Here is a 70,031-nt window from a genome sequence, read left to right as displayed (position 1 = left end):
CACTTTGTGAAGATTTTACTTAACGAGCACCAGCCTGGGACAGCTACCCAGTGACCGACCCCTTGGTCACAGAAGCCCCCAGAGGTCCTTTCCCTAGTCTCCAGCTTGGGATGGCCATAGGAACCATAGCACATTTGACTGTGTGAGGAGAAACCACAGGGAGAGAGACAGATTTTGTCCTGGAGTCTTCCTCCTTGGATACAATACAGCTTAGGAAAGGTTTCTCCATCCCGTGTGTACGTGGAGTTACGTGCTCACTCCCGAGAGCCCCAGACTTCCTTGCATTCAAGAGAGGCAGACGGCCCTAGCATCAGTCTTCAGGGAAGCCCAAGCCTTCCCAAGCAGATTTGGAATTTTCTGATCCCAGCTCTCTCCCCTTCTCACCTGAAGAAAATTATTGACTATGATCATGTGGACACAGATTCTGTTCCTTAAGAGAGCTTCATTCTCCCCATGTGAACCTGTGTGTTGGTGTATGAGTGTGTCTGTGTGTGTGTGTGTGTGTGTGTGTGTGTGCGCGCGCACGCGCGCTATAGCCGCTCCCAGAAATAGGGGGGAAAGGAAGGCCATGCTATACCACTAATGCCTTGAGCTGGGAAAACATTCACAGGGTGGGGGGTGGCTAAAACAAGCAGGAAGGTGGCCATCATTGTCGACAAGGCAAACCCAGAACCTAAACCTCAAGGACGCCTATATTCTCCCCCAACGTCCTGCCCCAGGAAGTTGTACTAGCTTGTATGTCACATGGCTTAGGTCCTGTACAATCATCCCTCGACCCCAAGACCGGGCTGGGTGTCCACAGAACTAGCTGACCCCCAACCGTAGCCACCCACTTAGAGCTGTTTGGAATGGAGTCTCCTCCAGAGAGGCTCTGGGCCTGCATGTGGGAGGGTCAAGTTCCCAGTGGCTTTCCCGGGCCCAGGCCTTTTGGAGCAGGGCTTGAGTTCCAGAAAGGAGACCCGCCTGAGTAGGGAGAGGAGTGAGAGTAGGTTAATTATCTGGCCCAGCTGTTCCCCCTAAGCTTAGCAAACGGGAGTCACCCAGGGCCTCTAGCTGAGTGACTGAATCCAGAGGAGCTGGCCATCTAGTCCCTGCCCAGCCTATTTGAAGGCATCGGAATTAGTGTTTGGCCAGCCGTTCGGGGCTCCATGTGGGAGGACTGCCCTCTATTGGTCCCTGAGCTGGGACGTGGCCACAGTCACCAGGGCCGCCTCACAGCTGAGCATCCCGCCCCCCAAAACTCAGCTTCAAGTTGGCTGTGATAAGTGGGTTGCCGGGTAGAGCAGAGGCAACCGTCACCTCCGAGAAGGCAACCCTGCTTCACGTGCACACAGGCTTGCCCACAATCCTTCCTTCACCTACCTCCCCTCCGGTTCTCCACCGTTCTCAGAAGTTCGCCATCAGGCTATCTCCTGTCTCTCTCCCACTCGCACCCTTGCCCGGCCCTCCTCCCCTTGGCCGACTGGAACCCCAAGCACGCCCTCGCCAACTTGCTACCTCACACACATGCTCACACGCTCGTGGCCACACCCATAACCGCGGGCCAGTGCCGGCCCTGTTGTCTTGGGCACTGGGCTCTCTGGAGCTAACCTGGCACTTGTAAACATTTGGTTGAACGCACACAACCATGCTTTGCGGCGTTGGACCAGGGCCCTTTCTCTCAGAACGTGCAAGCACTTACCCCACAAGCCGCTTTCCAATCCCTGCCCGTCATTGTTCCCGGCTCCTCCCAGATCTCTCCTGCTCCCTTCAGATAATTAAAGTTAGGCTGTGTGTTTGTATGTATGTGTGATCTTATTTTTTAAACACACACCCCCACACGTACATATGCGTGTATATATACAAACACACACAGCAATTAGATCTATCCATTCCTGCCGCCGTCCCTCTTGTGCAGTAAAAACCTCAGCTCTGCACATGCCCCCACATCGCCATGCGATGAACCATCACCTAGTCATGGGCTCCTGATGTCACACACACATACACACAGACACACGCGCACTGGAGCTTTCACACAGTTACATCCACCCCAGCTCCCTGGTGTTTCTCCAGGGGCACAACCCACCTCCCACCCACCTCCAGGGCATCTGAATGGGCTCCCTTCAACTGAGCTGAGCACCAGGAGGGCTCTGCTTCAACGCCCCCCACGCACACACCCAGTGGACATGTCGTTAGCTGAGCCTGACCAGGGTGGGTCCGGGTATTATTAGGCTGCAGAGACAGCACGGAGGCATATGGTCTCGTACACAAGAAATAATGTTCATGTTAAATCAGACCTCATGCATAATGCATGGTGCCTGATCTCACATTATTTTGGGTGTTCGTCAAAATCAGTGTTCTTTCTTGCGAGGGCTCCTGAAAAGAAGGGGGAAAGACATTTGCTAATGGCACCCGCCGCCTGGACCCAGGGAGCCAACAGTGCCCCGGGAGCGTTCCTCTGGCCCCACTTCACCCACCAGCGGGTCTCATCCCTCTGGCCCGTCCGTCTTTCCCCACAGAAGGAGGGGCTAACTCCGGTTCGTAGCAGGCTCGAGGCCCCGTGTTATTTTTATTTCTTTTCTCTCAGCTCTCTGTCCCCGGAGGGTTCTGGGGAATAGCAGTGGCTCCGTCGTTCTCACACCCGATTCATTTGCCGTTTTATGAACTCCCCGTTGATTCATCGCCTCCCTAAGTCAATGATTCACTCCTGATGGCTTTTCAGAAATCCTTCTTCAAAGGCTCCAGATTATTCAGCTCTGAACAGGGGCAGACCTGGACCCTGCGTGGCTACTGCTCTCCTTGCTTAGGGTAGAAAATTGTCACCTTGCTTGGCCTTTCCCTGGGACTGGCCACCCTGAGAGGAGGGAGTGCTCCCTCCAAACAGAAGCTGCTAGAGTTGACCCCAGCAACTTGTGGGCAGACCCGGCTCTCCACTAAGGCCCCCTCCAGACATTGTCATCAAAGTTCCTAGGGAAGCTGTGTCTTGCAGGAGGCAGGGAGCAGAATGGTGAAGCACAGTGTCTATAGGACCAGACAGATCTGGGTACAAATCCTGGCTCTACCTCTTACCAGCTGTGTGACTTTAGGGCAGCTACTTACCCTTTCTGTGCCTTGGTTTCCTGATATGTTGATGAGGGCAATGCCTACAGCATAGAGCTATTTTGAGAATTAAGTGGGATGATGTACATAGAGTGCCTGGCATAAGTAGGTGATGAATGAATGAAAGCTGTTTTATTGTGGGGCCTATGCAGGGCATTGTACAAAAACAAGTGAACGGGAAAGAAAGCCAAAATGTAATGAACTTTGGCCGTGGCCCCCACTCTGTCCAAGGCGTTCTGACATAATACTTACCCAGCACTTACTTCGTACTTACTTTCATTATCTCACATTAATTACTCCTATTCTGCAGATGAACAAACTGGTACCCAGAGAGCTTTAGGGACCTGTCCACGGCAACAAGACTAGTTCATGATAAAAGCTGGAATAAAACCTATTGCATCTGACACCTGGATCCACGTTCTATTTACAGCAGTGAATAGCAGTGTCCAGTGCTTGGGGCATGGGCCCAAGGCAGAGGAGGTTCCAGAACTCAAGACTAGGCCAGAAAGAGAAGCTTGGGGACCAAGGGTGTTGGAGCTCATTGGCTAGGATCTGCCTCCTCTCTCCACCACTTTGCCATGAGGTTCAAGGAAGCTGGATGCCTTGCCCGAGCTCACCGAAGAGGTCAGGGAGCCCTCCTCGTGCATCCATTCAGAGAGCTGCATACTGAGCGACCGCATACATGAGGCAAAGAAGGTGGGACCTGGTGTCTTCACAGGCTTTCCTTCCGGCTGCACCACCTGCTACCCCTGGGACCTCAGGCAAGCTGCTTATGCTCTCCATGCCTCAGTTTCCTTGTCTGTCAAAAGAAAATCATGATAGCACCTGCCTGGTAGGATTGCTGAGAGATTATATAAACACTTAAAAGAATGCCTGGCATGTTGTAAGTACACATTAAATGTCAGCCATAAAATTAATTTCATATGTACAATATATGTTATTGTATTATTCCTGGGCTGAATCAGTGTGGAAAAATCATGCCCAGCTTGATTCCAGCAATGCTTCCCCCTGCCCCCCCCCCACCCTGAATTACTGCTCTTCACTCTCAAAACCACTCACTCTGGAAAGAAAAGTTCAAGCTCTCCATCCCACTCCACAGATGAGGAAATGGAGGCCCAAGGGTGTGGAGGGACTTGCCCAAAAGAACCCAGAAAGTTAGTGGCAGATGCAGTCTCCCAACCTATCCCCTACTTCTACCTCTTCGTGACAATCCCATGTCCCCAAGAATGTGCACTGAGTCCCTTCTAAGGCTCTGTGTAGGCTCTGGGGAGATAGCACCGAGACGGTCAGAGAAAACCTCATAGACGGCAGTAGCAGTATTTAAGCTGGGTCTTGAAGAATGAATAGGGGTTTCCCTTGGGGCTCACTGCTCAGGGCCTGACCCTGAGGAGGCAAAATCACTCAGCCCCAGCGCCCTCAAGACCCCATTCATTCCCCCTCCCTAAACCTTCATGCTTCTTGCTGCCTTGGCCAGTACCCATCCACTAATGGGCTCCCACCCCTTCCTTTGATCCCAGCACAGAAGACTCAACTCAGGACTAAGGCTCCTGGATCCTGGGGAGCCACTTACTATGAGACTAAGTCTGAGTGTAGATTCCTTCCAGGCCCCAACTCCTGGTTCTACTGCCACCCTACCCAGAGGTTAACCAACAAACTATGCTACAGGGCATCCTAACATCGAAGGTGGGTCCCAGGTGCCTCGGTCCAGGCCTCACTCCACTATCCATCCTTGGTATGACCCAAGTTATGTCATCCCTGGAGTTTAACATATGAAGTAGGCATTCCCTCATTTATTTATCCATCCATCGGTCCATCTATCCACCAGCTCATCCATTCATCCATGCAACCCTTAACCACCTCTTCAACCGCCCACCCATTCATCTATCCAACCACCCACCATCCATCCACACATCCCATGATCCAATTTAACAATCAGGCCCTATGTTGAGCACTGGGAACACAGAGATAAATCAGACCAGCCCCCCGTCCTTAAAATTCTCTTGCATTAGCTTCTTCCCCTCACTACCTCTCAGTCATGTAGGGTAGGCATGTGAGGACCCACGTGAGATCATTGTTCGGGAGGAAACAATGAAGTCTATTGTTGCATCTATGCATCTTGTGTGTCAGAGCACTGGGAACCTCCACGCGCCATTCATTTCTTCAGGGCCCCACAGAGGATGCAGTCAGTATGGCTTCTGTGTGGCCCTAGGACTCCCCTTAGCTCTGTTTTCTCACTCCAAGAATGCCAAGTGCTGACCTAAACTAGAGAGATTTCAAAGGAAGCAGAGGAGAGGAAGGTGCTTATAAACATAACTTCTGCCAAGGCTAAAGATCGCCACTGGAACTCAGTCTTTTCTACCACAAATGGCAGTAGCATCTCAGCACCAGGGAGATATGGAGAAACGTTCTGGTCCTAGGCCTGTCACCACCTGGCTGTGTGACCTTAAACAAGTCCCTGTCATTGTTCAGACCTCAATTTTCCCACCAATGTGGTGTGAGGGGTGGTCTCTGGATCCTCTCAGCTCTGAAGTGGCCCCTCTCAATTCTCGCTTCCCTTCTAGCCTGGGTGGGCCTGCCCCTCTGACAATGGGGCCTCTCTGACCGGCCCACACATGAGGAGGGGTAGGAGATGACGTGGTTGGTGTCCATGGCCTGGAGTCCTCTGACTATTCAACACACACACACCCCCCGCGACACAAACAACCCTCAGTGGCCTCCCCCTCCCACCCCCCAGAATCTGGGCACAGCTGGGGCTTGCTATGCCCTGGCCACCCCATGAATCACCCCTCTATGGTCCCGCGGGGGAGTGGTCCAGGGAGCATCCTACGCCCCCCATGGGGTGAGGGCCAGAATCACAACCCTCAAGTAGGCAGTGTCCACAGGAACAATGGGGGCCTGTGGCTCACAGCAGGAATGCAGCCATTGTCCTGCCCTGGCCCCCAACCCCAAGGCCTCAGGTCCCCAGGCCAGGCAGGCTGGCGTGGGTCGGTGCGTCAGGCACTCGTGTGCCTGGGCCAGGACACATGGCCTGCCGGTTCCCCTCTCTGGGCAGGCGGGTGGGTGGGCTAATGGGCCAGACCCCATCTCCATACCCAGCCTCACAAAGGATCCCGTACCCAGGGTGAAGAGAAGCAAGACAGGGCCCAAAGAAGCCAAGCTGGCCTCCGACCCACCCATCCCTGGGGTACTTGTAGCAGACTCAGAGAAGGGGCCTCCCAGCTCTGAGACCCAAGCTATACATCACAGTGGGGAGGGGGACCACATTAGAATAATGCAGGATTCGAGTGGGGTTGCTATAGCGACGTATTAGGGCAATACATCTAGGGAGCCCCGGCCCCTTGGTGATGTATGACTCTGCTTAGCTGAGGGGAGCAGGGGGAGGGGATCTATCCCGCCCCTCCAAGGGGACAGCAGACACCAAACATTCCCTTCACTGGGGGAGAACATCTGCCTTGGACTCCAAAAATAGGCTTCTCAGAATCCTGTCAAGACTGAAAGAGATGCTCTGCCAACCCAACCTCCAACAACCCCACCTTAGTCCATGCTCTACTTGGCTTCAGCTTCAAATCCCAGCTCGAAACTCAGCCTCGACCCCACTGTGCCCCGCACCAACCTCAGGCCCAGCCCCCCAACCCAGCCCTTCCCAGCTCTGTCCTTTCTGCTTCAGTGCTAAAGACCATCCCTGCACTATCTGCCCAGCATCCAATGGGATTAACAGAACTATATTGGGGAGGGGAGGGTGTAGGGGAGCAAAAAAGGGAACAAAGGGGAAGGAGGTAGAAACATCCAGAAATGTTCCTCAGCCAAACCACTCAAAGCTGTTAATGTGAGAGATACCTGGAGAATAAGTCTGAGGGCACACATGCGCTCCCTTTCTCACCCACAGGCCTCCCCATGCCAGTATCCGGGCACCCACCCCCATCTAATGCCAAGTCTGGAAATTTAACTTCCCTCCACATAGTACCGGGGCCAATGAGGGGGTGAAGTGGTAGACTAGCCTTAGAGAAAAAGTTGTATTGGGGCTCCCCATGAAGGAGAGCTCGTTTAAAAATCTTCACGTAATGTTTGCTGTATCAAATCATTTGTACTGGCTTGCCTTCGACCCTTTAGGGACTTCAGGGAAAGATTCTCCTGAGACAGCCCCCTTTGCTACATCCACCTGAGCATCTTGGTGAGGAAAAGAAGGACAGATAACCCCATTTAAGAATCACAGGTGTAGGGGTACCTGGGTGGCTCAGTTGGTTGAGCACCCAACTCTTTAATTTTTTTTTAATGTTTTATTTTTGAGAGAGAGGGAGAGACAGAGTGCGAGCGGGGGAGGGGCAGAGAGAGGGAGACAGAATCTGAAGGAGGCTCCAGGCTCTAAGCTGTCAGCAGAGCCTGACGCGGGACTCAAACCCATGACCCATGAGATCATGACCTGAGCCAAAGTCAGACGCTTAACTGACTGAGCCACCCAAGCGCCCTGAACATCCGACTCTTGATTTCGGCTCAGGCCATGACCTTGTGGTTCATGAGTTCGAGCCCCATATCGGGCTCTACACTGACAGTGCAGAGCCTGCTTGGGATTCTGTATCTCCCTCTCTCTCTGTCCCTCCGCTGCTCTCTCTCAAAAATAAATAAACACTTAAAGAAAAAAATAAAATTAAAATAAAGAATCACAGGTGTTCCTGTAAGTATATCCCTGTCTCTCTGTATCTTGATTTTCCCTCTACATATCCTTGTCTGTGTATAGCTCTCATTGTACGTGTACATGTTGTTGCACACGTGTGTGTGCATGCATGCCTTGCCTCCTCACTGAATGCTAATTTTTAGTTCACTCAAGTGATTATAATAATTGCACAACCCCAAAGAAGTCTTCCTTTTTCCCTTTTGAAAGTGACACCCTGGCCCTGTGCCAGATAGGGGATGCGGCTTCCAGCAGGAGGTGGAAGATGCAGACCACAGAAGTCACCCCCCTCCCACCAGAGGACATAGGTCATAGGATAAGCCAGGGTAGGAAGCAGTGCCCTCTACATGAGCACACGTGTCCACCCTGCCCGTGAACACACGTGCATAGACATGCATGCACGCACACTTTGGTCCTAGTCTGGCGTTGTCTCCACAACAGAAGAAATTAGGTTCATTCTTGATTAGAAAGGATACACAAAAGGGGCTTCTTTTCTCACTGTCCTTCATCCTCCAGGTGCCTTTCTCACACTTGCACAAACACACATCCTCGCACACAACGTACATACATTCACACACAAGCAAAGAAAAAGGGAAGAGAGAGATTAAGAGAAGGTAGGTGAAGACAGAGTGCGTGTGCCCAGAGGGCAGTGCCTGGGGTGGGGGTGGCAGGGGGCCCAGGGCACTGAGTGGGCAGGAGACCTTCATGGCTTCCTCTCTTCCCTAGCCAGCGACCAAAGGTCAGCCCAGGCGGATCAGCCACGTGCAGTCCATCCGCCCCCAGCAGGTCATGTGAGACCAAAACCAAATCCTCATCAACATACCATTGTCCTACAGAGCCCAGCCTTGGGCTGAACTGGACCAGCCCCCTCCAGCCCAAGACTAGTCAGTGCCCCTCTAGAACCTATGGTCTCCATCTGAACGGAACCTCTGGGGCTGGGCGGGGGGGGGAGGGGGGGGAGGGTGTCTCTCAGCCCCACCTTGAGGACAAGCTTGGTGATGCTCCCCTGGATCCTATCCCTCTTTGGCACTTCCCATCCCCTTCTGAGAAATGGGAAGAAGCCAGCTTTCCATTTGCACTGAATGCCTGAGTGGGACCATGAGCAGGGGAAGAAGGACCACCTCTCTCATGTTCCCTCCAAGGGGCACATACACCACGCCATGCCACCCCTGCCCCCTGCCCATTGCCCCAAATGCTCTAAAGGGGAAACAGAGTGAAGCAGAGAGGGTTGAAGAGTTGCCCTGAAGGTCATCTTGCACGTCAGCACTAGGAGGGGCCCCAGATCCCCTTGCGCCCTGGCTCCCAGCCTGGACCACAACACAGGCTCCATTGACTCCTGGGCACCCTTTTTCCCAAGATGCACGCAAAGCTGTGGGCTTGCGGTTCCTGCCCACAGGCCCCTGGGCCCACAAGGCTCCATGTAGCCTGGCCCCACAGAACCCACCCAGGGAAAGAGGCCAGAGCTGGCTGCCTGGATGGCCGTGGGTGGACACAGCTCCCAAGGGGCTGGCAGAAGGGAGGAAGAAGGACGGGATAGATACTGCACCTACACAAGAATCTCTTAGATCTGGGCTGCAGGCCTTCATGGCCAACCTCCAGACCCTGTCCTACCCAGCCTGGAATGAAGCCAAAGATAATGGGGACCTGGCTAGGACAGATTCTCCATCAGTACCACCTTTACCCCCGCCCCCCCTTTATTCCTTCCAGAAACAGGGACCCCTTGGCCCCACCACTGAGACTAAACCTGGGGCAAAGCTGCCCTGGCCCACCCTCTGCCTCCTAGAAGGGAAGTCCAGGAGAGGAAAGATGGTGTGTCTGGGGGAGGGGGATTGGAGGAAAGCCGGGGCCAGGAAGGGGAGGGCTGTCCCAGCAGGATGACAGAGAGATGATTAAACCCACAGAGAAGATTGATAAGGGAGCTGAGCAGCTGCAGCTCTGCAAGGTGGGCTGGGGACAAATCTCATCTTGTCCTGGCAGCTTTCAGAGCACTGGGGGGCTGGGCCAGCCAGGATGAGCTCATGACCTCCACAAGCTCCCAGGGCAGGGAGGGGGGTGCGGGAGGAGGGCTGCTCCCATCTTCTTCCCCCTAAGGCCTCTGACGGTGGCTTCCAGAACCCAGCCCCCATTCCCACCACCCGAGAGCTCCTTCACCGCTCGACACCCCAGTGCACCTGGGCAGCATGCCCCTTCTCACCAGTGCCCCCTTCACCCACGGCATCTTTGCCCCGATTCTCACTCTCGTTATTATTAGATGTGATTTACAGTGGAAACGCTGAGTCAGACAAACCAAGAGTCCCCAGACAGAAGCAGTGGCAGAGAAGAGTCCAGGGGAGATGGCCGTCTCTGGACACCATCCTCAGAAGACAGTGAGTTGGGGTACTGAGAGGAGCTGGAAGTCCATTTCTGCTATTTCTCCGGTCTGCTCCAGACCCCAAAATCCTCACCTGGGTCTCCCGGGCATCCAGACCCCCTTTCCGATGCCCACCCAGCCTCTCAGCCTAATCCTGTCACAGCCTGCCTGGATCTGCCTTGGCAAGTCGGAGAGAACAGCCCAGGGATCCCGAAGTCCTAAAATCCAGGTGGTTCTACTGAGCCGTTTCCTCCAACCAGGGCTCATGGTACAGAAGGCAGCCCGATTCCCAGAGATGGAGAGAGGCAGGGAAAGTGCACTGCTGGGGTCCCAGCCCCCCACTCCGTAAGCGGCAAACACGGGCACTGTGCGTTCACGTGGGCGTCCAAAGGCACAAGAACGCGTGGGGAGCACATGCTCCCGCTCCTACCTTGCTCAGAGGAGCTCAGTGGGCAGGATGGTCTTCACTCCCTGGGTCTCTGACTCCCTGGCAGGGAGGAACTGGGCATTGTTGCCAAAAATAAACGTTCCCTCTCCCGCTCCCTGGCTCTCAGCTCCCGCTCATTAGGATGCGTGGCGTTTGGCTGCGGTCCCACACCTTGCAGCTCATTATAAATATGCAGTCGCTGCTGGCGCTACCCCAATCATCTCTGCAATCAGAGCTTTTAATTAGGTTAATTAAATTGTATCAAATCTCGCAGGGACGCAGTTCACTGATGCTGATGAGGCAGCCAAAACAGACCCCAGCTCCTCCGCTAATGAAGGCCGCTGCCTGCCTGCGCAGTGAGGGAGCCCGAGCGCATAATAAACGGGCACGTCCTCTGGGAGGAGCTGCTGCCCAGGCCCAGCTCTGGGGACCTAGCAGGGGGTCTGCATCAAGCCCACCAGGCTCCAGCTGCAACAGAGACTCCCACCCCGGGGACCATCCCCTTCACTCGAGAACTGGGGGTTCTGGGAGCCTGGGTAGGTGGGCAGCGTCAGGGCCCTGAGCACCTGCCACCTCTACACAGAAAACCTGGGCATGCCCCCAAGATCCAGACTTCATGTAGGGTTCCCTCTTTACCTCTCCTCCACAATGGCCCAAGAAGGCCAGGACTCTGTCTCCTACTAAACACACGCACACACCACACCCTGTCACTGCCCCTCTCAATTGTCTTATTAGCCAGGGAGGCCAGGCTGGGACCGGAAAGCTCACCCAGCCATTGCTGGCCTGGTCTCCATCTGCCATGGAGGCCATCTGCCCCCACTGGGGGGCAGGCGGGGAGCAGTTTATGCTACCAGCCAGTAACAGGAAGGGGTGGTCTCCCAGTCTCCATGTGCCAGATGGATCCTGCAGCTTCCCACCTACTGCTCCACCTAAAGAGCCCTCTCTGAGGGACCTGCCCCCGATCTCCAGGGATCAAATTAGCGAGAGATGTGAGGTGGTTCCCTTCCCCAGCCCCTGTCTATCCTGAGCTGACCGCCCCTGTCCCTTGGCAATCGACCGCTGGCTACTAGAGACCACAGGGCCCTGCAAAGGCTCTCCCCTGCCTTTAAGCAGGAAAGCAGATGCTGCCACCTCCAAAGGGGCTGTCCCCAACGCTCCACTTGCCTCAGCTCCAACGCCCTCCTCTTAACCCCTCCGTCCGTCCGTCACTGGTCTCTGTGGCTGAGCAGCAGAGAGAGGACAGGGGAAATTTCCAGCGCTCTCGGGACATGTTGTTTCTGCTGTAAAAGCTGGTTTTTTTGGTTTGGAAAGGTTTTTTTTCCACCTCGTAATGTAAAAACATGAAACCTGAAACCAACCCCACATTTGTCACCTCAAAAGAGAAGCCTTTGGGGTAACTCGGAGAAAGCTGTAAATGAGTCAGGCTGATTCAGGGCGGGGGGGGGTGGGGGGGGCTGCCCAGCTGCCTCCGGGGCATCACAATTTCAATTAACACTTATGATGTGAGCAAGGCCATCAGGTGACAGACAACAAGAGGAATGGAAAGGGCTTCCTTCCCACCCTTAACCCCAAACATAGCAGTCCCCACATAAGCTCCTCTTGCCTAGAAATTGCTAGGTCCTGGGGTCTGTTCTGGACCAACGTCTACAACCACCAAAGCCGGGGACACAGGACTGCACCACAGCCCCAGCACCGAGCAGTTTGCTCCCCAGATGTGAGAGGAAACGGTTACTCTCATGATGAGGGCTATCAAGTGAAGCACGCAAGACCGGACAGAGAGAACTAGGTACAAACTTGGGTTGGATAGATACAGAGGAGACAGAACACTCCAAATGCAACATTGATGGGTCTAGGAATGAGGAACACGCAGATTCCGTACAGGGAGTCTGAAGAAACAAGAGAGATTTTTTTGCTCTCCGACCAGAGCAGTGTAGGAAAGAACAAGCAGAAGCATGACCCAGCCAGCCTCTTAAGCTTCCAAACTCTCAGGGGTGGACTTGGGAAAGCCAGCTCTGCCTCTCGGGGTTTCGTAGCTTCATCTCCACTCCTCCCCTGCACTTTTTGCTGAGACAAACCCACGGAGCTGGGTGGGAGCCCCGCCAGGAGGGAGGCCCGGTGACCTGCTGGGCAAGAGAGCATGTACCCTCTGACCCCAGGAGGCAGCCGCCCGAGCCCAAGAAACCGCCAGCTCAGCCCCAATAGTATTTCAGGTCCACCCCCAATTCCTCCACTCGCCGGGGGCTTTGGGTCAAGACTCCCACCCAAGCTTCGGCCCGCCCTCTCCCAACACCCTGCGCACAAGGCTGTGAACGGATGCACAGGGAGAGCTTGAGGAGGGAGGCCGGCACCGCATACCCACTTGCCTCACTGGTTCAGGTCCCAACAGGCCCTGGCCTCACCGGCCTCCACAGGCAGGCAGAGCAAGTCTGCATCTGCTGGCTGCCTTCCCTGCTGGAGGATGTGCAGCTCTAATTGTTCACTGCCCCACAACCAGCAGCGGGGGAGAGACAGCGAACTAGACATAAACCCTCGCAACTGCTCACGGGGAGACCCCCTACCATTTCCTGGTGGAACCACCCTCTCGATGTGGTACTCAACAGGCTTCCTTGCATGGGCCTTACTAGAAACGTGAGGGGAAAAGCCCGCTCCTGCCCCTTCCTTGTTTTGGGACCACACTTACCTCAAACTGCAGGAGTAGGGGTGGAAAAAACCTTTTTTCCTAAGAGTTCTCCTCTAAGGCACTGAATTCAATAAATAGGAACTAAGCACCTACGTAGTACAGGATGCTTCCAACAGAAGCCAAGAGTGCTAAGAGAGTAGACACCAGCACCCAGAGAAGGGGCAGCAGCTCCATCTACTGGGCCCTTTCCTACCCTGTTGCCAGGAATCAGTTCCCTCTAGAGTTAGAAAAAGATTTAATCCGAGAATAAAGCTAAGGCCTGACACTCTACTGCTGGAGTCAGAAGGGCTCTAAGAGGCAGTGGAGTAGGACTCAGGCAGGATAGTTGGTTCCCTGCCCAAGAAACCTCGATGTTCCACGTCAGCTATTGTAGCGGACACTCTGGGGACCTCATTTGTACGAGACCTGAACCACACAGGTTCTGACTCAGAGCAATGCCTTCCACCTCCCTATGCTGCCCGCATTCCCCTTGGCACAGCCAGAGCAGGACGCCACCAAGAGCCCAAACCACCTCTGGGGCCTGGACGTGTGGATCCTAAGAAAACAACAGTCTCTCCCCTTCCCAAGCAATGAGCCAGGAGTCCAAGGTCCCACTGAGTGCCAAAGCATAAGGTCCTGGCCTATTTTCGGCACCCAGGAGGCTGGGGCATCTGTCTTGGGTTCATCACAAGGGGCAGGCAAGCTCTCCTTGGGCCTCAAAGACAGCCCTCAGTGTTAACAGCAATTCGGGACACCTGGTTTTATCTCCTTATAGTTCTCTATCTCTAATCTGGAACTTACGGTAGTCCAAAAGGATAGACGTTCCTGCCTACACACATGCCTCTTCAATGAAGCATTGCTGTATACCTACAGAACACGTGAGGACTTACTTAGCACCTAACCAGCGGATGTGAAACCCTGGTGGCACGTTCGTGTACCAGAGGGTATATAGGTGTGCGCATACGTGTGTGCATGAGGCCTGAGGTGTAGTACCCTGAAAGTCTATTTAAGTGAGAGCCAGGGCGCCTGGGTGGCTCAGTCAGTTAAGCATCCGACTTCGGCTCGGGTCATGATCTCACGGTCCGTGGGTTCAAACCCCACTTCAGGCTCTGTGCTGACAGCTCAGAGCCTGGAGCCTGCTTCAGATTCTGTCTCTCTGCCCCTCCCCAATTCATGCTATCTCCCAAAAATAAACAAACGTTAAAAATAAATAAGTAAATATAAAGTGAGAACTAATGAAGTGTGCGTACCTTTGTGTGAGCGTAAGCTTCAAGAGAAGGCATTAGGTATATCCCTTCCCTGCCTCCCACCTTCCTACCCAGCAGGGACAAGGGATACAAGTCCGAGTAGCAGCACCAAGCTGGTTTATCCCAGGAACAGACTCTGCCCACTCCTGTCCAACATCCACAGGATAAATCCCTTCCCTGGCTCAGGACTCAGACCTCTATGTCATAAGACCATTAACATTTACTTAGCTCACCACCTCCCCAAAAGGAAGTTCACACAGAGACTGTGAAGCATTTCCTTCCTTAAGGCAAAAGCTACTAACTTCTATTCCCTGGCCCTTCTTCCTACTTTCCAGGGCTCCCAAATCTAAATCCCACTGGGTACACCCTGAGGAAACATGCTTTCATTTTAGGCTTTATATAGGAGCCTAGCAGTCATAGAAACTTATTAAGTTTTAACAATGATTTTCGTTTTTTCTTTAAAATCCAGGCACAGCTGTTCCTCCTCCAGGGGTGACGTGTAAGCACACCTCCCAGAACTCTGCTCCTCCCACATTTGCTCCAAGCATGCTCAGTCCTGTCTTGACCAGCCTCAGCTTACCACCCCGACATAGACAGGAAGAGTGAGACTCTGGGAAGACAAAGGAGCTGCTACACATGCTCTGCAGTCCGCACCTCCAGGGCACAGGCCTGTACCAAGCCATCTACAGCCTTGGAATCAGGAGCTGGCCAGAAGTGCAGAGGGCAGGAACAGAGCCAGATCTGTCCGATATGAGCTTCATCAATAAGGAGGTGCCACCATGGGTTCCTAGTTCCAAGGGTTTCTATCTGTAGCTATAAAGCGTAAGAGAAAGAAAATTCCTCCTTGGCTACTTTATGAAGCCACTGAATATCCATAAACACAGAAGGAAGGAAGGTAAAATCAGTCTGCCCCCTAAATCAAACATGCAAGCATTAAAAATATTTATTTTAATTTCTACTATGAGCATATACTACTTTTAAAAAATTAATGATGTGTGGCACCTGATGGCTCAGTTGGTTGAGCATCCGACTTTTAATTTTTTTTTTTTTTAAAGTTTATTCATTTTTGAGAGACAGAAAGAGACAGAGTAGGAGCAGGGGAGGGGCAGAAAGAGGGAGACACAGAATCAGAAGCAGGCTCCAGGCTCCGAGCTGTTAGCACAGAGCTCGATGCAGGGCTCGAACCCATGGATCATGACCTGAGCCGAAGTCAGATGCTTAACCAACTCAGCCACCCAGGTGCCCTGAGGATCCAGCTCTTGATTTCAGCTCAGCTCATGATCCCCCGGCTCATGAGTTCGAGCCCCAAACTTGGGATTCTCTCTCTCTTCCTCTCTCTCTCCACCCCTCCCCCCCGTTTGCATGTATGCACACGCTCTCTCTCAAAATAAACTTTAAAAAATAAAAAATTAAGTGATGTAACAAAATGGAAGAATTGAAGTGAAAAAAGATGTAAAATTGTTTACTATAATTACAACTACAAAACACAAAAACGTAATTAAAAACCAGTACACACCTTTATAGAATGGAGGAAATAGGGGCACCTAGGTGGCTCTGCCAGTTGAGCATCCAACTCTTGATCTCAGCTCATGATCTCACAGTTTGCTGTCAGCACAGAGCCTGCTTGGGATTCTCTCTCTCCCTCTCTCCTGCCCCTGCTCATGCTCTCTCAAAATAAATAAGTAAACTTAAAAAAAAAAAAAAAAAAAAAAGAATGGAGGAAATAAACCAGAACGCTCACAGTTTTGTTCACTTTCATTGCCCTAGCTGCTAGCACTAATAACTATTTATTCTTCCTCAATTAGTACTGGGATTAGGGAAGAATTCATTTATTTTCCAAATTTGCAGTAATAAGATTATATAACTTTCATAAGGAAAAAAATATATAGGAATATAAAACTAAGGCTGATTTCACAACCCTCAAAACAATAAGACATGGGAAGGGGCTTTAATGGTGTCCACAGAAAAATATCACATGTCAGATCTATAATAAAATTACAAACAGGAAAAATCATGTCATTCAGGCTAATGGAATGTGAAGTTACTCAGGGGAAAAAAAAGGAATTCTCTTCTGTATGGAATGACAAAGCTCATCTGTACCACTTCAACGTTTTCGACGACTCTGAAATTTGTAAATAGCTGGGGAGTTCACTGTTTCTTTCTTCACCTTCACCTTCTGAGTTTTGTCCTACAAAAGATTAAAAAGGTTACCAGTAAATGGTAGGACAGCATTTTGTAAAACAGGAAGGTTAATAAACTATCTATTGGAAAGCCCCTAATTCAGTCCTTCTCAAAGTACAGGAAGGACAAAGCCCTACTACCCTCAAGTATCCCCAGATGCAGTGAATCATGTTCTCCCCTGGGAATCTATAATGCTACTACTATGTTGAAGTTTCCAGAAAAACTGAGAAGACAGGGAGTCAAATCATTTTTCTGTAGGGCTTATTCTCACACGGAACCCTAGTTGAGAAAGGCAGATCTGAATGATCTACAAAGCTGAAGAATTTGACATTTAGAGGAATGGTACTAATATGAAAGGGGCATCACATAATCCTTAGCTGTGCTATTTAACAACACAATGTTGTCTATTTTTAAACACCAATGAGTGGCACACACTGCTTTGTTAACCTGCTTAAATGTTACACATAGCTGCTCATAAGCTATAAAGTTCATATGCTACCTGATCCTACCCTTTGCTGTTCCAAAGCACTGACTAATAAGCCCCTTATTACCTTCTTAATCAAGGAACATTTCAACACTGTCAGAGTAACAGACACTGGCTCAAACCACTGCCCCTGAGGAGCAGACATTTTCACTGGGGTTGATTTACACCCAGCTGAAATCCAGTCTAAGTTAAAACCTTTACAAGAGAGAAAGGAAAAAAAATAAAATAAAAGGAAGGGCCTAAGGCTCTCTCTCCTTACCAGAAGATCTTTGCGTGTTTGAATTTTCTGTGCAATAACAAACAATTTCTTCTCGCGTTCAATCCGCTGCGTCAGGCAGTTATACTGCTTTTGCCTTTCTTTAGCTATCCGCTGTGGAAGAAATACACACCCGTTTTCAATAAAATTAACAAGATAAAAATGAATTAAAAACTGCTTTTAATCCACTCAAGTCCAAATGCATAAATGGTTTCATCAACTCCCTCCTCCTTACTCAGAATCAACACAAGGGACCATAAAATTGCCCATTTTAGGAACACCAGATTCTAGAGCTAACAGAAAGTTGGAGACTTGCCCAGGGACACAAGGATCACCTGGAACAGAGTCAGGACTGTCCCACGAGTCTCACGGGTCCCAGGAATCTTTCCACTACTACACTAAGCTGTTTGACCTTTGTGTGAGCGTCCCGGTTACCTAAGGCAATGCAGGAATGAGCCAATCCTGGAAACCCTACACAAAGTGAACAGAGAATAGAAAGGCTAATGGACAGTGTGCAGGTGTCTGAGAACCACAGAACTCAGAGAGCAGGACTTTTTCAGCAGAAGCTGACCTGAGAATTCTCACTGCTGAAATATCCCCTCAAAGGCCAGTGGCCCTTCAATTTGGGGGAATCATGAACCCCTGAGAAACTGAAGAAAGCTGTGGATTCTTTCCTGAAATAAATGTGTATGCGTGTTGGTGCAAATTTGTGCAAATGCATATGCCTATCTGCACAAAATGTCTGTGTGGAATGCGAGTGTTCACAGACTTCCTACAGCTCATCCATGGGCTGCCCACCCCTCCAAGTTACAGAGAGATTAAAAATTCCCTTACAATCCACCATCAGTCTCTTAATGAAAATATTTTTGCTTTAAACAAAACAACCAGAAGAAACAACACCACTGGACAAGAACAGCAAGATCCAAATCTTTCCAACTTTACAAGGCATGTCTGTGAACTATTCTGTTGGGAGCACTAATCTCTTTAGAGACCACCATAACACTTCAGAAGTGTTAGTGACACAGCTAATTGAAAATACAACTAATTGACAAACAGGGTTATCACGAGAATACTAGTCAGCCGGCTCCTCAGCTGGAAGTGTTATCTACAAGGGGGGACCATCACCGGGCTTCAGATTTAAACAATTCACCAATTCTAGCATAGTCTCGCAGCAGTGGTTTCAGACAGCTTTTGTTTTCACTTTATTACACAGACTGTCAAATTTATGGGATTACCCAATATAGTCAAACTAATTAGGGGTATTTATATTACCAACGCAAGTTTAGCTGCCTCTGAGCTAGAGAAACTGCTGTGAAATTAAACATTGGAAGCAAAGCTGATGCGGTGTAAATGATTCAAATCAAAACAGAACAGCTGTCTGCTTGAAACACATTGACAGCATTTTTTTTTTTTAATGAATCAGTCAGAAGTGAGAGTTCAACTCCAGAAGGCTCTGAGAAAAAGCATGTCTTCTGCACAAACCCAGTTACAGTGATGGAAAGCACCATAAGGAAAAGTCAATACAAAATTCTGGTTACAAATGTATAATATGTAAAGACTTTTTGAGATGTGTATTTGCTGAAGGTTCAACATCAGAATATACCAAATCCCTAAATCTTCAGTGTCCCCTCCTCTCTCTGCATTTTACAAGGTAGGCATCAGTCACAAGTCTTAAAGGCACAAAGCCCAGAGCGAGAGGTGGGATTCAAATGCAAACCTAAAAGCCAGACCAGGGGCACCTAGGTGGCTCAGTTGATTGATATCAGTTTGGGTCATAATCTCAGTTTGTGAGTTTGAGCCCTTCACTGGGCTTGCTGCTATCAGAGCCCGTTTAGGATTTTCTGTTCCCCTCTCTCTCTGTCTCTCCCCTACTCACACTCTCACACTCAAAAATAAATAAAACATTTAAAACAATTTTTTTAATTAAAAAAAATAAAGCCAAACCCTTAAGCTTCCAACCACTAAGCCACACTATGCCACACACCCCTCAATCTTAAAAACCAAGAAACCTTCATCCATTCCCATCCCATCATCAAATCTTCCTTCCACTTTTCTAAGGGAACTTAATGAGCTTTCCTTAATTATAGTAAATGCGGGGGGGGGGGGGGGATGTGGATCCTAGATTCGCCTAAGCTCAGACCTGAAAGCAATGGAGAAAATTACCTTAAGTCGAGTCTGCTGGGTAACCCCCTTCACTTTCTCCTTCTGCAAGGTCTCTATTGTGGGTCTATTAAAGACTCTGTCAACAAGTTCCGGGGCTGTTCGCAGGTGAGTGGCAATATCAAACTGTTCAACTGAAAGTCAAGACAATTCTTAAGGCACTAACACCAAACATACACCAACATGCTAGACTATCCCAGAAACCCTCAAACATTTCATACCTTCCTTTTTGGTGTCAAAAAAAAACACATGCTTATTCTGTTGCTTCCCCTGGAAATCCAGCAGATGGAGCTCTGATTTCAGTCTTTCAATTTTCTAGAATACAGAACAGGATCTCATTTTACACTGGGTTCTTCCAGGGTATCAGAGATGAATGTCAAAAGTGTAAACCATTTCACATCATTATCACGAGCCAGCAAAAAATGTGCTTCATTCTTTTAAAGAACGGCTAAACATCCATCAAGCACCAACCACAGTTAAGTGACTGGGCTACACATTCCACAAAACTCATTTAATCCTTACAACAATCCCATGAAATAGAAATGAGGAACCAATCTCTCAAGGATGTTAATTTGTCCATAATCATGGGGCTAATAAATGGCAGAGCCAGAATTCAAACCTAAGTCTGTCTCATTTCCAAATCTGAACTCTTTCCACTCTACCATACTGACTACACTTCTAAATCATTATACCATACACAAGTACTTCAAGAAGAAATCAACTTATAATTTGAAGTCACTGAATCTGCATTTCTTTCCTTAACAAAAATACAACAGAACAAAGGGCTTCAGTTGTTACCTTAGCTTCTGCAACCCTTTTCATTTCTATGTATTTGACATCCTGGGTTTTCATCAGTTTCAGCTGTTCTGGAGTTACTTCTTCCTTAGTCTCCTTAATAACGTGAACTCCATCCTAAAATCCAGATTTAAAAGATACAGTCCCTCTTAGATTAAAATCACTGATAAGCTGTCAGCATAGCTTATGACTGGAACAAAGACAACTGAATGCCATCTGCAACAGCAGTCCAATGTACTTAGCCCCTAGATGCATGTTCAATTTAGCACCTCATCATCCACTCTTAGAACAGCTCCAGGCAGAGGTGGCTGGGTGGCTCAGTCAGTTAAGTCTGACTTCGGCTCAGGTCATGATCTCACGGTTTGTGAGTTCAAGCCCTGCGTCGGGCTCTGTGCTGACAGCTCAGAGACTAGAGCCTGCTTCGGATTCTGTCTCTCTCTCTCTCCCTCTCTGCCCCCCACCCCCACTTGCACTCTCTCTCTCAAAAATTAACATTAAAAAAAAAAAATTAAAGAAAAAAAAGAAAGAAGAGCTCCAGTCATAAGACAACTCAGATTCAGGAGTAGAAATGCATGCTGTTCATGAAGGGACAGTTTGCCTTGGATACTGACCAAGAGCATTTGGACCAAGTGGAGAAGGGCTAAATAAAGGCCAAGGCTCCTTCCTCTCCATCTCTTCCCCCATCTTATTTTCTTTATTGAGTTGGAGCTCAGAATACCAACTGATCCATTAGGTACCCACCTGGAGTTTAACCCGAGTCATTTTATAGTAGAATTCATCTGGATTTTTTTCAAGAGCCTTCTTCCGGAGAGCTCTGAGGTACTCTTGCTTTTTCCGGTAGTCACTAAAAGGCAGTTTAAGTGAAGTTCATAACAAAAAAAATCCAAAAACAAAAAAGCACAAACAAAAAAACCCACAAGAGCACACTTTACAAGCATCTAAAGTTCATACAAAATGAAACTCAAAAAAGCCAGAGCAATGACTAGATTTGATCCAGACTCCACCGTCACTAATGTTGAGATCCCGTCACTGTAGGCTACTCTCTTATCCCAAAATTCACCTGAAACTGTCCCCATCTCACATGTTTTAGCGCTTTTTACATCTTTAGAGGGAAACACCAAAGAAAGCACATATTAAAGCTCATTAGAAAGGGTTCTGATCAGGGCGCCCGGGTGGCTCAGTCGGTAAAGCGTCTGACTTCGGCCTAGGTCATGATCTCACAGCTCGTGGGTTTGAGCCCCGCATAGGGCTCTGTGCTGATGGCTCAGAGCCTGCAGCCTGCTTCAGATACTGTGTCTCCCTGTCTTTCTGCCCCTCCCCCACTCACGCTCTGTCTCTCTCCCCTTCAAAAATAAACGTTTAAAAAAAAGAAAGGGTTCTGATGCAAGCTTGGGCACCAACTGACCAAATAAGGTTCCAAAACTACACAGCACAGAATAGCATACTGACTAGAATCGTGGACTCTGAAGCCAGACTATCTGGATTAAAACCTTAACTCCACCACTTCTAGCTAAGTAATCCTGGATAATTTAGCTAACCAATCTGCATCTTAATTTAATCTGTAGAATGGGTATGATGAGAACAGTATCCCAGAAGGTTGTTGGGAGGAATAAATAAGTGTAAATATTGCAAGTCTCCCAAAACACTACCTAATCCAATAATAGCACTCAGTTATCATTATTAGCCTTAACTCTGGGACCCAGAGCAATCCACTTAATCCATCACCATCTGTACCAGGAGCACAAAAGGACCTCAGCTGACATGCATAGTTAACAAATAATTATAATTTATTCTCCAAATAAAGTGCCAAAGAAGAAAAATAGAGGTAATTGTTTTATGAAATGTTTTCAGAGTTCATTATCACCCACGCTCAGTCTTATGAATCCATCTTTCATATCTCTTCATTCCACACCACACACGGGGTGATGTAAGAGACTCAACAACTGGAATTTTAGATTCTATCTTGCATTTCAAGAGAAGGGAGAGAAAAAAAGAGATTCTGCTTTTGGCTCAAACACCAAGGCAGGGGCAAATCAAAGCCACTATGAGCAAACTATCTGGAACAACAGAATTAGAAAAAATTCGCAGTGCAACTGTAGTTAAATAAATAACGCTCTGCCCAAACAAAGAGAGAAGTTTAGGGTCACAAACAAGTATCTGACGGGTTGCCAGCGTTCTGGCCATTTTATCAATGGCAGGAAATTATCCCCCGTCAGACACTTGGGCAATCCAGATGCCGTGCAGGGAAGTGGTCAACCTTCTTGGCAGCACCTCTACCAGGAAACCGAACTCACTCTGCGCGAAGTTTGTAATCTTTCTTTTTTTCCAGCAGGCCCAGATGTTTTCGAAAGCCAGGCTAGAAGACAAAAGGGAAAAAAAAGAAAGTGCTTAGTTCCCCCAGCAAACACATGCCCAAATCAACATGACACCTCACAAGAACAAGAGTCTCTGGAGTGCTCAGTAAATCCATGTCCTTGGAGCCAACTTGCTACCCTGTTCCCTTCCCTCCCCCACTGGGCTCTGCCCAAGGATGAGAGGTACTATACGGACGCCAGAGAGGTCATAAGCACTGCCATAGTAGGTTTCCTGGCCTATTAAGGACAGAGAGAGGCAACAATGACTCGGCACTAAGCAAGCAGTTGCCAGCTGTACTAAAATTACTACAGCCTTAATCCAAGGGTTTAAAAAATACTATGAAGGGAAAATATAATAACAGGGAGGCAACTGTGGTAAGGGCTCTAAATTTAGAGTCCAAGAACTGGGTTCAAATCCAAGCGTTACCTCTTAACAACCTGTGACCTTATGCAAGTCACTTCACTTCTCTGAGCTGCTGTTTCCTAACTTTAAAACGAGAATAACAATACCTGCTTCCCCTGGTTATCATTAGGATTAAATGAGCCTCTGTAAGGGGCAGTGCTGGCACCTGGCCTGGCACAAAGCAAGTACCCACCACATGTTTACTGTTATTATTATTCCTTTGGTAAGAAATAAGAGAGAAAACCGAGTATGACACAGAATACCCTTCTGACACAGAACTTGGATAGCATGGAAGGCACAAGGATTATATCTTGGTATTATCTTTCTACAAGCTATTTGTTGAGCAATTAATATATGTCAGTATCTGTGCTAGATGTTTCTGCCCACATCATCATAACAGGCCACATTTATTAAGCACGTACTCTGTTACAAAGCAATCTGCTGTGCTCATTACACACAATCTCTTAATCCCCAAAACAAACAGGAGAAGTAGATAAAACATACGATTGTTACCCGAATTTTCCAAAAGGGGAATAAAGTTTAGAGAATGACTTGCCCAAGAACACAGAATAACTGGCAAAGCTAGAACCAGAACCCACTCTATGTCAGGCCAGAGTCTGTGCTCTTTCCCACAAAAGACCGCATCTTCTCCTGCTCTGAATAATCTCAATTTTTGAGAAGGTACATACACTTCTTTTTTTTTTTTTTTTTTAACGTTTTTTTATTTATTTTTGAGACAGAGAGAGACAGAGCATGAACGGGGAGGGGCAGAGAGAGACGGAGATACAGAATTGGAAGCAGGCTCCAGGCTCCAAGCCATCAGCCCAGAGCCCGACGCGGGGCTCGAACTCACAGACCGCGAGATCGTGACCTGAGCTGAAGTCGGACGCTTAACCGACTGAGCCACCCAGGCTCCCCAAGAAGGTACATACACTTCTAATACAATACTACACACAAGTTTAAACTTGTATAATATTAGCAGATGACATTTTTAAGTTACCTTGCTCAATTTTTATCCTTGAAATGATGCAACAAATAATTCAATAATTAAAATAACAGCCAAACTGAAATCAAAAACACAACAAACACAAGAAACAGGCGTTGGCGAGGATGTGAAGAAGAAGGAACCCTCATGCACTATTGGTGGGAATGAAAATGGATGCAGCCACTGTGGAAAACAGTATGGAGGTTCCTCAAAAATTAAAACCAGAGGGTGGCCCGGGCACCTAGGTGGCTCAGTCGGTTGAGTGTCCGACTGACCTCAGGTCAACTCAGGTCATGATCTCACAGTTTGTGCGTTCAAGCCCCTCATCAGGCTCTGTGCTGACCGCTTGCTTGGAGCCTGCTTCAGATTCTGTGTCTCCTCTCTCTGCCACTCCCATGCTCATGCTTTGTCTCACTGTTTCTCAAAAATAAATAAATGTAAAAAAAAAAGAAATTTTTTTTTTTTTTTTTGAAACTAGAGAGTGGCCTGGGTGGCTCAGTCAGTGGAGCGTCCGATTCTTGCCTTCAGCTCAGATCATGGGACTGAGCCCCTGTGTCCGGCTTCACACTGAGCATGAACCCTGCTTAAGATTCTCTCTCTCCCTCTCTTGCTGTCCCTCTCTCCCACGCATGCTCTCACTCGCTCTAAAACTAAAAAAAAAAAATTCAAAACAGAAATACTCTACCATCCAGGAATCATAGATACTGGCTATCTACCCAAAAATTACAAAAACGCTAATTCAAAGGGATCTGAGTTATAGAAGAAGACTGGCCATTGCATCTGAAGTAGCTCACCTCATTATACCTACTCCCTCCATACAAAACATCTTCAGTAGCTGGCCCACCACCTCAGTGAAGAACCTATGGCATAAAGTCCAAACTTTACCCAGACATAGAGTACCCTGGTCAACATGTTTACCCATCTTTCCAGCATGGCCTTCGTCTTACCTCTCCCACAAAGAGCCTCTATTCCTACTCAAACATGACCGTGTCATGCTTATGTCCAGCCTTAGAAGCCCTCTGTCTTCTGGAGTGCCGGTGGCTCAGTCAGTTAAGTGTCCGACTCTTGGTTTCGGCTCAGGTCATGGTCCCACGGTTCGTGAGTTCCAGCTCCACAAGTTTGAGCCCTGCGTCCGGCTTGCTTGGGATTCTCTCCTGCCCCTCCCCTTCTCTGTTAATCCAAACCAACTACTTACAACTGATATTTTGGATACACTATTCAACCTCTTTAAGCATCAGAGTCCTCATATGGAAAATATGGATAACATCCACCTCATAGACACACTGTAGATTTAAATGAGATCATCCTTGTACAGCATGTTGGGCTGTACCTAACATACAATCAATGCTCAAAAAGTGACAGCTATTATCATTCCCTTCAAAGTTCAGCAAGTTTCACCAGGAAGCTCCCGCGTCATCTCTACTTTTCCCATTCAAATTCCTCATTTGGCAGTGTTCCTGTGCTATCTCTTATACAGGTGCCTCTTTTTATATATTTATTTTTGAGAGAGAGAGAGAGAGACATGGAGTGTGAACGGGGGAGGGCAGATAGAGGGAGACACAAAATCTAAAGCAAGCGCCAGGCTCTGAGCTGCCAGCACAGAGCCAGAAGCGGGGCTCGAACTCAAGAACCATGAGATCATGACCTGAGCTGAGGTCGGAGACCCATCTGACTGAGCCACCCAGGCTCCCCTTTTACAGGTGCCTCTTTATTCATCTTTTAGTGGCCTCTGGATTCCTGGTCTGATTTCTGGCTTTGCCAGTTGCCAACTACAGCTGTATGTCTTTAGGCAAATTACTTAACCTATCTGAGTCTTAGTTTCCCCATCTGCAAATGTGAGAAAATAACGGTACCTACCTCCACACGATGTCAACAGTTAAATGAGATAACGAGTAAAGCATTCTGCACTTTTGGCTCTGGCCCACAACAAACACTGCTATCGTTACTTTTTTTTTTTTTTTTTTTTTTTTTTAATTTATTTTGAGCGAGCAAGCAAGCAAGTGGGGTGGGGCAGAGAGAGGGGAAGAGAGAATCCCAAGCAGGCTCCACTCTGTCAGGGCAGAGCCCAGCTCAATCTCATGACCCTGGGATCATGACCTGAGCAGAAGTCAAGAGTCACGCTCAAGGACTGAGCCACCCAGGCGCCCCTATCATTACTTTTAGATAGGCCCACAAATAGGTTCAAACAGGTACCACAATTAAGTGGCAAACTGCACTATTGCTCCTAGCACACGACTGAGCACACAGTAAGTGCACAATAAATACCTGATAAATGCTATTAAGGAGGAAGACTGACTCTGGTTAGGAGGCCTTAGTTCCCCCCATCAGTAAGCAACACAACTTTGGACACATCTTTCTCCCTCTCTTCCCCACCTGCAAAATGAAGTTGGACCAGATAACTAGGTTGTATAAGTGGTTTTTAAGCACAGTGAAATGGATGCGCTGGTTCTGCATATATTAAACTAGTTTCTACTCAACTTCCCCAACACAGACACACCCTCCACAGAAGTCCTACAACTGTTTATCCACCTGAATTTGGGGTTTAGGACTCGGCAAGTCACTTCTGCTCTCTGGGCCTCAGTTTGTTCACCTGTACAATGGGGATGGAAAACATTATGGCCTGAGACATAAAAAGCGTATACGGCAGACCTTCATAAGATTCTGCGCTAAGCCCACGCCTGTCGGTGTTACATGATCAGCACCGATCTCTTGGGTTACTGACCCCCGCCCCCCTACGCAGTGGGCAGGGCTCTGCACCCTTAGATGGGGGTTCCAGTTCCAGCCGGTATGCGCTTTGGCCTCACCTTCCTCCCAGGTCAAGCATTTTACACACGGCGTCTCACCCAACTACCTCCGCACTGAAATTCCGCAAGACAGCTTTGATTATACCCAAAGAACCGGTCGGGAGGAAGGCAGGGAACGGGAACGACGACCCCCCTCCCCTCCCCAGGCTTCGAGGCTCCGCCCCAGGCACGCCGGCATCATTAGCATATATTTGCATTTATTTACGTGCCCCAGCGACGCGCCAAAGGGACCTGGTCCCGCAGGTGAGGAGAAAGGGGTGAGGGAGGCACACGGGGCCACGGGCCAGCGCTAGTGGGACCTGTGCTGTCCTACCTGGCTTCGCTCTCGGTGTTCTCGCTGCCGGGACTTAGCCGCCTTCCGAAAAGCCGCTGCCATCGCTACTCACGCCTGGAAAAGCTCAGGAGACAACGCCAGCACCGCACCGCCTCAGCCGCCTAGTACCCCGATCCTACCGGAAGTAGGCCAGGGCGCCAGACGCTTAGAACCGCCCACTTCCTCCCCGCAGCCTATCCGACCCGTGCCTTCCCGGAACTACGTCATCTAGCAAAGGCGTCCAGCGCGAGCTGCTTCTGGGAAGTGTAGTTTCCTAGGTCTAGTCTCGTGACCCTGCAAGACTAAGTTCTCATTCGCCAGAGCTTGTGCACGTGTACCCAGATCTCTCGTTTTCGCGCTCGGCTCCGCGTGGTCACCTGGGAACACGTGGCTGGCACTGCCCTGGGGCTGAGCCGTGCTTGGAGTGTGCGCATGTGCAGTCACCAAACAGCTCTGCTCCACTTGCCCTATTTACACGGTGTGTTTAGAGGCAGGAACCGTGTGAATTTTAACGTGTACAGGAAAGAGCGTTCTACAGACAGGAGACCTTAAAACCAGGTTTGGCTCTGCCACTTACCAGCAGCTGTGACTTTTGACAGGTCTCTTGACTTTAATGAGCATCATTTTTCTTCGTCCATAAAACAAGGATAATAATAGCGTACACCGCTCGCTTCACAGGGCCGTCTCTTGACTCACAGTTGAATGGAGGAGTTCTATCCCTTACAGTAGTTGTAAAGTTGGAGTCCCTCACACCCTCTGGGGCATGGCAGCTGGCTGACAGGACGGGTATCAGAGGCAGCACAATGTAATGATCAGGACCATAAACCATACAGGTGTGATCTGATGCTAACAGCCACCAGCCAAGACAAAATTAGCTTCATTTAACCTCTGTCTCCCCATCTGTAAAATGGTGGTAATAATACTATTACTTACAGAATTGCTGCAAGGATGAAATGAAATGGTATGTCTAAGGTGTTTGCTGCCGCGTTCACCTCTTAACAAGTTCACAGTCGGGACGCCTGGGTGGCTCAGGCGGTTAGGCATCCAACTTCGGCTCAGGTCATGATCTCACGGTTTGTGGGTTCGAGCCCCATGTCTGGCTCTGCCCTGACAGCTCAGAGCCTGGAGCCTGCTTCAGATTCTGTCTCTCTCTCTCTCTCTGTCTCTCTCTCTGCCCCTCCCCCCTCTCTGAAAAAAAATAAACATTAAAAAAAAAACACCTCACAGTCAATTGGAGCAATGGATGTTGTTGTTGTTACTACTATTGTTACTAAACCTACCCATAAGGATAGAGAGAGGGTTGGGCACAGCAGAGCTCTTCAGAGGCATTTGGTTTCTTTTCCACTACACGAAGCTAACCCTCAGCGAGTCCTATAATAGCACCCATTTGTCATGACAGAGCTCACTCCTCCAGCTGAGACACTCTGAGGAAATCCTCTCCTCAGTCCCAGGAAGCGCGAGTCTAGTAGACGGGTGGGTACGACAAAGCTGAAAGTAGCTGAGATCGGCCACGTGACAAGTTTTTCCCTGCCTGTCCGTCCAAGCCTTGCCCAACGCAGGCACATATGTTAACAAAACCTCCACCTCATTTGTGACTTAACCATTGAAACACAAGGTCCTTCATGATTTAGCCCACCTTCCCAGTCTCAGCTCAATTAAGTGGGCCCAAGAATCAGCCCTGGAATTGAATTGCACACCCACAACCTATCAGCTTGAATTTAGGGCCACATCGTCAAATTCTCTGAGCCCCATGTCCTACTCTACCAAATAGCGATAATAATATAACCAACTCCTGTGGCTTTTGTGAGAACCCAAGGAGGCAACGACTAGCACTTAGCATGGTGCCCTGCATATAGTCAGTATTTAACATGTTAGCTCTCCCTCTACCCACTCCCCCCCCACCCCACACGCACATATTCATTTCACCCTCTGCACCCACAGAGCATCACCAGGTTTGGGGGCATGAGAAGACTGTTTCTGGGCAATCTAGAAGACGCTGTCTGCTAAGCCATGAGGTCTGGCAGGGGCTCCAGGCAGCCCAATGGGTAAGAGCAGGCAATACGCCCAGAGAAAGAAGGAAGTTTTCTCACTGGGGGAAGGAGGGCTTGTGATCACAAGCATCAAGGAGTGATTCAGCACCCAGAGGAAACCATGAGAAACCTGTCAGTTGTCAGTTGTCAGGCTGTCGCCTTGTCTTAAAAACACTTCCAAGGAGAAAGATGGCTGGGAGACCCTGAACAAGCCCCCTTCCACCACAAGATAAGAAAGGGTGGGTGGGGGCCTCCTTGGTGGGTGAAGAGACAACCAGCTCCCACTGTATGACCCAAGGGTAGTCACACAGCCATCAGGCTCTGCTTCCAGCCTCTGCTCAAATACACCTGTTCCCTACAGGGAGGGTGGGGGTGGACTGATGGGAAACGGGAACAAGGAGTCCATGTGGCTGATCCCTAGACCTTCCTGGGGCACGTTGTCCTCCTGGACCAACAGAAATGTGAGCCCACTCGGGAGCTAGAAATGGGGAGGGGAAAGGACAAAGCCCCTATCCTACACCAGCATCCCTCCCCCAGGCTGAGCCAAGTCAGAAATCTAATTTTCTCTGGCTTCCAGATCCCTGGCCCCAGCAGCAGAAACTTAACAACTGACCATGAGAAGGAATATGTTGGGCAGGGCGGGAGTCCCACCTCTTCAATACCTACTGTGTACCTTCCTTCAAGACTCACAAGAATGCTGTGAGACAGGGGAGTCCACTACTCTTCACAGATGAGCAGACTGAGGCTTAATACAGTTGAATGACTTAAGAGGCTGCAGGGCCTGACAGTTAAGCTCTTTTGGCATAAGGAGCTTTGACATTTGACTGGATATGAATCCAGGCTTTGCCATTAGTAGCTGTGTTGCCCTTGGCAAGTTAACTCACTCTCTCTGTACCTCCATCTTCTCATCCTTAAAATGGGTATAAGAATACATATTTCATGCGGCACCTGGGTGGCTCAGTCAGCTGAACCCCTGACGTAGGCTCAGTCATGATCTTGCAGTTCATGAGTTCAGGCCCCATGTCGGGCTCTGTGTTGACAGTTCAAAGCCTGGAGCCTGCTTCAGATTCTGCCTCTCTCTCTCTCTCTCAAAAATAAATATTTAAAAATATATTAAAAAATATATATTGCATACCGTTGTTGGAAAATCAATTACACTAATATATGCAAAGTGCTTAGGCAGAGATCGGTGCAAAGATCTCAGGAATTACTGGCTCTTATAAAGGCTGTTCAGCAGAGATTCAAGCCATGAGTAAATACCAGAGACCCCCAACTCTACCTTTGATCCAACACCTTCCTTAGTCATAACCCCTCCCTCTCGGAAGGCTACTCATCTTTGCCTCCCCTCACCCCAGAGCAGACCCCTTCTTGTCATCTCTCCAACCTGGCAATCTTCCCTGCCCTCCCCAGGGCCAGGAGTCTTCTACATCTTCAAGACAAAACCCAGAGAAAGGGCGCACCCATGGGCTGGCTGTTCACCCTCTGGGACTCCAGATAGCAGGTACCTGTGATCCAAACTGGGGCGGAGGAGAGTTGAAACTGAAGCAGCATCTGTCATTCCTTCTTTCATCAGGTATTAATTATGTGCCAGACCTTGGAGCAGGTATGGGGAATACAGGAGTGAATAAGAAGAAACCTGTCCCTGCCCTCATGCAACTTACAGTCTAGGCATCAGGCACAATAATACACAAACAATTGGTTTAATTTTGGAAGGAAACCTGGCCTCGGGGGTGACTTGGTACCCAGGAAGGCGGGCATATGATTCAGAGATGGGAGAGGAAGGTACTCAGGAGCCCCAGCCTGGGAGGGAATGAGTCTGTGCTCTGAAAGCTTGGCTGGATCCAGCCTGGGGGATGGGAGAGCCTCTGTGGGCATCTCTTACTCTAGAGGCTGAGGTTATTTCTAGGGTTGGTTTGTTGTCTCTTGTTTTCCAAACAGCACAGCAGAACCTCCTCCTCCCTCCCCCATCCTACCAGATCGAGGCTATTTATGCCTAGTGACAAGCCTGAGGATCCCAGGGGGGGTGGCCTCAAGGACCTGGAGGGGCCTTGTGTCCCTGGCAGCCGCCAGTCCTCCCTCCCAGGCACAGGGAGGAAGCCAGAGGATTGGAAACTGTAGAGGTGGGGAGTCCTCCTCCCCACCTCTACAGTTCCCTCCACTTCCCTCCACACTGGGTGGTTCCCTCCACTTGCCTCCACACTGCTGCCTGCAGTGCCCCATCCCTGCACACTCCTCACACCCCTCCCTGAGAAATCCAAAAATCGTGGGGCCAAGGGCTAGGGTCTCCCCTGGGCCTCAAAGGTCAAAACTATTCCTGGGCATTGTCGAACCCAAGGCGGAGCTCGTCTGTCCCAGGGTACAGCTGGAGGTGAGGAGGTGGTGACCTCTGTTTTTGCCCCCCAGAGTTGTGAAATCAAGCCCTTTGAAGGTCCAGGCTCTAACCAGGGTTGGGGGTCTTCTCTTCACTCCTTGTTTCCTGAGAACACCTTGGTTCCCACTAATAAGAGCCATGACAGCAGTCAAAAGCACCCGCTCTTGCGGGCTGAAGTCCTCTTTTACAAACTCGGGCTACGTGTGACCCCTGGGGGTAAGCTGGGGGGGGGGGGCATGAAGATGGTATGTGGACTCTTGGTCCCCCAGTGGACCTTGTTCGGCTGGGTCCAGTACCCCTCGCCTGAGACCGAGTACAGCCGTCTCCCGCTGGCTGCTGGTGGGAGGCGTGGGGGAGGCTGGGAGTGAGGACAGAGAAAGCAGGGAGGGGACGGGGGCGGGGTCCTGGCGGCCCGGGGAGGTAGGGAGAGCCAGGTTAGACTGGGCGGGCCGAGGGGCCCTGGGGCGGGATCCGGCCCAAAGAGGAGGTGTGGGCGGGGTCTGGCCCCCAGCCTGCGGGATGCGGGGCCGGGGCGGGGTCCGCACTCTGCGGGCAGGGGCGGCCGGAGGCGGGGTCCGGGCGGGGCGGGCCCCGCGCGCACTTCCTCGGGGAGGGGTTGGGGCCGAGCTCCCACTCGCCCACACAGTCCGTGTGCAGCCGGCACCCTCACCGGCGGCGCGCTCGGCCCCCGCTCGGCCCGGCCCGCAGGTACGAGCCGCCGCCGAGGGACGCGCGGCCCGGCTTCCCCGCTCCCGCCGCCCGCTTCGAGGTGAGCTCCCCGCCGTGCCCGGCGCCGAATCCCCGCTCTGGGCCCCGGCCCCCGCCCCCCGCCCGGGTCCGGCCGCGATAACCTGGGGACGCGCTTGGAGCGGGAGGCGCGGGGGCGCTGAGCCCCGGAGGGCGCCCCCCCGGATCGCACGGATCCCGGCCGCCCGGCGGCCGGGCGGGGGCTGCTTCGAGACTTGGCGGGGGGAGGGGGCCAAGTTTGAAACGGAGAAGCCAGAGTCGAGCGAGGGACCGAGAGGGTTCGAGAAACTGAGGCTCCCAGAAAGGCCGGTGGAGCGAGAGCGAGAGCGAGACAGGGATACGAGCGATAGGCTTAGATAGGGGGAGGCTCAGGGATGCCCGAAGCAGGGACAGAGACTTGGGCGTAGAGTCACCGAGAGCCGACCGGAGGCATAGGGAGGGACCCAGGTTTTGTGGAACGGAGCATTTGAGGGAGAAGCATACAGTGATCCCAGTGAACACGCTGTAGCGCCCTTCCCAGGGCCTTGCAGGGTCCTGGACAAGTAAGGGGCCCTTGAAGCCTAAGCTTCTTTAGCCTTGTGGTAGATCAGCCTCTGTGAGGCCTATAGAGAAGTCCAGAAACTGGAGACAGAGACACTTAGGAACAGAGATGTTAAGAGAGAGAGAAGGGGTGGGGTGGGAACCCCTAGGAGACCCTCAGATACCAAGACTTGGGTGTACAGAGGTAGAAATCCGCAGAGCCGGGCCCTTGCAAGATGACTAGCCCACCCAAAACATAAAGACAGCTGAAGTGTGCAGAGACACAGACATGCTGAGTGGGACAGAGCTGGCTCTGACGGAGGTGCACTGACAGCTTGGGTCAGACCTGGAGAGACTCAGGCCTGAAAAGACTGGGAAGCAAGGATGTGGAGAAACAGAAACTGTGGGCCAGCCAAGCCCCTGTGAGGCAGAGGACCTGAGACAGACTGAGATCAAAAAGGAGCCCCAGGCATACACCAAGACAGCCCCAACTTATTTTTAAACTCAAATCTTGGACGCACTGCTTCAGCCCTGGGGGATCCGGGGTGAATGAACTGTTCCTCTCCCGTCCCCAGAGCAGCTGCTGGATCCTGCTTCCCACCCCCCCCCTTCCCCTAAACTGCTCTGACTCCCAGGCCCCATGGGGGGAGGGGAGGGGAGAAGGGAGAGTTTGGGGTTGGTGCCTGATAGCAGGATGTGGGGGGTGAGGAGAGTTAGGTTTCTCCCCTTAAATCTCCTGTCAGTTCCTGGGACTTGGGGGGGGAGGGGTCTGAGCTGATCCTGACTCACAGCTGCGGGGCCTCGCCAGGGTCCTCCTGGACAGTATAGGGTGGAGGTGGGGGCGGGGGAGAGTTGAGGGGTTGGCATGGGTAGTTGGAAGGGCTTCTGGTTGTCTTCCAATCGCGGGGTTAGCAGCTGGGAAGAAGAGTCAGGCTCCTGTGCTAGTGATGTCACCAAGTATCTCCTGTGTCCCTGCTCTTAATGTTGACCACCCTCTTTACCACCACTGCAGCATTTTTAGAGAGACAAACAGGAAAGGGCTCCAGGCTGGAAAGCAGGGAACCTGGCCTCTCTGAGACCTGAGTGACCTTGGGCCTGGCTTGTAGCCGGTTTCTGTACTCAACTGTAAGATGGGGATGGTACCCTAGCCTGCCTGCCTTTTGTGAGATCCAGTGAAGTGGTGGCTGGGGTTGCACTTTGTGAGAGGCCACACTTTGTGTGAACACCTGCGTACGTGTGTGAGTTACGCTCACTGGGATCAGGCTGGCCCCGCTGACCTCCTCAGCCAGCCCCATAACCTGGGCCTCTTTGCTTCCCCCAGCAGAACTGGAAGTTGGTGGGGGGGGGGGGTCCCTCTTTGTTCTCTCCCTGGGTTTACCCTGGGAATGTCCAGATCAAAACCCAGGCCAGCTCCCTGACCCAGGCCTGGCTCAGAAACTTGACTGACCCCAGTGTGAGTGAGGGGGCTAATAATAAAAACACCGATGGCTACCATTTACCGACTATTCACTTTTTGCCAGGTGCTTTCCAAGCACCAACATTTAAGCCTAACGACAACCCCAGGAGTAGGAGGTAGTCTTAGATAAGAAAATAGGCCCAGGAGCTTCAGTGACTTGCCCAAGATCACCCAAATAGTAAGTGAACAACAAGTCAGGATTCAGATCCACATGCCACATTTGGGCCTCTATCACTACATGCCACAGCCATTCTGAGCTCTGGGAGGTGCCAGACGTGTGTGTCTGGGTCAGGTGTAGGAGTGAAGTGTGTGTGTGTGTGTGTGTGTGTGCATGTGCATATTGGTGGGAGCAGGGGCTGAGAGCCATCTGGCAGACTGAGCAGTCTACCCTGTGCTCGAGCGTGCACACGCGCGCGCGCGCGCACACACACACACACACACACACACACACACTAGCCATGAAGGAAAATAAGATTGGCTCTCTTCCTAAGGGCTAAGCTCCCTTAGCCCTGCCAGGGAAAGTGGGAGGGAGATGGGGAGGAAGGGGGATGGGCAGGGACAGGTGGGCCTTGATAGTGCCCTTCACTGTCCTCATTAAAGCCCAGCTGGACGGACTAGGGACTAGGGAATTCTGGGAAGGAAACAGAAGCCATGCTCATACCCTATTTGGGGTGCCCCTGTCTCAGAGTGGTGACTGCATCCCAGGGGATGGCCCCAGAGCTAGCCTGGGCCTGGGAAGGTGATGGCTGCTGTGGGCCAAGCCAGGAAGGAAGGAAAAGACCCAGGGCACCCCTGGACAGACCGTAGCCACACTCCACCTGTGTGGCCCCCTGCTGCCCAGTGGCTGACAGCCCAGACGACACTCAGATGTTGGGCCAGAGGAAACCCAGGCCCGACTGGTAGGGAGCGGACTGAGAAAGAGGGCTATGCTCTACCCTATAGCACAACTCTGCCCCAGGAGTCACTTCTCTGAAGACCCCAGCCCCTGGAGGCCTCATGGCCTGGCCCTGGATACAAACTTTGTGCCCCCCCCCCATTGTACAGAAGGGCAGTTTTGAGTTCACAAACCATCCCTTCAAGAGCCAGGCCCTCCAGGCTTGGGGCATTTGCTGGCGCCTGGAGTCTGAACTCCAAGCCAGAGCAGTACTTCTTGGCCAGAATTTCCCACTGGGGGTGGCTGAGAAGAGGAGGTCTTTCCCTCCTCCACTTGAGCCTGGGCAGGCTCTGGGGACTGCCAGTTACTGGGGTGAATGGGGGGAGGGGGTAGTGGGTTTGGTGGGTTCCTTTGTCCTCCCCAGGCTCCTCTGAAGCTGTGGGAACATCCCCTTCCTCTGAGTCCTGGTAGTTCCTCTCCACCCACCCTAGGATCCAAGCCCTTAGAGAGCAGACTTCATGATGGAGGAGGCTGGGGGTGGGGAGCTCTGAATCTGGGGCTCGAGACGAGTCAGGGGCAGCAGAAGGGACTGAGAACCCCACTTCCCTACCCCCCCCACACTCCCCATGCTCCTGTTCCAGAGGCAGCTGTGTGTATGACCTCATCCCACAAACATGCTTTGTTCCTGAGAAAATGGAAAGTGTCTGAGGTTTGGTGGGGGCTGGGTGTCTGCAGCAGCAGCTCTCAGGGCTCCCCCCTGCCTGACTCCCCACCCGAGAGGGGGCCTGATTGGGGAGAAAGTGTCTCCTGTGACTCCCACTCTCACCCTCCACTCCCCCTGCCCCAAACCCTTAGAAACCAGAAAAGCTGGGGAGAGGCTGTTTCTCCCAGAGGCAGGGGGTGGGAAGTAATGACCCCAGGGGATGGAAAGAACTGCCAGGAGCGGATGCCCCCGTCGGAGATGGCAGGGGGCACGCTGCATAACCTCCATCTTCAGTTTACCTCTCCCTCCCCTGGCATCTCCGTTCCTTCTTCTCTCCCCTGTTGTTGGTCAAACCTGACATCTGGCCATCTGCGCTGCCACAGCTGCTGCATATGTTGCAGGCCAAGGCTGCCCAGGCTGGTGTGACCAGAGACCCCGCAGGGGCCGGAGGGGGGGTGAGGGCAGAGGGTCCAGCTGGGGAAGCTTGGCTGTGTCCAGCTTGCAGGACTTCCTTCCTGCTTAAACCTAGGCTGAGCCTCTCAAGTCCTTGCTTGGGCTGATTCTGCAGGAGGGAGGCCCGAGGTGACTTCCACCTCCGCCATTCGCGACCCAACATCCTTCTACACACCCCATTCATGTCCCTATGCTCCTCACTCCGGAGCTCTGGCTAGAGGTTCCTTTTTCCATGTCGCTAGGGCTCCTTCCTGGGAGTCAAGAGAGGGTGGGGGTGCTGTTTATATGGGATATAGAGTGGGGTGGCTCCCTGCCCCTGCTGTTGTCCCCTCAGGGACAGTAGGAACAGTGGAAGCTACACTCAGGCTGGGGCAGGAAATGAGTCACTGACCCAGGAAAAGCCCCCTCCCCCCAGATCTGCCAGGGCCCAGATAAGAAAACAACTTCTGCTTCCTGATTTTTTTTCCTGACCCCTTCTCTCCCTCCTCTCCCCGCCCCGAACCCCCATTAAATGCAGAAATAAACATGCAGGGGGTGCCTGGGTAGTTGAGTGTCCTATTCTTTATTTTGATCCCTGATCACGGGATCATGGGATCGAGCCCCGCATCTGGCTCCTCGCTGAGTGTGGAACCTGCTCGAGATTATCTATATCCCCCTGCCCTTCTCCCCCCACCCCCGCTCCTGTGCGTGCTCTCTCTCTCCCTCTCTCTCTTTCTCAAATAATTAATTGGTTAAAAAAAAAAAAAAAAAAGAGGGACGCCTGGGTGGCTCAGTTGGTTGAGCGTCAGACTTTGACTCAGGTCATGATCTCGCAGTTCATGGGTTCGAGCCCCACGTCGGGTTCTGTGCTGACAGTTCAGCCTGGAGCCTGCTTTGGATTTTGTGTCTCCCTCTCTGTGCCCCTCCCCTGCTCGTGCGTGTGTGTATGTGCGTGTGTGCGTGTGTGTGCGCGCACGCGCGCGCGTGCACACCTGCACGCTTTCTCTCCCTCAAAAAAATAAACGTTAAAAACAAAAAAGAAAGAGAACAAATGTGCCAGACTCCTCGGTTTCCAGAAGCAGCCCTTCCTCTTCACCACCTGTTCTGACCTGGCATTTCTTATGCCTGGTCTCTTGCAAAAGGCTTTTACAAAGGGCTGAGTCACAGCCCCTCTGGGTGACCCACGCCCCACCTTTTGCCCCTGGCAGGGCGCACTCATAGCCACCATGAGCGAGTCCTTTGACTGTGCGAAATGCAGCGAGTCCCTGTATGGCCGCAAATACATCCAGACGGACGACGGCCCCTACTGTGTGCCCTGCTATGACAATACCTTCGCTAACACGTGTGCTGAGTGCCAGCAGCTTATCGGGCATGACTCAAGGGTAAGGACTGGACCTGACAGGGCAAGGAGTGGGTGGAGGCTGGCGGAGGGGGCAAAGGTGCCAGTGTCCCTTGCCACACGCCCCGCAGGAGCTGTTCTACGAAGACCGCCACTTCCACGAGGGCTGCTTCCGCTGCTGCCGCTGCCAGCGCTCACTGGCCGATGAGCCCTTCACTTGCCAGGACGGGGAGCTGCTCTGCAATGACTGCTACTGCAGCGCCTTCTCGTCGCAGTGCTCCGCCTGCGGGGAGCCCGTCATGCCTGGTACGTCCCCTGGGGGGCTCGCCGTGTGTGGGACCAGGTGCCTGCATCTGGGTAGGGTTCTTGCACACACAAGGGACTGGTGCATGTATGGTGCGTATGTGGAGGCTGACTATGCTTAACACCTGCACACACAGCATCTTTCTGGAAATTCAGTGTATACAGGATGGGTCATGCCCGTGTGCTCCCGGGAGGTTAGCATGCACGGGGACTGGCATACCCAGCTGTACACACGAAAGCGGAGCATGTACAAGAACGGACAAGCTTGGTACATTCCTGAGGGTTTGGCGTGTGCCGCACCAGCAGGCCTGCTACGCGCCTGTGAGTTGACCGTGTATGGGCAGACGGACAGGCTTGGTACACGCCGGGGCGCTTAGCACGTATGAGCGCCTGCACGTGTGGTACATGCAGAAGCAAGAAGTGCAAGGAGACCATCATGTTCAGTGCATTGGGGCTTGGTGTGTGCAGAAGCAGATAAACAGAGGGCTTCACGTGTGTGGTAACCCGCATGCCTCATAGTTATGTGAGGCTTGAGGACGTGTGGAGCATGACATTGTTAGGACATGTCAAGGCTTAGCGTGTACTGATCGATCACGTCCGGGGCATTAGAATTCTGTGTGGGCAAAGACTTGCTTGGCTAGTATATGTAGGATCGTTGTGGTGTGCTCAAACCATCACGTCTGGCATATAAGGGCTTAGTGTATACCGAGTCATCGTGCCTGTGACACGGAGGCCTGGCGTATGCTGAGACAGTCATATCTGGTACACATGGGGACTTCGCTTATGCCAACTCCTCATGTCTAGTTTCTGGGAGCCTAGCATGTGCCCAGCGAGCGTGTGCAGTGTTCGGGGGAGGGTAGCATGTGCCGTATATGGGGCCAGGGTCCTGCTGCATGTGCATGGATGCCACCCTGCTTAGGCTGTGGGAACAGCGGGGACCCTCCTCGGGAGGGTAGCAGAGGGTGGCACTCAGGAGCTTAGGACACAGCCTCTGAGTGGGACCCCTGTTCCCCACAGGGTCCCGGAAGCTGGAATATGGAGGCCAGACGTGGCACGAGCACTGCTTCCTGTGCAGTGGCTGTGAGCAGCCGCTGGGCTCCCGTTCCTTTGTGCCCGACAAGGGTGCTCACTACTGCGTGCCCTGCTATGAGAACAAGTTTGCGCCTCGCTGCGCCCGCTGCAGCAAGGTGGGGGCTGGGCCAGTGGGGTGGGGGTGAGCCAGGCTCTGTTGTGGGGTGGGAACCGCCACTCCCTCCCACTGACAGATGCTGCCCCCGTAGACGCTGACACAGGGTGGCGTGACATACCGTGACCAGCCCTGGCATCGAGAATGCCTGGTCTGCACAGGGTGCCAGACGCCCCTGGCAGGGCAACAGTTCACCTCCCGGGACGACGATCCATACTGCGTGGCCTGTTTTGGAGAACTCTTTGCACCCAAGTGCAGCAGCTGCAAGCGCCCCATCACAGGTGGGACAGAGGTCAAAGGACAGAGCGGGTAGGGTGCAAGCAAGGGAATGGGATCTGGTGTTGGGTGAGGCTGAGGGACAGGACCGCGCTCCGGATCCGCAGAGCTAACCTCCGGCCTCCCCCCAGGACTCGGTGGAGGCAAGTATGTGTCCTTTGAAGACCGCCACTGGCACCACAGCTGCTTCTCCTGTGCCCGCTGCTCCACCTCCCTGGTGGGTCAAGGCTTCGTGCCGGATGGAGACCAAGTACTGTGCCAGGGCTGCAGCCAGGCAGGGCCCTGAGCCAGGACTCCTGGGCCCAGGGCCTCCCAAACCAGGGCTCCAGGACTAAGGCTCCTTTTCCAAACCACCTTTGGGACCCAGCCCCACCCCCCACCCCCAAATTGGGGCTCCTCCTGGGCTCCAGGATTCAGCCTCCCTGCTCCCACATCCCAAACCGGTACTCCCTGACCCAGGGCTCCCAAACCTGGGCTCTTATGGAGCCTCCATGATTCAAATCCCCTCTGCCAACCTAGACTCCCCCTACAGTCTGGGTTCCCAGATCCCAAGCCCTCTCCCCAAATCAGGGCTCTAGACCCAGCCGTCCAAACCTGGACTCGGGGGCCCAGGCCCCCTTTGATCTAGACTTCTTTCCTGAGACGTTAGGTCCTCTGTGGGTGCCTGAGAAGTCCTCAAAAGTGGGCTGTATTCAGGTTTGACCCTCCCCACCGTCATCCCAATCTAGCCTCGGGGCTGGGGCTCTCTGGACAGCAAAACAGGCGTTCACACTTTAAAGGGGTCCTAGAGCACAGGGTTTTGCCCATCCGGTATCTGTCGAGTGTTTTCTCCTTTCATTTGAGCTCCATTCTGCCCGGAGATGGGCAGAGGGGGTGGGACTGGCTCACCCCGCCCTTCCAGATTCTGCAATAAAGCAGTGTGAGGAAGCGAAGGCCTCTGTGTGTTTGTCTGGGTTTGGCGGGGGGTGGGGGGGGGGGCGGGGGAGGAAGGTTCCCTGGCAGACAGGGAGGCTCTGAGGCTTTTCCAGACCTCCTCCGTGCAGGGCAGAGGAGGAAGCTGCTGGGATGGGAAACCTCCGGAGAACGGGGATCCCGCCGCTGCTACTGTCCACCTCAGGCTCCGCCAACCTCCCCTCTGCTGGCGAAGGACTTTTTCCTCCGGGTGGGGAAGGGAGGGGGCTTGGGGGAGGTCCCGGACGGGAGCGGAGTTGGCAGCGGGTTCCCCATCCTGTACAAACCGCCCCCCTCCACTGGCAGCTCTTCCCAAATCCCGCTGAGCACCCGGTGCGGATTCCCAGTCTGGGCCCAGACCCTCAGCCCCCTTCCCCCTCTTCCCGAGGATTAGCGGAGGCGGCCCGGGATCCGCTCGGGGCCGCACGTTTTTTGCCAAAAAAGGCAAGGATGCAGCTGCACGCGCCGCGGGAACATCTGGATCCGATTCCCGGCATGAATGGGTCACGGCCCCGCCCCCCCGTGATTCAGGGGCGGAGGCGGGAGTGAGCGAGGGGGGTTGTCCCCCAAAGTGGGGAGATGGGGCGGAGCGCTGCTCCCCACCCCGGGTGTCGGTCGCCCGCGGCCCCTGCCCCGCCCTCGGCCCCCCGACGGTCGGGGGCGCGCTCCCGGCACGCGCGGCGTGGGGCACTCCTTGTCCTGCCCGCCGCCTCTTGGGGTGGGGACCCGAGCTGCAGAGCGAGTGGGCCTTAGGGCCTCGTGGGGGAGGGGCCCTCCGGTCCGGCAGAACCACGCGATCATATGTATCTCATACTAAATCCTCCCAGAAATCCTATGAGGCGGGCATTTTTCCACTTCACAGAGGTGCAGACTCCGCTTGCCAGTTCCCCAAAGTCACCTAGGTAATCACAGGTGGATTATTTTCAGACTGCCTCCCGGGCCCGATGCAAGTCCTAAACTTTCTGAGACTGTGGTTGCCATTTTTCAACAAACCTTTACAAATACCCAACATGTGTCCTTACAACTGATAATTATATGTTTACATTTTTGTCACTTTCTCCCAACGGCTTCTGTGAAGGCTGGGCTCGCGCCTGCCTTGCTCACCCTTCTATTTTCAACTCCCGGCACTTACTACTTGTTCAATAAATACTTGTGGAGGAAGAGTAGTCCAAGCATAGAAAACAGCTGGTGCAAAGAACGGGAGGCTTGAAAAAACATATGGCGCTTTGGGGAAGCAGCAAGTAATTTCATTTGGAGGAAGTGCCAAGAGACTAAAATGGCAGGCAGAAGCCAGGTCACAAAAAATCGAATGCCAAGTTAAACAGACCTCACCCTGCGGGTAAGCAGCCAGTGGAAATGTTTCAGCAGGGGCATAAGATGATCACTCTGACTGCAGCATGAATAATGGATTGAAGGGGTAAGATGAGCAGGCTCTGTAGGAAGCTAGCGCACTGGTCCAGGTGAGAGATAAAGAGGCAGGTGGCATCAGGAGTGGAAAAGACAGGACTCGGTGACTGATTTGATAGACCGGAGAAGGAGGTGTTAGGGGACGGAGGTGAATGGTTTTGCTTAAGTGGTCCACCCACCTCAGAGAGAGATGTACAGGTACTGTGTCATTGATCCAAGATAAATATTTTTCGTCTTTAACATCCCAGAAAGCCAGATGCATTGTATAATGGGTAGATGTGACATAGATGGCCAATTTTTTCTTCTTTCTTAGTGGAACATAATGATGGAGTTAACATTTGATGACATCTTATATTTGATGATATATCATAGATCCCAAATCCTCCCCCCCCCCGCCCCCCAACACAGTCTCTCCAATCTTGAATGGAGATTTCCCACCTCTTTTCTAGAGGTGCAAGAAAAGCCTCTGGTGAGGACTTTTGCCTGGAGTGCTCTCCCTGCGGTTTAGATCTTGTTTAAATTTTTAGACATATAACCCTCACAACACCCCATCAGCAGGCAAGATGAGAGTCATTATGCCTGCGTTATTTTTCAAACTTTGAAAAACATAAAGCAACGCGTTCTCATTGTAGAAAAATTGGAGAATTCCTAAAAGTAAAGAGAAGAGGCAAATCACTAAAAATTGCTGGAGATACTATAACTTCCTAGTTCCTTTTTTGTTAAGCATGCATGTACATATGTGTGTCTTAATTTTTAGGGCTTATTTATTTATTTATTTATTTTAACGTTTTATTTATTTTCGAGAGACAGAGCATGAGTAGGGGGGCGGGCAGAGAAAGAGGGAGACACAGAATTTGAAGCAGGCTCCAGGCTCTGAGCTGTCAGCCCAGAGCCCGACGCGGGTCTGGAACCCACGAACTGTGAGATCATAACGTGAGCCAAAATCAGATGTTTAACCAACTGAGCTACCCGGGTATCCCATTTTTAGACTTTTTAAAAATGTTTATTTTTGAGAGAGAAAGCAAGAGTGGGGGAGGGACAGAGAGAGAGAGGGAGACAGAGGATCTGAGCAGGCTCTGAGTTGAGAGTGGAGAGCCCAATGCAGAGCTCAAACCCACAAATCTTCAGATCGTGACCTGAGCTGAAGTTGGACACCTAATCACCCGAGCCACCTAGGCATCCCTTAATTTTTAGGTTTTTTTTTTTTTAAGTTTATTTATTTATTTTAAGAGACAGAGAAAATGTAGGTCAGGGAGGAACAGAAAGAGAGGGAGGCAAAAATTCCAAGCAGGCTCCACACTGTTAGCTCAGAGCCCGATGCAGGTCTCAAACCCATGAAACAGAGAGATCATGACCTGAGCCAAAACCAAGAGTTGGACACTCAACTGACTGAGCCACGTAGGCACCCCTCTCCATTTTTAGTTTTTAGTTTATTTTTTAATTTGAAAAAATAATGCATGTATAAGTTAAGAAAAAAAACTTTTCATGCTGGGTATATACAAAGAAAAATTTCCCTCCTGTATCAGATCTTCCAGGCTGTCTCCTCATTAACAATTAGTGTTGAACTTCATTGAGTTCATATAGATTCTTTTAATAGATTTATTTTTTATTTTTTAATGCTTATTTATTTTTGAGAGAGAGAGGGAGAGAGAGAGAGAGCATGAGTAGGGGAGGGGCACAGAGCAAGGGAGACACAGAATCTGAAGCAGGGTCCAGGCTCTGAGCTGTCAGCCCAGAGCCCGATGTGTGTCTGGAACCCATGAACTGCAAGCTCATGACATGAGCCAAAATCAGATGCTTAACCGACTGAGCCACCCAGGCATCCCCTTAACAGCTTGATTGAGGGATAAGTTACATACCATAAAATTCACCCACTTTGAGTGTACAGTTCAATTACCTTGAGCAAATTTAATACAGTTGTGGAACAATCATTGCCATAATCAAATTTGAGAACATTTCTATCGCCACCAAATTTACTGTCACTCCGCTCTCACCTCCAGCGACAACCACTCATCTCCATAGACTTGCCTTTCTGGACATTTCATCTGCATATACCCTATGACATTTTTTGTATATGGCTTCTTTTAGTGAATGTGATATTTTCATGGTTCATTCATATTGTAGCATTCCTTGACTGCTGAATAATGTCCCATATTTTGTTTACCATTCACCACTTAATGGATGTTGGGGCTGCAACCAGTTTTTGTTGATTATAAATAATGCTGCTATGAACGTCTGACTATATGGGAATATGTCTTAATTTCCATACCTAGAAATTTGCTTCATTCTTTTTTTATGAAGCTGTATAGCATTTCACTGCTCGGATGTACCATATTTTATTTTTTTATAAATTCAATTTTTTTGACAATTACTTTTTAAATGTTTATTTATTTTTGAGAGAGAGAGAGCATATGTGTTCACGGGGGAGGGGAAGAGAGAGGGAGAGAGAGAATCTCAAGCAGGCTCCCTGCTGTTAGCAGGAAGCCCCACCTGTGGGTCTCCATCCCAGATCAGGACCTGAGCCAAAATCAAGAGTCAAAGGCTTAACCAGTTGAGCCACCCAGGCGCCCCACCATATTTTATTTTACCAGCCCCCTGCTTACAGACAATTAGGTGTCCTCCACATGCGAATTTCTTTAAAAAAAAAAAAAAAAATTACTGACAAGGACACTGAGGTCCATTGAAGGGAAAAACGTTGTCAGAGGTCACGATGAAAGCTAAAGACTCAAGTTCCGGTCTCCCAGCTCCCATCCACGTTCTCCAACTACTCAGTCCACCATGTCCCTGCCTGTCCTGCCCGCCTCATAAAAGCCCAGAAAGCCGGCCTCTTAACCTCAGATGCCAGAATTTCTGGACGCCCTCTAGAGGCACCTGCAAACCGCTCGGCCTCGCTCCGCCACACCTCCGGCCAGCAGGGGGCACTGCGGCGATCTCGACAGCACGGACTGTGCTCTCCTTGTGAGGCTCCCTTTTCTTCGAGTCCCAGAGGCACTTCCGGCACCCGCGGAACTTTGGTGCAGCCGGACGCTCAGCGCGGGGCGCGGGCGCGCAAAGCGGCGGGAGTCGTTTCCGGCCGTGTCGGTGGTGTGAATCGAGGTGCAGCGGAGGACGAAAAATGGAGACAATTCTAGAGCAGCAGCGGCGGTATCATGAGGAAAAGGAACGGCTCATGGACGTCATGGCCAAAGAGATGCTCACTAAGAAGTCCACGGTGAGTGGGGGCCTGGGCAAGGGCTACGTCGAGGCTGGGCCCCGTTCCGGTGTTTAACCTCGGGGAGCTTTTTTTGGCCCTCAGACCCTTCCCGCTCCGGGCCTCCTGCTCCCTCCAGGGCTCCCTCTCCAAGCTCCGCCATGGTTACCGCCCGCGGAGGCGCCGCGCTCCCCGAGGCCTCGGCTACAGCCGCTGGGACCTGGGCGGGTAAGCTCCGCCCTCCGGCGGCCTTTCCACCTTCAGAATTCCGACTAACGGCATCTGTGTCACCGTTTGCTTTTCTTCAGCTCCGGGACCAGATCAATTCCGACCACCGCACGCGGGCCATGCAAGATGTGAGTACTGCGTTGTCCGCTTCTCTTTGGGTCGGGATGAGCTGGAAAAGAGAGGGGGAGGCGGGGTGCGGGGTCCCAACATGAACCTTGGCCGAAGGTAACCACCAGACTGACCGGTCGTGGGTTGTCTGCCTGGAGATGTCCTCGCGGCTGCCAAACCCGAGGATACTGAACTGCGCTTCCTCACTTCTGTGAATGGGGACCTTTTATTCATAGCATCCCGTGTCCCATGATGTGCAAAGAATAGTTAAGTCGGTGGCCCAGGCACAAAAGGTACTATCCCTTCTCCCCCAAAAAGAATGCTCAATGTTAGTGTTTTCCCCTCAAGGTATTGTTTTGAAGTATTTGAAGTGTTTTTCCCTACCAAATTGCATTTACTTCGTTCAGTTTCTTACTTTTAGAAAGTGGAGCAAAATCAAAATGTTGATTAACTTAATGCAACTTAGTTGCTCATTTAATGCTGAGTGATAGGTAAATGAAGGTTCATTATACTGTGCTCTCTTCTCTTGCATGTATTTGAAATCTGTTTAGAAATGATTGAAAGACCTGGGGCGCCTGGGTGGCTCAGTAGGTTGAGCATCTGACTTCGGCTCAGATCATGATTTCACGGTTTGGTTCATGAGTTCACACCCTGCATAGGGCTCAGCACTGACAACGTAGAGCCGGCTTGGGCCGCTTGGGGTTCTCTCCTCTCCCCCTGCACCCCAACTTGTACTCTCTTGCTCTCTAAATGAGTACATTTTTTTTATGGGGCGCCTGGGTAGCTCAGTCAGTTAAACGTCCGACTTTGGCTCAGGTCATGATCTCACGGTTTGTGAGTTCAAGCCCTGCATTGGGCTCTGTGCTGACAGCTCAGAGCCTGGAGCCTGCTTCGGATTCTGTGTCTCCCTCTCTCTCTGCCTCTCCCCTGCTTGTGTTCTGTCTTTCTCTCTGTCTCTCAAAAGTAAATTAAAAAAAAAAATAAAAATTTTTAAATACTTAAGACATTTTTTTGTGTGTGAACATTTATTTATTTTTGAGAGACAGAGAGAGGCAGAACATGAGCAGGGGAGGGGGGAGAGAGAGAGAGACAGAGATACAGAACCTGAAGCAGGCTCCAGGCTCTGAGCTGTTTGTTAGCACAGAGCCCGATGCGGGGCTCAAACTGTGAGACCATGACCTGAACTGCAGTCGGATGCTCAACCGACTGAGCCACCCAGGTGCCCCTAAATAAATACTTAAAAAAAAAAAAAAAGATTGAAAGACCTAATCAGAGTTTCTCGGTGCAGGAAATGATTAGTATTATTAGCTCCTAGTTCCTTATCTAAATTCTCAAATCAAAAATACTGTGAAAATGGGGGTGCCTGGGTGGCTCAGTCAGTTAAGTGTCCAAGTCTTTTGGTTCAGGCATTATTTCACAATTCGTGGGGTCGAGCCCCTCGTAGGGCTCTGTGCTGATAGCATGGAGCCTGCTTGGTTTTCTCTCTGCCTCTCCCTCTCCCTTTGAAAATAAATAAACTTGGGGCGCCTGGGTGGCTCAGTTGGTTAAGCTGCCGACTTCGGCTCAGGTCATGATCTCGCGGTCAGTGAGTTCAAGCCCCGCGTCAGGCTCTGTGCTGACAGCTCAGAGCCTGGAGCCTGTTTCAGATTCTGTGTCTCCCTCTCTCTGACCTTCCCCCGTTCGTGCTCTGTCTCTCTCTGTCTCAAAAATAAATAAAACGTTAAAAAAAAAAAAAAAAAGAAAAGAAACTTTACAAAAAATATTGTGAAAACAAAAGAGTTTCTATGTTTTTTGGGTGGGGATGGGGACCGTATTATTTTTTTGTTTTTTAATTACTTGGTGGCAAAATCTGATCTGAACAGATAAAAGGCTTTTTATGGCCTTTATCCCACTTAGTAAATAATGCATCGTTTTCATTGCAGGATTACTAATATGTGTTCCAGATGCCAGTAGGGATGTTGCATAATATGTAATCATTTTCCAACTTAAAATTTCCAAATTCTGAAGTGAAATCTGGTCCCAAAAGTTTTGAAGAGGGAACTGTGCTATCTTGAGTTTGAATCCAAAGTAAGCTGTGAGATTTTTACTTAGCCTGTGCACTCAGTCAAGCTTTGTCAAGTAGTGAAAGTCCTCTTGAGCTACCCTCAAGAGGTAGGGAACTTTTATTTTTGAGGGTGGGAACTGCTGTTTAGAGGGTGACACTCTTATGTGATTCTCTGACTCTTCCAGGGAAAGTTAAGTATCAGTAGGATGTAAATATAGGAACACTCCACCCTTCAAAACGTGTCACTTAGGTAGTCTTCACCTTGACGTGTTTTAAAAACTAAGCGGGAACAGCGCTGTCAGTTTAGGGTACCAGAAAGCGCAGGAACTTTTACCACCACATCTCTCAAGGTTTCCCTGACCTTTGACTAGTGGGCCCTGTTGGTTGCTGAGCCCTGTAGTTCCAGATTACTGTTCTGATGGGTTTTGTGTTTGCCTTTCAGAGGTATATGGAAGTCAGTGGGAACCTGCGGGATTTATACGATGATAAGGATGGGTAAGTGCTAGTCCCAGCTAGTCCAGAAGTTCATGCCTCTGAGGAGCCACGATTAAAGGACTGATTGTGTGTACTATGTTCTTTGGATTTTTCCTGAAATTGTAGGTTACGGAAGGAGGAACTCAATGCCATTTCAGGACCCAATGAATTTGCCGAATTTTATAACAGACTCAAGCAAATAAAAGAATTCCATCGTAAACACCCAAATGAGGTATGGTACTTAGAAAGTATTTTTTCCAAACCTGCCCGAAAAGCACACTAAAGGAAAGGTGTAAAGAGAATAGAGATGTGCCATTTAGATGTCCCTTCAAAAAAGAACCTGCCATTTAGCTGCAAGCAGATATTTAGCTGACATCCTACAACTCCAGTGCTTTCAGTCTCCCCCTCATCTTTAGACCAAAGCCATACTCTTCCTGGATATCCCCAGCCAGTGACTGAGCACAGTGAGGGTACTGTGGCCTGGCTATTTCCATCCACTGAGAAACTCTTGGAATGAGTAGTCTTTGCTCCACAGCTCCCCATTGGGAGGTTAAAGACTTTGTCCTGTCTAAATCACAGTGTAGGCTCTCCCTGCCCAATCATGCTTTGTTTTGTTTTGTTTAAGAATGGGGGGTGGGGGGGCAGTGCCTGGGTGGCTCAGTCAGTTAAGTTGTTTGTTCCCTTGATGGAAATAAAGAAGAAAGAGGTAACCCATATGCAGTGGAAAATGGGTTTTCGTATATGTAGCTTTTCAGGTGATAGTGTATATAGGTAGGAGTGTTCCGTGAGTGGTAGAAGTTAGGTGACTGGGGTTTAGGCAAGAGATAAAACCTTGTGATTTAGATCTGAGAATTATCTTAGATATGATGGTTGAAGCCATGAATCATAGAGTTCTGAGAAAGAGACGCAGTGTGAAGGTAGAGGTCAAGCTTTTCCACGTGCCTTGAGGGCATACCGATGACAATAAGGTACCTAAATGAACCGTGTCCTGGGAACACTTCTATCACAGAGGTCAAACAACAGCTCTAGGTAGTGTGTCTTACTGAAAAGCTAAGCAAAAGACTTTCAGAAAGGAGGCCACTGGCATCACTTGTTGTTGACCGTTAAGTGCCAGGATTGCTGCTTCATCAAAGTAGTGGGAATGGAAATCTGGTCACAGGGGCCAAAAGTGGATCACGGGGAAGCAGAAGTATGGATTGGGGAACAGGCATTTATTTATTTATTTATTTATTTATTTTTTTAATTTTTTTTCAGCGTTTATTTATTTTTGAGACAGAGAGAGACAGAGCATGAACGGGGGGAGGGGCAGAGAGAGAGGGAGACACAGAATCGGAAACAGGCTCCAGGCTCCGAGCCATCAGCCCAGAGCCCGACGCGGGGCTCGAACTCCCGGACCGCGAGATCGTGACCTGGCTGAAGTCGGACGCTCAACCGACTGCGCCACCCAGGCGCCCCAAGGGGGAAACAGGCATTTAAAAGACTGGCAGAAAAAAAGAGGAGAGACAGGAGGGTCATAAGGAAGACGTGCATGTTTTAAAGGAGCAGGTAGAGAAAGGAGAAGACTGAAAGTACCAGAAAGAAGACATTGAAGTTCAGGGGTAGGAGAAGAAGGTGCTTTCTCACACCAACATAAGTCTTCCCACCCTTTTGAAGTGTAGAGTGTAAAGTGTTTTGCCATCCAAGAGACAAGACATGAGTACCATTCTGATGTATTAACCTTATTCCAGCCCTGGTAGAAAGATGATAAGGAATACATAGTTTCAAAAAATGTTGGAAGGATGCCCAAGATACACTAAGTGGGGGGAGAAAAGGTCCAATTATGTGAAAAACCTTGCACATGCCTGTGTGTGCTTGTACAAATGTGTATATTTAAATATATGGAACAAGGGTTTCCAAATTTTGGTGGATATATTTGAATCCTCTGGGGATCTTGAAAAAGTGTTGCTACCTTCCCCACCCTTCTGATTTAATTGGTGTCAGGGGCATCAAGATTTTTTAAACCATTCCCCAGGTGATCCTAAATGTTCAGCAAAGTTTGGAAACCTATAAAAAGGCCTCTTGGGAGGGACTCCCCGGTGGCTCAGTCGGTTGGGCGGCAGACTTCAGCTCAGGTCGTGATCTCACGGTTTGTGAGCTCGAGCCCCAAGTCAGGCTCTGTGCTGACCACTCAGAGCCTGGAGCCTGCTTTGGATCCTGTGTCTCCCTTTCTTCTCTTTGCCCCTCTCCCGTTCGTGCTCTATCTCTCTCTTAAAAATGAATAAACAGTAAAAAAAAAAAAAAAAAAAAGGTCTCTTGGGGCTCCTGGGGGGCTCAGTGGGTTAAGCATCCAGCTTTTGATATCTGCTAAGGTCATGATCTCACGGTTCATGAGTTCGTGCCCTATGTCAGACTCCACACTAACAGCGTGGAGCCTGCTTGGGATTCTCTGTCTTTCTCTCTGCCCCTCCCTCACTTGCTGTCTTTCAAAATAAATAAACGTTTAAAAAAAAAAAAAGGAAACATCTCTTAATAGTGCTTACCTATTTTCAGCAGAATTAAAGGGGGATTTGGGGTTTTCATTTTTTTTTTTTTTAATGTTTATTTTTCAGAGAGAGAGAGACAGAGACAGAGAATAAGCGGGGGAGGGGCACACAGAGAGATACAGAATTTGAAGCAGGCTCCAGGCTCTGAGCTTTCAGCACAGAGCCCAACATGGAGCTCGAACTCAAACTGTGGGATCATGACCTGCATCGAAGTTGGACACTTAACCAACTGAGCCACCCAGGCACCCCTTCATTTTGAGTTTTGTTTTTTTTTTTTAATTTTTTTTTTTTTCAACGTTTATTTATTTTTGGGACAGAGAGAGACAGAGCATGAACGGGGGAGGGGCAGAGAGAGAGGGAGACACAGAATCGGAAACAGGCTCCAGGCTCTGAGCCATCAGCCCAGAGCCCGACGCGGGGCTCGAACTCACGGACCGCGAGATCGTGACCTGGCTGAAGTCGGACGCTTAACCGACTGCACCACCCAGGCGCCCCCATTTTGAGTTTTTGTGAGCAAGTGTTACTTTAGCAGTTTTTAGTCAAAAGAAAAAGCGAGGTAATTGGAGAATAGTAGACTCATAATGAAAACTCAAGTCTAAAGTGTCAGAAGTCCAACTTTCTGTACAGCCCATTTCTGTGACGTTGCAATTTTTTTGTTGAAAAATCCACGTGAATTTTTCTCTTTTCTCCCCTCAGATCTGTGTGCCAATGTCAGTGGAATTTGAAGAGCTTCTGAAGGCTCGAGAGAATCCAAGTGAAGAGGCACAAAGTAAGTAGGATTTACCCTTTCCCTCTAGCACTAAACAAAAGTGCAGGTTAATGACAGAGCTCAGATTTTCACCCAAAGCCCCAGAGAAATTCATAGCCAGGGTCTCTTGCCGGTTTTCTCTTTGCTGGTTTCTGAGCTGTACTAACATCCTAAATTGGCCTTGGAGAAAATACTGATTTTTGTGCTACCCTAGCTCAGATTCGCTGACCTGGAAAATTGAAGTTTGTTCACTTCGTGAGTATAGGGAGGACATTTGGGTGAAGGGCTGTGTCATGAAACAAAGAACTAGCAGTCCGTTTGAAAAGCCAGGTCCAAGAAAGTGGTCTTTAATGTCTGAATCACTGGTATCTTTGATACTTTCAGATCTGGTGGAGTTCACAGATGAAGAGGGATATGGTCGTTACCTTGACCTCCATGACTGTTACCTCAAATACATTAACCTGAAGGCCTCAGAGGTAGGACCTGGGGGGTTATGGGGAGAGTGGTTCTGATTCTACGGGGGAGTCAGGACATCAGGCTGGGGCTCCTGGACAGGAAGCAATTAGATTATCTGCCTTGTGTTTTGTAACCATTATGTAAATCTTAAAGAGGTGATGTGCTTTCTTGGAATGAAATAGTATTCAAAATGAAAAGTTTCTATAGTGAACACAACGAGCATTTTATTTTATTTTTATTTAAGTACGCCCTACACTCAACTTGGGGCTTGAGCTCATGACCCTGAGATAAGAGACGCGTGCTCTACCAGCTGAGCCAGCCAGGCACCCCAAGCATAGTATTTTATTAATGAATTTTGTTGCTTAATATAAGCATGTTTTGCTTTTGTAAATATAAAAAAAAAACTTTTTGAGGAAGCATGCATGCGTGCGTTTGCGAGATGGAGAGGGGCAAATGGAGAGAGAGAGAGAGACACTTAGGCAGGCTTCACACCCAGCATGAGATCATGATTGTGAAGTCATGACCTGAGCCGAAACCAAGAGTCAGACGCTTAACCGACTGAGCCACCCAGGCACCCTTAAAGTATATTTTTTTTAAAAAACTGAAACAGAGGGGGGGCGCCTGGGTGGCGCAGTCGGTTAAGCGTCTGACTTCAGCCAGGTCACGATCTCGCGGTCCGTGGGTTCGAGCCCCGCGTCAGGCTCTGGGCTGATGGCTCAGAGCCTGGAGCCTGTTTCCGATTCTGTGTCTCTCTCTCTCTCTCTGCCCCTCCCCCGTTCATGCTCTGTCTCTCTCTGTCCCAAAAATAAATAAAAAAAAACGTTGAAAAAAAAAATTAAAAAAAAAAAAAACTGAAACAGAGGGGTACCTGGGTGGCTCAGTCGGTTAAGTGTCTGACTCTTGATTTCCACTCAGGTCACGATCTCAGGGTCATGAGATCAAGCTCCACGTTGGGCGCTGTGCTGAGTGTGGAGCCTGTTTGGGATTCTCTCTCTCCCTCTCTCTCTCTGGCCCTCCCCTGTTTACACAGATTCTCTCTAAAATAAACATAAAAAAAAAAAACCCTCAAACACATACTGAGCTCCTGTGTTAGATGCACATAGTACTAGGTATATGAAAAATATAAAAACATAATCTGTGCCAGTAAAGGGTTACTTAGTGTCTTTTATCACAAGAGTTGAGACTGAATGTGACAATCTCAGAAAGTTCACAAGGAAGCGTATGATTAAGTTCCTTATGGGGTTGTGAGGAAATGTCCCAAAAGTTCAGGGACTGTACTTTAAGCTCCGTGAGGGCAGGTCCTGTACCTATTTTGTTCTCGTTTGTATCCATGTATTTGGTCCAAAGATGCTTAATAAGTGACTGTATGAATGCACAAATGTTACCTTCAGGACCTTAGTTTAGGCTGTAGTGGGTGTCAGTTTTCAAGTGCCTCGCATATAGTTAGTGTTTGACAAATGTTTCTTTAGTTTACTGTTTGTTGATTTGATCTTTATTTTGCAGAGTTCATTTCGTGTCTGGTGGTCTACTCAGTGCTGTGGAATTAACAGCCCACTAGTGCAGGAATTAAATGATGGGGAGGGAAAAGACAAAGATGAGCCGGGCCTTGTTACTTTGTTAGCACTCAGTTTTGATCTTCATTTATTGGAGACTATAGCATAACTTGGTGCAGATACCTAACTGAATCTCTTGTCATTTCTCCTTTCAGAAGCTGGATTATATCACATATCTGTCCATCTTTGACCAATTATTTGACATTCCTAAAGAAAGGAAGAATGCCGAATATAAAAGGTGGGCTTTGCCAGCTGCTAGGCTCTACTGGATTTGATTAGGAGGTTATTTCATGTAAAGATTGGATGGCAGAGTTTTGCATTTTATTGCCTGGAACAAGGACACAAACGACTTCCAGGTTTATTGGAGGATACGGATTTTGAATGACATAGTCTTTTAAGCATTTGTCATACTCTGGCTCTAGGAAAAGATGCATTTGTTGGCACATCTGGGATCTTATGCCCATGCTGTTCTTAAATTTGTTTCATTGTGGAAGGAAGTATCATTCAGGAATCTGGGTCTTTGGAGTTTAATAAGAAAAAGATGAGAATTTCTCATTGTGACTGAAGTGAGGTGCCTGGTTCTGATGTATAGATGGAAAATTTTGTTTGTGGTTTTATGCCCCGGGTTAGTGATCTGTACTCCTTCCTCTCTTGTTTTTTTCTTTTACTTGAAATCTTTTGTGTTAAGATTTTAGTGTTTGAAATTATATCATGAGAATGAAATGAGGTCAGAAAAGTCAGAATCAAGATTATAGGAAAAAAGTCAATTGCAAGCCCCTTCTAAAATTTAGTATTACTGCTTTTAAAAACTGGTGTTACTAGGATTATGATTGTATTTTACGGGACATAAAAAATCTATGCAAAACATAAAAACTCTCATTGCTTTCTCTGTATTGCTTGTTCCTCTGTAGATACCTGGAGATGCTGCTTGAATACCTTCAAGATTACACAGATCGAGTGAAGCCCCTGCAAGATCAGAATGAACTTTTTGGAAAGATTCAGAACGAGTTTGAGAAGAAGTGGGAGAATGGTACCTTTCCTGGATGGCCGGTGAGCTTCAGTGGGGTTGGGAGAGGACAAGCGCAGGAATTGAATTAATTATTGTGCTTTAATATTGATCCTCTATCTTAGGGCATTAATACCGATCCCTCAGGATCAGTTGTAACTATGAGGTGTCCTTTGCCAGTTATGTCAGGTTTTCTTTCCATGCATACTTTGGGAATGAGATTTGTCAGGGCCTCCTTGCCATTGGCTGAGCTCAGGATTTTCACCGTGTCATTACTGCTGGGTGGCTCCTGTTGCCCAGAAACTGAAAAGATTATATGCTAGAAGTCTGTACCATGTATTTTCACTCCTGATGATAAACTTGAGTTCTCCTGAACTCTGAGGGAGAGAATGACCATCTTTCTTTGGCTCTGCTCTTACGGGAATTTGATTCCTAGTCACACATGTGTACCAGGAGGGGACCATCCACCACCTGGTAATTTAGATAGGTGTCTCCTTTGCCTTCATTCTAAACGTGGATCTTCCTGTTCTTCTTGCTAGAAAGAGACCAGCAGTGCCCTGACCCATGCTGGAGCCCATCTTGACCTGTCTGCATTCTCCTCCTGGGAAGTATGTTTTCTTTTTATTTTTTTTTAAGTTTGTTTATTTATTTGGAGAAAGAGCATGCACAAATGGGGGAGGGGCAGAGAGAATGAGATAATCCCAAGCAGGCTCTGCACCATCATCACAGAGCCCAGTGTGGGGCTCAAACTCCCCAACTGCAAGATCATGACCTGAGCCAAGATCAAGAGTCGGACACTTAACCAATTGTGCCACCCAAGCGCCCCTGTTTTCTTTAGCAACTGTACTGGTCTCGCCTGTTCACTGCTCAGAAGAGCCACTCAGTCGTCTTCTCTAATGCCGTGAACCTATTATGATAAGACACCAGTTCCTGGCACCAGGCATCTACGAAGAATGTGGAAAGATAACGATAGAAAGAAAAAAATTAAGCCAACGACTTTGAAAAGTGTAAAATAAAATAATTCTAACTATATTAAACTATAGCGGAGGTAATCACTACCAATATGATTACGTATGAACTTGACCACAGAGTCAGTCCTTTGGAGAATTTGAACTTACTGCTAGGTTTTGGCTATGGAATGTGTGGTTTTGCCACAGCTTCAAGAACACCCGCACACGAGCCTGCGAACACCTAAGTTTGAGCCTTTTGTTGTTTCTCAGAATCTGTTTATATAAAATTGTAACTTGTCTCTTTTTTATGTAGGAGTTGGCCTCCCTGGGTCTGGACAGATTGAAATCTGCACTCTTAGCTTTAGGCTTGAAGTGCGGTGGGTAAGAAACTGCTTTTTCTATCAGAACTGTCTCATTTTACTGTGTGTTTGCACAATAACTGGCTCTGATTCCATTCTTTCCTGTCACCGCGCACTGCAGAAATATGCAGGCCTATATGATAAAAGAACTCTGAAATCTTTTGCTCCTCCCGTCTCCTTAGGACCCTAGAAGAGCGAGCCCAGAGGCTCTTCAGCACCAAAGGAAAGTCCCTGGAGTCACTCGACACCTCCCTGTTTGCCAAAAACCCCAAGTCAAAAGGCACCAAGCGGTAAGTAGCTGGTGTGGCACCTCGGTGGATAGTTTTAAAATTTTCCCATGCAGAATTTTTGCCACAGCAGCCTGTTTTATCGCCATTATTGATTCAGAGAGGTCTAGTTTGCCCTTTTTTCCCTGCAAACGGCAGTGCTATCGTTGTAAACCAAGGACAGTCCGTACTCCACTGATTGAGAGTAGGTACTTTTTGTCACCTCAGGAGGAGATGGAGGCTGAATAGGGTCGGGAAATACTCTTCTAAGTTTCTTTTGGCTCTTGACAATTGAATCTTTTTTTTGAACTGAAGTATAGTTGACCCTATGTTACATTAGTCTGAGATGTGCAACCTAGTGATCTGACAGCTCTCTGCTTTTTTTTTAATTTTTTTTTTAATGTTTCTTTATTTTTGAGAGAGAGCATAAGCAGGGGGAGACACACAAGAGAGAGAGGGAGACACAGAATCCGAAGCAGGCTGCAGGCTCTGAGCCATCAGCACAGAGCCCAACGCGTGGCTTGAACCCACAAACTGTGAGGTCATGACCTGAGCTGAAGTCCGACGCTTAACCATCTGAGCCACTCAGGCGCCCCTGACAGCTCTCTGCTCTATGCCATGCTTCCCACAAGCGTACCTACTGTCTGTCACGTTACAACGCTGTTGCGATGCCACTGACTATATTCCTTATGCCGTACCTTTTATTCCTGTAGTTGAATCTATTCTCGAGCCACATGCTTGTACAGGGTATTTTTTAAATATGAGTTTTTCGTAATGCTTACAACAACTCTGAAAAGTAGTTATCCCGATTTTTTGCAGATAAGGACTCAGAAAAGTAATGGAATGTGCCCACTATCTCACAGTGACTAAGTAGCAGGGTCAGGATTTGGGCCCAAGTCTGCCAATCCCAGAGCTTGCCTCCTACACCACATTTCTTTTGTAGATTATGATGATGGAAATTTAAATGTCTCCATGTGTTTTTCACCTTCTAGAATGAGGTCAAAGAGGAAGCTTCTGAGCATTCCAAGAAAGAACCTTAATACTTTTGTCAGCAAGTCCTAAGTTGAATAGAACATTTGCTTTCACAGCATGACATTTGTCACATGCTTGTAGTTTTTAATGCACCCTTGGAATAAATGTTCCCAGATACAGGGGATAAGGCATTGGGCAAAAGAACTCTTGAGTGATATGGCTTGTTTCTTGTTTCCAGCGACACTGAGAGGAACAAAGACATTGCCTTCCTAGAAGCCCAGATCTACGAATATGTAGAGATTCTTGGGGTAAGCAATGGACTCTGCTGAGAGCTATAAGATACAAGATATAGGAGTCAGAAATGTGAATTCTTAGTTGTTTTTTTTAGGATCAAAAGAGAAAAGGGTAGATGTTAAACTACTTCAGCAGAAAATAGGGTTCTCTCAGGGTACTTGGGCCTTTAGTGAAGTCCCCTCTGTTCTTAAGTGCCTTTTGTTAAGCGATATTTCCAAGGCCAAGCAGAGAGAAGAGACTCCCCTCTCAGTATAGTATCCAGAATGTTGCAGGTTCTTTGCCTGCATTCCAGAATATACCTAGAAGATGACCCAGGAAACAGAAGGCAAGTAGGAGAAAAATCTATTTATAACAGTTTAGGTATGATTTTTACTATGAAAAGGCCTTACTTACATATTTAGAAGATTATAAGGAATTTGCTAGGGTTAGAATGTTAGTGGTACAAAGCTGGCTGTGAACTGCATCTTGAATATTCTTTCAAGAAAGGGCTGAAGGGTGAGTTGGAGTAGAAAAAGCCCTAATCAAACCCAGAATGCTTTTCTCAGAAAGGAGGAGAAGGGAAATGACTCTTTCAGAGAAGAGAAGGTAGACGAAAGGGCAGCACTCATCCAGAGAAGGTCAGGATCTCTGGGAGTCCTGCAGAAGACCAGCCTTTTGGATAGTCTCTGCTTTGTATAATTGTCAGCTGCTCTCAGAGCATTTCCCTATACAGATGCTCAGATCGCCTTTTGAACAGGTGGCTCTGACTCAGTAGCTTGTTTATATGTCTTTGTTGCCATGGATGTTTTCATTATGCTCTTGTTTGAGGACCTTGCATGTAATAGCTGTAAAACTAGAGTCACCTGTTGGTTCTCAGCCGCTTTCAGTAAAAGGGTGGCTAGGTCTTGGAACCTGGGACACTGCTATTCCCCGCAGTGAACTTGGGCTGTGCTAGTATGGTCGGCAGTCTGGGTTGCCAGTCCTCCAAAGATGATTGGGAGGCTAATTTGTACCCATGACATAAGGTGTACACACGACTTTTTACTTTCTCCCTCCTTTGAGAGCACTTTGGTTTCCCTGCCGGCAGATGGCACCACTCTCTAGACTTCCAGTCAGAATGGTTTTCAGAAGTTGCTCTCAGTGTGTAGTGGTATGATTTTTACTGTTATCTCAGCATTTATCGATACCTGTTGGTTTCCAGACATTGTACTAAATCCATGGGTACAATAGTGAATATGACATGGCTTCTTGACCTTGAAAAGCCCACTTTGTGCTTGGGGGAGACGAGTAACTGCAGTGTGATGTGATGTGTGCTGCAACACATTGAGACTGCATTTTCTGATTAGAAAGAGGGAGAAAAAAATGTTCTAGGAAGAGGAAACAGTAAGGATTAAGGTAAAATATCACGAAGAGGAACTAGATGTTAAGAAATAATGAGAAAATCAGTGTGCGTGGAGTGTGCCTTATAAGGGAGGGAGTGGTCAGGGAATAATTTGGAGAGTTATGTTGGAAATTTGGACTTTGTTCTTTAAACAGTAAGAAGCCAGTAAAAGTTTTTTTTAAGCAGAGTGTACCATTAAGTTCTTTTTTTAACGTTTGTTTATTTTTGAGAGAGGGGAGTGTGAACAGGGGAGGGGCAGGGAGAAAGGGGATCAGGGGATCCGAAGCAGGCTTCATGCTGACAGCAGAGTCTGACAGGGGCTCGAACTCACAAACGGTGAGATCATGACCTGAACCGAAGTCCAACGCTTAACCGACTGAGCCCCCCAGGCACCCCGGGTGTTTTTGGTTTTGGTTTTGTTTTTTAAGCACATAAATCTGGGAACAAATGGAATTTGGACTGGAATGAGGAGAGAGTTAGGGCAAGTTAGAAGGTTGTCATCTTGACGAGGAAGGAGAAGAAAAGACTGGGTAAGGAAATATTTTTAGATACAGAAAAGACTTCTTTTTCTGTTCTGTGATCGTCTGTGGCCGCATTGAGTAGCAGAGGCAAGTGACATAAGACCTTTGACTTTTTCCTTCAGGATCAGGAGAGCCTATTGATAAAGAGTTCTGATCTGAAGGCAGGACTTGCCTGTTATTATACAAGCAAGAAAACCGTATCCTTGGATGTGAGGGATCAACAAGGTTGTAGGAAATTAGGAAATTGCCCTTCTTGTTCTGCACTACTTTTTCTCACTTCCCTCTTCATTTCTGGACCTGACTTAGGAACAGCGACATCTTACTCATGAAAATGTGCAGCGCAAGCAGGCAAGGACAGGAGAAGAGCGAGAAGAAGAAGAGGAAGAGCAGATCAGTGAGAGTGAAAGTGAGGATGAAGAGAATGAGATCATTTACAACCCTAAAAACCTGCCCCTGGGCTGGGATGGCAAAGTAAGTTCAGCACTGCCCCCTTCCTGTTGCCCATTCGGGATGCAGACGCAGACACTAGTCTAATACTGATTCTTATCTGGTCTCTTTCAGCCCATTCCCTACTGGTTGTATAAGCTTCACGGTCTAAACATCAACTATAACTGCGAGATATGTGGAAATTACACCTACCGAGGTCCCAAGGCCTTCCAGCGACACTTTGCTGTAAGGAATTCAGAGCCGTTTCTCCTGGAAATTGAAGTATGAAATATGCAACTTTCAAAGAGGATAGGAACAGCCCGAGAGAAGCGTTAGCGTCCAGAGCTTAAGGGAAGCAAGAAGGAGTGGATCTAAAGTCAAGCGTGTGGCATTTGACCTTTGGCACCACACTAGCCTAGCATTACACCTAAGATGGCTTCTGGAGGCATTCTGCCACTTGCTGTTTGAACCTCATTTCCGTTTCCCTTGCTGTTTCTTATACTTCTCATATCTTTCTGCCAGCACCTTAGGCCATCCTCTGACTCTTTGGTCATTTCTCTACCCACTGCTAGTATACAAAACCAGAGAAAGGACTGACCGCCTCCTTTTTTGTGTCTTAAATGGGCTTTTGCGTCTTCGAAAAATAAGAACTAAGAGGATAACATTTATCAAGCAAGTTTTGAGACAAGGCATTATCTGGATGGTACTCCAGTGAGTGGATTCATCCTTGTTTTGTTTCTGTCTTTGGTTTCTAGTACTTGGAAGGAAATCTTACAAATGGAAAAGATTTGCTAGGCCAGGGTTAGAGAATTCATATGAACTCCTCTCTCCCTCCTTCAGACATCCATACTAATTGATCCTGGGTCTTTTCTGTTGAGCCCCTGAGTAGTCTCTGAGTCTTTCTCAATATTACCTTCAATGCGTTGGAATTGACACCCAGGAGAAAGCCCATGCCATTTGCCGTCCCCGAGCCCAAATTGTCATCGTCTCTCCCTGTTCTCCTTCACCTCCTTGCTTACTCCTGGTAAGCAGCCTTCTTTGCTTACAAAGGTGACGCTGACCCGCCATCAGTAACGCTTACTCATGCTGGTGGTGGGAGTGCGTGGGAGATGACTGGTTAATTAGAGTTGTGCTGTTTTCTGTGGTCTTGATACAGGTTTTATCTGGACCACTATTGGATCTGGATCTAGAATGTCGGTTTTATATATCAACCCCGTGGGGAAAACAATGCAATGCTGCTTTGAAATAACTTCCTCTTCTCAGTCATAGGCAGCTGTTTACAAACGCAAACTGCAGAAGGAGTGCTGCCATTACATGGAGTCTTTGACATGGGGTCACGTTAGGGCTTCTGAATAGAATGGAGTTTGTATTCTGTGTTCATTTATTCCCATTTCACATTGTCCTTCCACTTCTCTCTTCTCCCAGGAGTGGCGTCACGCTCATGGCATGAGGTGTCTGGGCATCCCAAACACTGCCCACTTTGCTAACGTGACACAGATTGAAGATGCTGTCTCCTGTGAGTATGCTTTATTGACTGTTTCCCTAGGCCACACCAAGTGGCCACCCCTCCACTTCCCTGCCCCAGTACCTGGTGTGTCCAGGTCTAAGGTTAACAGCTTGTGGACTTGGAGAAGTTCCTACAGTGACACAATAGCTACATTTTTGACTGTGGCCTTTGAACTCCTCTGTATGTAATATGAGTGAATGGGTATGTATCTTTTTCTGAATTAGTTTTAACGTGTTGAAAACTACAGATATGAAAGACAAATAGAAATAGTCCCAGCTTATTCCTGAGGTGACAGGGCAGATACACAGAAAAGTGGTAGCAAAATACCTTTTGCAGAAAGAACGGAGTAAAGTGCATGTCAGAAGATGTGCTGTTAACCTTAGTCATGCTCCCTGCTTTGCCTGGCAGTGGTATCTTTTCCTGCCATTAGCATCACTCACAAAGAAAGGGGTACTCCCCCTCCACTCTGAAAGTTCTGGTAGTCCCCCTCGGGATCACGTCACACTACTCAGCTGCTTGGCCAGCTGACTCCTTTGGCCGCATACCTGAAGTTGTTCACATCCACTGCAGAGACACATTAGAAATGACCTTCTAGAGGTACCTGGGTGACTCAGTCAGTTAAGCACCCATTCTCGGGTCATGGATCTCACAGTTTGTGAGTTCAGGCCCCACGTTGGGCTCTCTGCTGTTAAAGCAGAGCCCACTTCAGATCGTCTGTTCCCCTCTCTCTCTGCCCCCTCCCCGCTCATGCCCGCATGCATGCTTACTCGCTGTCTCTCTCAAAAATAAACGTTTTAAAAAAAAAATAGAAATGACCTTCTAAAGAGCTCCCTGAACAGTGGTGACTGCACTTACCCCCAGTGAGCATTGAAGGACAAATATCATTGTCAAAAACGTATTTTGTACACCTGAAACTAATAGAACGTGTATGTCAATTATACAATTATATTTCAGTAGTACAAAAAAAACCAAAAAATCCTCCCTGATCCTGCCTAGCCTGTAGATTCTGGGGACTTTTTCATTTAGTGTTATATGTGCAGTCAGCTTTGGGGACTTCTCACTGTCTCGTTTTTCCTTATTCGTTTACAAGTCAGGATCATACAGTCTCTCCAGAATTATGAAGTGCCTCGTTAGCAGATCATCACATTAGCTTCTAATTTACTTTTCATTTTTGCCCTTTACTTTGTTGGGATGAAATTAAAATAGTAACAGAATCTCATAGAATTATAACTGCATTTTGAATGCAGTCTCATTTTTAGATGTATTTTTTGGCTGTGCACCACTAATAAATACATCACAGTTAATTTTTTGTGTATTTTTTTTAATGTTTATTTATTTTTGAGAGAGAGAGAGAGCATAAGTGGGGGAGGATGGGATGGAGGGGGAAGAGGTGGCTCCATGCTGACGGCAGAGAACCTGATGCAGGGCTCAAACTCACGAACCACGAGTTCATGACCTGAGCCGAAGTCGGACGCTTAACTGACTGAGCCCCCCAGGGTGCCCCTGTGTATTTTATGTCCCGTAATTTGCCTGAGTTAATCTATTATTTCTGATACCTTGAGATTGACATTGACATTATTTAAGCTTAGGGTCATACGAACTGCTAAAACAAAAGTGAGACTTTTATTTTGTTCCATGTTTGTTTGTGTCACAGATAGTATGTATCCTAAGCATTCTCTTCAAGTCTTATGTTAAATAGAAGTAGGTGAGGGGTGCCTGGGTGGCTCAGTCAGTTAAGCGTCTCGACTAGGTTCAGGTCATGATCTCATGGGTTCGTGAGTTCGAGCCCCGCATCGGGCTCTGTGTTGACCTCTTGAGGAGCCTGGAACCTGCTTCAGATTCTGTGTCTCCCTCTCTCTCTGCCCCTTCCTCGCTCATGCTCTGTCTCTGAAAAGTAAATAAACATTTTTTAAAAATTAATAGATAAATATTTAAAAAACATTTAAAAAAAATTTTTTTAAAAAGGTGATAAGCCATTCTTACCTGCTGGCTGTTGTGTTTTTTTGTAAGTTTTTATTTATTTTGAGAGTAAGAAAGCATGAGAGGGAAGGGGCAGAAAGAGAAGGGAGGGAGAATCCCAAACTGGCTCCACACTGTCAGCGTGGAGCCTGACCCAGGGAGCCCCCCTGAACCGTGAGATCATGATGTGAGCCCAAGTCGGATGCTCACTCAACCGACTGAGCCACCTAGGTGCCCATAACTGGTTGCTGTTTTTAAAGGAAATGATGCTGCACATCCACACTGATTTTTAAGATTGGCTCATGGTTTTATTACCACATTCCGCAAGAGAAAGATGACAACATTTTTCCCACTTTTTCTTTTATGGGCATTGGATTAAACCACATTCCTGGATTATTTCGTACTGGTGGTGGATATTCTTTTAATACACTTATTTATCCTGTTAGGATTCTGTTTAGAAGTTTTATATTTACGTTCAGTAAAAGATGTGCTTCTTGTTTTCCTTTGAATCACTTGTCAGATTCAGGGATCAAAACTGTATTCGTAACATAAAGTGGGTGGGATTACACACTACATTCTCTTGTCATTTGAAACTTTATACTTAAATAGAGGTTACTTCTTCATACAAAGGGACAGCCAGAGAAGATTCTTCAGTTAATAACCTGTACAACTCCTTGATTTATGACAGAGTGGAAACCAAGTGCTTTATTTCTCTTCTGTTTTATTTTCTTTTTCCTGCCAATATTTTTCGGTAATGTTACATATATTTTTTATTGTTTTAAGTCTTTAGACAAGAATTTTCTTCTCTTTGTTTCTTTATTCTTTCTAAAACAGGCATTTAGAACTCGATGTCGTTCTTTTAGGAATCCATTAGGAATATCCATTAATGATACGTTTGCTTTTTATTTTTTAAAGTTGTAATTTCTGATTAGAGTATTTTTAATTGTATTTGGTTGAGTACCTTTTAACTCCCTTTTATTTATTCCTGTATTTCCTGGCCCATGCAGTAAGATAGAGAATTTCTGCCATTAGAATGTATTGTATTTTTGTGTTCAAGTGTGTAGTCTGATTTGTTAAAGATTTCTATAGACCCAAGAAGTGCTTCTCTCCATCTGTAGGCTGTTTAATCTTGCAATGTTCAGGTCCTTAAATTTCATAATTGTATTTATTTCACATTCTGATAGGGATATATTGACATTCTCAGTTATAATTAAATTTGTCTCCTGCATTTATACCGATTTTGTATGTATTTTATGTTGTTTGAGCCACATAAACTCAAATTGTATTATAACTTTACTGATTACTTCTCTTTTTTTTTTTTTTTTTTTTTTTGGAAATTCCCTTTATCTGATGGCTTCTTTGTTCTTTTGTGATGGACTTAGACCGTTTCCCAATTATCAGAATTTTGGCAGCAAATGTGGGCCATTTTTACCCTAGTCACCAATACTCATCATTGTATAGGCATAGGAATATTAAGTCTTTTATGCTTCATTGTATTAATTGATCTGTTTGTACTTAGGTCCTTTGCTGGAAAGGTTACCTTGTTTTTTAGATTTCTCATTTACATGGATTAAATAGTAGACTTATATCTATTCCTTTTAGACAGATATTCTTCTAATATTTCTAACTTTCAGGTTTCAACTAAGTGTATTTCTATTATTAATTTTTATTAGCTATTATTAGCATATATTATTTGGTTGAATTATAAGAGTGATCATATCTTGATGACCTGAAACACTGAAAATGTTATGCTTATTTCTTACTCTGTGATTCAGTCAGTAGAATATATTCTGTGTTCTTAATCGTACCCTGTTTATCAATGTTTTTACCACTTCGTTTATAAAAAGTGGCTTTTCTGCTTTCAGATTCATGTCCTCTCTTGTCATGATCTTTTACCCTAGAACTTGGTTGACGGATTCCGTCAGGTTCTTTACATTTTGATACGTTCTGTTTCAAGGGTAAAGTTGGTTCAGAACCACATTCCTAGTGTAGTTTTGTGTGGTGGTTAAGAGTGCAGACTCTGGAAGGCAGCCTGTAAGTGTTCAAATCGTGGCTCCGCCACTTGCTAGCTTGTGGGACACTGGGCAGGTTACCTCTCTCAGTGCCTCAGTTTCCTTATCTATAAAACGTGGCTGGTAGTAGTATGTCTACTTGACAGAGTCGTCTTGAAGGTTGAGCCAGATATGCAGGTACGGTGCTTACAACCATGGCTGATGGCCGTGCCGAGCTACCCAGTGAGGAAGCACAAACTGCCCCCGCCCTCGTCATCTCCACTTGCGGGGGCTCCTCTGCAGGTCCCACGAGAGGGGTCCAGTCACCTCCGTCTTTTCACTCAGGGTTTGATTTTGCTATTGCTAACTACCGTTTATCAAGTGCTTGCTGTATGCTGGGTAAATGGGAGATGTTTTACACTCCCTAATCTGTAGAACAACCGGTGAAGTAGTAGGTCACCTGCATTTTCAGACAAGGAAAGTTAAGTAACTTTTTCAAGGCCCCGTAGTTTATAAGTGGAAAAAAAGCCAGGGATCAAACCCCCTTTCCACACTGCCAAAACTGCCTCCTTCCAATCAGCTTCAAGTAGGGTTTTTTTTTTAAAGAGTTGATCATTGGGGCGCCTGGCCGGCTTAGTCGGAAGAGTATGTGACTCTTGATCTCAGGGTCATGAGTTCGAGCTCCATTTTGGGTGTAAAGATCACTTAAATAAATAAAATTTTTTAGAAATTAAGAATTGATCATTAATTTGATTCCAGAAAGAAATGCCATGAATTCTCTCCGTGGCCATACTAGATTTTCAGAAAAATTTATTTTTTTCTAGAATATGGTTGGGAAGTTCATGATGCTTCCGTTGCCCGAATTATTTTCAGAATTTATCTCTTTATTCAAATGTCTGCTTACTCAATTTCTCTCATACACGTTTTTATTACTGGCACTTCTTTGGTTTGTTGTATCATTTCCATCCATCATGACTTCCCTTGATATTTTTAGGTTCTGTGTATGACATGAATAGTGTTATCTCTGCCCCAATATCACTGTCTTTTCACTTTTTCCCCCACCCTCTGTTGATCATTCATAGATTTATTACAAATTTATCATCACTTCTCCCCTTCTTTTTCCCCCGGGCATTTGTACCTTCTTTTGAGTATCCCAGGTTAACTCTCTGGCTTCCTTTCAGACTTGCAGGAACAGATCAATGACTGGATACATACTGGCTCCCACAAGATCGTGACAGGCTTTATCTCTGGTGTCTCACTAGTAGTAAGCAATTATTGAATTGAGGTTAATTCTATTGTGTAAGGTTTCTGTAGTTTTTCTTCATTTCCTGCTGGCGGTTTTATTAAACCTGGGTTATCCTTTTTTTTTTTTTAAGATTCTGAAGTAGACATTTTAGGAATTTTTGGTTATAAGGAAGAGAGCCTATAAAAGTGAACTCCATGCCCCCCACCCTGAATATGCCTTTCTCTGTACATACACCTTCTCCTTTTTCTTGTATTTTTTAACCCGAGTTCATATGAGGGCAACTGTCGCCCTTGCTCCGATGCCCTCCTTCAGCCTGCCATCGCCCAGCTTGGTCGGCGTCTAATTGTCCCCATTTCTAGTACCGGGGACAGACAATAGATGGATGCAGCCGGGTCTTGTGCCATCTGTAGTCCAGTCAGCTGGGTCTCCGGTAGTTAGCAAAAGTGGTTACTTGTTAGATACACCAAGAAGATGTGTTCCCTAATAAGGTGCTGGTCAGGGAAGTAACCGTTGGCATAGCTTTTACACTGGATCCACTTGCTGATCTTTGTTTTAGATCATTCTGTGGACATTTTTCTTCTGGAGTTTTTAGCCAGGAGAGAGGGATTCAGCACCGTCATTTAAATTACAGTTCTTTTTAGGGCGCCTGGGTGGCTCAGTCAGTTAAGCGTCCGACTTCGGCTCAGGTCATGACCTCACAGTTCGTGGGTTTGAGCCCCGTGTCGGGCTCTGTGCTGACAGCTCAGAGCCTGGAGCCTGTTTCAGATTCTGTCTCCCTCTCTCCTCTGCCCCTCCCCTGCTCATGCTCTGTCTCTGTCTCAAAAATAAGTAAACATTAAAAAAACTTTTTTTAAATAAATTACAGTTATTTTTGTTTTTTAAGTTGAAGAAAACAACGGCCAAGAAAGAGCCCTGTGAAATTGCCCCCAGAGATCTCCATTATTTAGGTGGGTGGTCACCACTGACCAGTATTCACTGGATATAACTCTACCTGAGAAACTAACAGCATCAGGTTCAGTTATCATGTTGTTTATGGTAATAGCATAAGAAATTTAAAAGCTGTAATGACCTCTGTGGACATTGCCTATGAGAGCAGTTGCTTTGCTAGATCATGATATTCTGTCTCTGGCTTTTTATTGAGTGGGCTATGTCCTCAAAAACAGGAAATTGAATTTGTTCACCTATTAGCGAATCCACACTGGTTCCCAAAGGTAACCCCATTCTTTTCTAATTGTTTTTAGATGCCTCTGAAGAGTAATATCCCCCTTACTGCTCCATAGTTTCCTACATCCATTTTTCTTTTCTTTCTCGGAAAAAAAAAAAAAATCATGACAACCGAGAGAAAAATCACCATAGCATTTCTAATCTCCAATATTTCACTGTCTTCTGGGTTGGATTCCTGAATGGCCTGGAATAGAACCTGACAAGACCCTGCCCTGGGTCCTTGTAGCACATGATAAATTTTCTGTTCATTTATGATATGCTTATTATCTGAGCCTGGAGACTTCAGTTAATTTAAAGCAACTAGCAAGGAGGGAAAAGATGATGAGGTCGGTATCTGTATACCAGGCACAGAGCTAAGCACTTTCTCCTTTGTTGTCTGTCTCATCCCCCATATAAGGCATCAATTTGTTCTATGTGGTATTTCTTTTAATCTTGTCAACTTTAGAGTAGCTCTGCTTGGGAGATGTGAAAGCATACAGGTATCGGATAGTTGTGCCTTTTCTGCCCCCCCCCCCCCGGTAATATTTTGTCCTCTCCCTCAGTGGACCTGTCCTAGCTGTCCCATGTAGACCTCTGTTCTGAGAAGGCACCTTCTGGCAACAATCTTAACAGAGTTACAGCTCTCTCTTCTGGGTTAGTACCTGTCCTGCTGTGTGTACACGTGTGCTTGCTCCCTCAGAAGCTGTGATAGTTTCTGGAAATGTTTGCTACTGTTCATCTTCTTTAAGATAACTTGTTCTTGAACTGTCAGAATTCTTATTTTCATGTCTCCAGTGTTTGTTGAGCCATCTTATCGTTCAGATTCTTTGGCCATGATATTTCACCTTTTTTTCCTCCTCTGAAGCTTCTCAGATCTACAAACCAGCCTTTAAATTAACATACGTGACCATGCCTGGTGTTCCCTTTCTCTTCTGTAATGAACTTTAAGACCATAAGGTCATGTTCTCCGATGATTCTCATAGGCTGTACCACATTAACTTCTTCCTCGGAGGGTGTATCAGTTCTCTATTGTAAGAGGGCTGTGGTTTTGTTTGATCCAACTTGTCTTTTACAGCAAAGCAAAGATCATGGTAAGTTTTGCCACGGAGGAGCTTTCGTCTGTGGGTGGTCCAGAACTGAAATTCTAGTCCGGGGAAGGCAAAAAGTCTCATCCAGGGGAATCTTAATGGGGACAGGAATTTTGTAGCATCATGATGTTGTCTGCCTGATGGATATTCAGGCCACTCTTGATTGCTGTTCATTTTTCATCCTGCAGTGTGGGCCAAGCTGAAACTGCAGAAGGCATCAGAGAGATGGCAGCCTGACACTGAGGTGGGTGCTAACGTGGCATTGGGGATAGCATCAGGTGACAGCTCCCTCACCCTGTGGGAGGCAGGCAAAAGGTGGTCCCCAGTTCACCATAGTAGCGAGTATTGGCCAGAAGTGCCAATATCTGTGAATTGGCTCTTCATATGTAAACCTAATTTATTTGTGATATTAAATGTGTGTCCCGAGGCGGGTTGTATTCTGCTTCTGAAATTTTGAAGCGGCAAGCACGAGCACCCAATGTCTTGCCCTGCTGTGAGGATCCATAAGCTAAGAAGTTGTGAACCCGTATCATAGGTTAGGTCTCCTTCGAGGAAAGCATCTAATGAGAGATGACCCTCTCTCGTGCTCACGGGGTGAGGAGGCACCCTTATTGGTCTCGAGATAGTCCTCCCACAGAGCACAGTTCAGGGATGAGGAATGATGTGTGTGTGAAGTGAGGTAGCTGTTCCCTTTCTCTGGTTTCCAATATTCCTTTTTTTTTTTTTTTTTTTTGGTAGCAGCAAAGCCATCTGCAGACTGTAACGTAGAATTCCAATACATAAGATAAAATAAAGGAGAACTGCACTGGAAATGAGGAAGCTCAGCCTTCTTGGCCTCCCTTTCAACTCCCCCCCCGCCCCCCAGTGGCCTTTTGGGCAGACACTGAGGGTTCTTGGGGATCCTTTGCGAATTGTTGTCTTAGGTCACCCTTTCTCAACCAGGGTACATCATCTTAGACACACAGGGTGATTTGAATGAACTATTTTCTCAGGTATCCCTGGGAACTGCTACCATTCTAGTCACCTAGGATGTGTTAGTTTATGACACACAATGGAAGCCTTAGGACAGTCGGGTTCAATCGCCTTGCAGATCCCCAGAACCCCAGGTGAGAAAGGCCGTCTCAGCTGAATGCCATGAAATCAAGCCAGGGTGAGGTCAGGTGCCCAGAGGCTAGTTCCAAGCATTTCTCCCAGGAGGTATGGCTAACAGTGTGCCCCTGTCCTTTCAGGAAGAATATGAAGACTCCAGTGGGAATGTTGTGAATAAGAAGACATATGAGGATCTGAAGAGACAAGGACTGCTCTAGTGTTCAGGGACGTATCTCGGCTTTCGGGCTTGTCCAGGCTTACCTGAAATCTGCCTTTTCTATTTCTCCCAACCAAATGCTCATAAAGACTCTGCTACTTAGTCTTAAGGTCTAGTGTGCATCTTGGGGGGAAAAAAAAGCAAGGCATGCTGGCAGATTGCAGGGTTAAGATGTGTTTTATCTTTGTTTTATATTAAAAGATTCTGTCAGAAAATAAACCCAGCCCTTCTGAATGTGTCTTGTTCTAAAGCCCAGGATTATGGACTAACCTAACTAATCCTTTTGTTCTTAACACTTCCCTACCTCTTTCTCATCAACTTAAGCAGCAACTGAGGTTTGATGAGCACTGGTTAATGTTACATTTATTATGTTAGGTAGGTCTAACCTAACTTCTTCCCCACCCCCATTTGCTGCCATTTCCCCAAATGCACATTACCGCAGGATAAGCCCTGCCCTTAGTTGAGTCAGCCATTTATGCACGTAGTACGGAAAGG

The 70,031-nt window shown here is 48.4% G+C and overlaps 3 protein-coding genes across 3 annotated transcripts; 2 read left to right on the top strand and 1 right to left on the bottom strand.

The window, feature by feature from the left end:
• Positions 1-16,173: 16,173 nt before the first annotated feature.
• UTP11 (UTP11 small subunit processome component) lies at positions 16,174-27,329 on the bottom strand. The gene is made up of 8 exons (XM_030324143.2): positions 27,166-27,329; positions 22,601-22,662; positions 21,048-21,150; positions 20,310-20,423; positions 19,733-19,826; positions 19,515-19,645; positions 17,355-17,465; positions 16,174-16,618 (listed from the first exon to the last, which is right to left on the bottom strand). The coding sequence occupies exons 1-8, from the start codon at positions 27,226-27,228 to the stop codon at positions 16,535-16,537; spliced, it is 762 nt and encodes a 253-aa protein (XP_030180003.1). The 5' UTR covers positions 27,229-27,329; the 3' UTR covers positions 16,174-16,534.
• Positions 27,330-32,198: 4,869 nt separating this feature from the next.
• On the top strand, positions 32,199-40,333 carry FHL3 (four and a half LIM domains 3). The gene is made up of 6 exons (XM_030324141.1): positions 32,199-32,335; positions 37,506-37,679; positions 37,768-37,942; positions 38,957-39,126; positions 39,220-39,406; positions 39,533-40,333. Exons 2-6 carry the CDS (start codon positions 37,524-37,526, stop codon positions 39,685-39,687), a joined length of 843 nt encoding a protein of 280 aa, XP_030180001.1. The 5' UTR covers positions 32,199-32,335; positions 37,506-37,523; the 3' UTR covers positions 39,688-40,333.
• A 4,427-nt stretch (positions 40,334-44,760) lies between these two features.
• On the top strand, positions 44,761-69,774 carry SF3A3 (splicing factor 3a subunit 3). The gene is made up of 17 exons (XM_030324138.1): positions 44,761-44,970; positions 45,258-45,305; positions 47,772-47,824; positions 47,930-48,035; positions 51,022-51,094; positions 51,458-51,549; positions 53,238-53,320; positions 53,994-54,132; positions 54,628-54,696; positions 55,352-55,419; positions 55,580-55,687; positions 56,874-56,943; positions 59,117-59,281; positions 59,372-59,482; positions 60,662-60,752; positions 68,419-68,474; positions 69,460-69,774. The coding sequence occupies exons 1-17, from the start codon at positions 44,875-44,877 to the stop codon at positions 69,535-69,537; spliced, it is 1,506 nt and encodes a 501-aa protein (XP_030179998.1). The 5' UTR covers positions 44,761-44,874; the 3' UTR covers positions 69,538-69,774.
• Positions 69,775-70,031: the final 257 nt, after the last annotated feature.

Source organism: Lynx canadensis, chromosome C1 (genome assembly GCF_007474595.2).
Source record: "Lynx canadensis isolate LIC74 chromosome C1, mLynCan4.pri.v2, whole genome shotgun sequence".
Taxonomy (NCBI): domain Eukaryota; kingdom Metazoa; phylum Chordata; class Mammalia; order Carnivora; family Felidae; genus Lynx; species Lynx canadensis.
The sequence above is the reverse complement of the archived record's forward strand: the minus strand, read 5'-3'. Positions and strand labels throughout refer to the sequence as shown.

Coding starts and splice junctions, on each gene's coding strand:
- FHL3 (XM_030324141.1), top strand. CDS start 37,524: ATGAGCGAGTCCTTTGACTGTGCGAAATGCAGCGAGTCCCTGTATGGC. Junction 37,680..37,767: donor TTATCGGGCATGACTCAAGG/GTAAGGACTGGA, acceptor CACGCCCCGCAG/GAGCTGTTCTACGAAGACCG. Junction 37,943..38,956: donor CGGGGAGCCCGTCATGCCTG/GTACGTCCCCTG, acceptor TGTTCCCCACAG/GGTCCCGGAAGCTGGAATAT.
- UTP11 (XM_030324143.2), bottom strand. CDS start 27,228: ATGGCAGCGGCTTTTCGGAAGGCGGCTAAGTCCCGGCAGCGAGAACAC. Junction 22,663..27,165: donor AACACCGAGAGCGAAGCCAG/GTAGGACAGCAC, acceptor TTTGTCTTCTAG/CCTGGCTTTCGAAAACATCT. Junction 16,619..17,354: donor AAACACGCAAAGATCTTCTG/GTAAGGAGAGAG, acceptor AATCTTTTGTAG/GACAAAACTCAGAAGGTGAA.
- SF3A3 (XM_030324138.1), top strand. CDS start 44,875: ATGGAGACAATTCTAGAGCAGCAGCGGCGGTATCATGAGGAAAAGGAA. Junction 47,825..47,929: donor TTATACGATGATAAGGATGG/GTAAGTGCTAGT, acceptor CTGAAATTGTAG/GTTACGGAAGGAGGAACTCA. Junction 56,944..59,116: donor AATATGTAGAGATTCTTGGG/GTAAGCAATGGA, acceptor GACCTGACTTAG/GAACAGCGACATCTTACTCA.